The following is a 72,089-nucleotide window of genomic DNA, read 5'->3' as shown; positions in this document are numbered from 1 at the left end:
AAGTGCGTGGTAGCATTCAGTAAATGGTGCCAGAATGATAATATATGTTTAACAGACAATGCTGAATGTATTGATAATTTATGTCAATGTAAAACCAATCATATTTATCACGGATTGAGATGTATTCCAAGTACGTCAAACGATTCGCTATTATGTAAATTATTGATCAATAATTCCCTTAATTTGATATTTATGTTTATTATTCTAGTTTATTTAAACGAAACTTGTAATGAACAGTCTGACTGTTACGCAATACCATTTGCCCGGTGTTCAATGGACAATAAATGTGTTTGCAATCATAAATATATTTCGATAAATAAATCAACTTGCGCACCATTGTTAGGAGCATTTTGTACAAGGAATGTACAATGTCAACCTACTTCTTTAATATGTTTGGTCAATAAATGTCAATATCAAGCTAACTCTTCTTCTTTGTTAGATAAAATATCCGGTCCTAGTGAGTGTCGAAATCATAGAAAATAAAATTAGTAAATAATAATCATTCATTTTTATTTTCTTAAAGTTGTCTTGGGAGGCTCATGTCAAAGAGATACGGATTGTACGATTTCAAACTCAGTGTGTTCTCTTAATAAAAAGTGTGTCTGTGGTGCCAATACTTTTGCCTTCAACAAATTAACTTGTACTCTAACATTATTTGGATACTGCCATAGTGATGATCAATGTTATCCTGTTTTATTTCGATGCTTGAACAATAAGTGTCAATGCAAACAGAATTATACATCAGTGTCTGCCCATCAATGTGCTGACAGTAAGTACTCTGTCGTTGATGCCATTGAACTCAACATTCATTATTTATCTATGAAATTAAACTATTCAAGTTATATTTTTTATTTTCACAGCACATCTGCTTTATTCTTGTGATAATAGTTTAGATTGCAGTGATCCGTGGCATTCACGCTGTTCAAATCATGGCAAATGCGTTTGTAAATCGAGTAATATTGCAATAAATAATTCTACATGCCTACCCATTTTAGGTGGTCATTGCTGGAGGGATGATCAATGCATTGCCAAAAACTCTATTTGCATTGATTATCAGTGTGTTTGCATGACTAATTTCATAGCTGTTTCTGGAAACCTATGCGTTTCTATCAATTAATCCATTGAATTTCCAATCGGAAATCAATTACTTTATTTGCATTGAATATAAGAGATTAAACATTTACGAAAAAATACTTGATTGATTATTTTCGCGCATTTTCTTAGTGTTATAAAGTAAACCGTTTTTATTTACACGACGGAGGCGCGAAACCAAACCCGGATTCGTATGTGGTCACCCACGTGTATTAAAAATTATAAATAATAATAATAAAGTAACTCAATATAATAAATAATTATGCCCAAATTAAAGTTGTGCCTAGACCAACTCCTCAGGCTGGGTTAGTGCACGAGGGTGCCAGCCCAATTTTACAAAATGGACAAAAATTATAACAAATCAGAGGAGTGATCACGGGACGAAATTTTGAGCGAGAATGCATGCACTGAGTGGAAAGACAACCAAATAAATATGACAAATAAAAATAATAAGAAATGATATTAATAAAATATATACAGGAAATAAATAAACAAATATTGGCTACCACTGGATTTCTTTTACTAAAATATTCAATTTAAATATATTTAATAACTCAACAAATTATTACAACACCCAAATATTGTTCACTATTATTAATTCTTTCTAATAAATTTTTATTAAATAATAATATGTTCAATTAAGCCAAATAATAATGATAAAATTCAATTTAAATTATATTCTTGAATTATCCACTGGGGAATTCAAATTACAAATTAGAAATTTTTTACTCAATTCAATCAATATAAATTGTACACAACTGAAGATTTTAATCTTTTCCTCTATTCTATATTATTTACTTTGGGGAGAGAAAGACGCGAGTACTCAATATATATTTGGCAACAATGGGTTGCATACCATTAAATTATAAAATAAATTTTACCCAGAGAAATAATATTCGAAGAACTCAAATATAATTTCAAAATAATACATCAAATACTTGTGTAAGATAAGGAGCCACACATGCTATCCTTTTCTAATCTTCTGAGGAATTTGTTCGACGCGTCCACGTCCCGGGTCGAAAAAATTGATCTGACTTTAGTCTGACTGGACTGTACTTGGACTACTTGGCCTATTATTGAATTTCTATAAAAAGTTTAATCTGTATCTGATCTACCGGGCTCAAAAAATTTGATCTGATTTTAGTCTAATTGGAATAGTTGATCTGTTTTTGATTATAAAAATTTTGATCTGATGTTTCAAAAAACAACTGCGTTACGGGCAGACAAAACTAGATTAATTCTTGAACTTTAAAAAATTTTATTTCTGAAAATTAGCAAGGACAAAACTAGATTAACTCATGAACTTGTAATATTTTTATTGATGGAAAATATTTGTAAAAAGTATTTTAAGTTACAGAATCGATCATGTTTTGTTTGCTACGTATTCAGTGTCTTTAGTTTAAAAATGTCGGCAGTTAATAAAAGATTGATAGCTTTATTTTTTAGTTTTCTTAACTAAATATTTGTCACGATTGGAGATCGTGATGGGCGTAGGTACGATATTCATATAAAGTATAGTGAATAAAAAGGTACTTACATTGATCAAGGACCGATCCTATGACCTGGGCTCACGTGACCAAATGCTCAGTTTATTCTATTTAATATTTAATTCGCGCCCACACAATATTGTTGAAGACAATATTGATAAAACCCAAAACGATTTCCAATTTATTATGTGACTGATCTAATTTCACAATCAAACGTCGAGCGGTAAACGTAAGATTGTGTACCCCCTACTGTGAACTATCGGTCTGAGCGGCTAGACAGGTAGTAAAATAAGGGATAAAGGAAGGTGGGGTGCCGAAAAGCCTCGTGAAGCTATTATCTCGTTGTTAAAGTAAAATTGTCTGATAAATAATGTTTTTCAAATGTTTTATGTTAACGAGTATTTATTTATTAAATGACTCAATATTCTCAAAATACAAAAGGGGTTACAAATGGCAATATTAAGAATAGTAAATATAAAAGCAAATGTTTCATGCATATGGGTTACAATTATTTCAGAGTATATAAAAATAAAAATACCAAACAATGGTTACAATATTCAAAAACTTACCCTAAACAGGTTTTGGTGAGGTGTCAAGACTGTCAGCAGTTACACAGGACACTTATTCACGACGCGTTCTCGCGGTCAATTAATGTGATTTTAAATTTATCGAATTATTTATTTATTTAGTCTACCTTGTTGTATAAGCTTCAATGGTTATGCGTTTTTAAATCTCTGTAGGTTAAATTAAAATGAAGGTCTTCGCGCTTTTCGCGGTAAAATAATTTCAATGTATTCACATTCTTCGCGTCTTCGCGGTAATATAAATTTATAAAATCTTCGCGTATTTTTCGCGGAAAAAAAAATATTTCTAAATATTATTCAAATTCTTCGCCTTTTCGCGGTAAAATATTCTTTAAAATCTTCGCATTTATCGCGGTAAAATATTCTTTGATTCTCCACGTTTCTCGTGGTATATTTCAATATAAAAATAATAAAATGAATGAAATTAAATGGATTATAATAAGATGAAGATAATCAATGCTGTACCGGTGCTAAACGGTTGATATTAGTTCACGACTTACAACGATCAAGGACCAATCGTACGATCTGGGCTCACGTGATCGGATGCTATACGCTAATATCGCGTTGATTATGCTTCTGAAGCTAGTAGGAAATAATATACCGATTATACGAGTGCTTACGACGATCAAGGACCGATCCAATGATCTGGGCTCACGTGACCGAATGCTCAATCGGGATATCAATCCTCTAGCCACGAACACCGTCAAGTGTCCGGAGTTCGGTAAGGTTCAGAGTTTGATTCCCAAAAGAACTGATGAGCTAAAGTCCATGGTCTTTTTATATGATCCTCGCATATGAAAAGTGGTGGTAACCAGTTTCCCATACGAGAGGACTCGGACTCACCCGAAAGTTCTAGGCCCATGCACACGTGTGATCCCTGGGAAACAGATTTTGACTATTAAAGTAGGCTGATGACCTGGCGCCACTCTGTCGCTGAGCATGCTCGTGTAGGAAACCATAAGTTTGGAGGTTTCCATTAGCTTTCTCTAATTTCCAAGAATCACATGCAGGTGCGCATGAGTTGGGTGGTCTATAGGTTTAAGATGAAAAATCAAAGAAGACTACCGCTTCTATGCTTAGATTAGTTAAATGGAAACGGATACATAAATTTTAAAAGTACGTTAAGTAAAAATGATGAAATTTCCAGAAAGAGAAATATATAATACGCGTGGTCCATTAGTACAATACGACTTAATTGTAAAGCGTTGACAACGCTCAGGTAGGTATATTTGTCCGGTACGACTTCTGGCGTCAGTAAGTTGGCGTTATACATAAAAAGGTTTACGTACAGGAGGTTTTAGTGTGTACTTATCTTGGAAGAGAGAGAAAAAAAAAATTAAAAATTTTTGAATGTAGCAGCCGTGACATATTTATAGTATCAAATAAAAGTAATAAAATAACTCTTAAAATATCGAGAAATTTTTCTTATTTACGGGATAAAATCAAAAAATATTTTGGTATTAGAAACCATTAAAATTCTTGAGAGATCTTATTACGGAAGCGGATGAGCATGTTTCAAATATCAAGAAATTAAAAATAAATTTATAAATTTAAAGTATTTTTATTATTCATATTTGTAAATAGTCCTGTTTCTTATTTAAAGGCGATAAAAAACAGACTAAAAATTATATTAACTAAAGTCTGTTTTTATCCTTAAAAACAATTGAACACAGACCACGAATTATCACAAAAAAGTTTGATTTTAGTTTAAAAGCGATTTAAAACAGACTCATCATCATACGAAAATAAGTCTGATATTAACCTGGATAAAGAATAGTACGGGCAAAAAAAGACTAAATTCCTATATTAAATAAATACGATTTGTAAACTTAAATTGAAGAAAAATATTTAAATGTAACATTTTATTTTAAAAGAGATCTAATTTTTTGATCAGAGCATACATATGCACCAAACTATGGGACGTACGTCGAATAAATTCAACTTATTATTACAATATTAACTCAGGTTCAATTATTGATCAATTATTTATCGCTATCTACTCTACTGAGGGTCCAGCGATAGCCGATGCAACAAATGATACTGCAATTGACTCATCGGCGTTGACAACAATTTACTTCTGGAGATTTCAATAATAAACAATATAAAAATTTACTTTTGATTTAATATAAAATAAACTTTAACTATTTAATTATTTCACCTCGGCAACTGGGCCACAACAATCTTATTAAAAAATGATGGATAACAACATGTCCTAACTTTACAAAATCCCGGTCCTCTTTGACTATATTTCAAGTCGTTTTTCCGAGGGATGGGTATTACTAACGTGTTTTCCCTCTAATGACCTCGGACCCAAAATTATCAATTAATATAAATTATTTAAATTTGTCAGACAACCTGAGTTATCATGATAATAAATTAAATAATATTTTCCATCAATAATCATAAACATAATAGTTACTAACCAGTTCAATAATAAAATATTGATTAATTTAGTTCACCACGTAACTGGCGAAAAATATTGATTTTTATCCCCACTATATCGACTCACTCTCCCTTCGGTCGATATTTTTACGTATACTATACGTGCACGTGTGCTACTAACTGAAATAAAAGTATTTATTGAGTACATAATATTCAAAATAATTATCAAAACATAAATATAAAGATAATAAACAATAATATCAATAAATTCATAAATAAATCATAATTAAATAATTCATCGAAATAATATAAATATTAAAATAATAATAAATTATTACAAATAAATACGCTTCATTTTTGCTAGGAGGTGTTGTTAATTTCACGGTGAGATAGAAAAGCGCGCGCAGCGATTCACGTTTGAACCGCTACGTGACAGTGTGTTAATGGTTTAAGCATCAAACAATATCTAATTATATATGATTATCGTTGTCACTATTTACATTATCGATAAAATTTGGTATCATACTAAGTTATCCATAATGGAAAATAATTAATCAAAATTTTGTCTAACTAAATAATAAACATAAAATAACTATACGTCAACTCACCCTTAGTAGAATACTGAAGAGAGTCTTACGTAAATTTGTACCAGCAATCTTTAGCAAGTCCGCATCATCAGTATTGGACAAATGTTAGCCAAGATAAGATTGAGTGAATTTGTAGAAATACTTGCTGAAGGCAGGATACTTTCTTAAAATACATTAGCTCAGATTACTGCAACATTGCTTTAGATACCTGGGCATGGCCACTCTCTTTGTCACTTCTTAAGTCGTCTATTCGGCATTAGTATAGTAAATTCAATGGCGCCCGCTTAATATTCGATATGATTTTATCGGAAGATGATATCGTTAATTTGTAGAACCTTAAGCTGAAATGGAGACCGGTGTCTTTACGAAAAAATACTGATGTACACTATTAAAAAACAATAATGAAAAACTAACGGTCTAGTATTCTCACGCACTAATGCTTTAGTGTCAACACCCGATAAAAAACGTATGGATCCAACCAGATATGTCTGGATCTCATTATATTTGTTTATATCCAAATACATCTAAATATTTGATCTTGCTAGATTTATAAGCATATATAATTATATCTCCTCAGATTCAATGATATATAAGCAGATATAGAGATGTATTAAGATTGATATCCAAGTAGATGTACGCACATCCAAGTATACATAAGTATATCTGCTCAGATCCAACTATATATAAGCAGATATCAAAATTGATATTCATGCAGATATGCTTATATACAAGTATACATAGTTGGACATAAAGATTTATATCCAAGCAAATATACTTGTATCCAAGCATGTATAAGTACCTAGAGTTATATCTGCTCAAACCCAACTGTATTGTAAGGGTTAGCCCTGGCTTCCTCGTACCAGGAAGTTCGGACAATCCTTTTAAAAATGCTTGTGTGGAGGTTAAGCACCGGGTTTGAAAATGCCTGATATAGCCGAGTACGCGGCTCGATTTAGGATAGGGGAAATTGGTTGAAATAATTGAAGAATAAATATGGATATAAATAAAATAATTTTATTACTATTAATTGTTTCTTTAATATAAATAATTGAAGTTAGAAGTCTTTGGAAAAAATAATTCATAAATTTAGCTACAGAAACTTAAGAGAATTCTACTGCGCGAGCGCGACACTCTTATCAGGTGCACGATATTATTACTCAAATATCCGTGATTCCAAATATCAACTGTATTTTTGTTTCATTATTATGAATTAATTTATCTAGAATTATTATAAACAAATTCAAATTTAACAAAAAATTCGCCAATGACGAGAAAAGTCCTGACAATAAGCGTTTCCAAATAATTAAGATTTTCTGCATGCACAGTGATTAAATAAATTAAATATAAATAAATAAAGTTTATAAAAGACGATAAAATTAACTTTGGAAATTTACCCCACGTGTTTGACAAATTTTATGTTATAAATATTTGTTAACCTTTATACCAACTTACATCAACTTCCCCCAAGTGCCTGGCCATGATTCCTGGTTTTCTTGGACAAAAGACTGAACTGTCGACAGACAACGACCCAAACAAAATTCACCAAAGAACTGACTTGACAATAGGCGTCTGCCTGACCATTAAACTTTATCAAAATTAAATTTGGAAATGATCACCGCTGTAGACTAAGCGACTGCTCGACTCGGCTTCCAGATTGTAATTATTTTTTTTGAGAAATGAGTCTGACGACGAGGTGCGTTGGGCCTCTACCCCCACCATTGCGCGAAGTAATTAAAATTTGGTCCTCGCAAGGGCTGGTGCGTAAGATAATGAGGCGCGAAATTTAACTTGATTGACCTGGCAGTTGAATGCTAAGTCACCCCCTCACATTATGTATGTGGGTATATGGATGCAAAAATAATTCATATCCAAGCAGATATACGTATATCCAAGAATTTATGACTATATCCAACAATGTGTGTCTATATGTAATCATATTTTGTCAGATCCAATAATATTTAAAAACAGGTAAGGTTTCTTCTGCATCGTCAAACTGTCGGGGTTTTACTGCAAACAAAACATTAAATACAGAGTTTTTTTGTTTAATCATACATCTATACCTGAGGTACATACGAAAATTAAAATTTTCTTTTTTTTTCTTACTGATTTTGATGTATGCGTTATTTATATCATATACTTAATATTGTAATAAATAAATAAAATAAATCAGTTTGATCAATGTTTCTAAAGTATTAATCTATTTTTATTACTTAAATTTAATTGACTTTTGATATATTGTCACGTAACGATTCAAATTATTTAATTTTTATTTAGTTGTAAGTTAATTATTTTAATTACATATTTGAATTTGAGTCGTTACGCGGGTTTTCCGCCATTTCGCCGATGGAGACAGCGATCCGTGCACGGTGGTAGCGCATGCGCGCTGCTTATGAGAGAGAGCACATGTGTGAATGAATTTTAATTTATAATTTAAAAATGCAAATAATTGATTTTTGTATAATATAAGTTTTTGTTTATGATTTCGGAATAGTTGGGAGGCATAATCTAGTGTAACATTGTGCCTCAACATTTGTTTAATGTATTATTTTATTGAAACTTGTCATTCGACTAAGGATGTCAGTTAGTTGAAATAATTGACCGCCGGGTAACGGTAAATCGATACCTCGGCTAAAATTCCGATGTCAAGTTAATAAGTTTTAAATAATTATTATTTCAGTACCGGGTAAAATAAAAATAGGAACAAGTTATACATAAATAGTTTATATATTTAATTAATGAATCAAGTGTCATTCAGGTACTGAAGAATTATTTTTATATTTTATATTTTAATTTAATACTCGGCCCAAGGCTACTAGAAATAATTATAATAGTAATTAAGGGCGACGGTGGTGCCACGTGTGCGACGACCAACAGGTGGAGGTTGAGGGAATTAATTCAGAAAGATACGGACTAGCATTGTGTGTAGACGCAGTTTTCAATTGTAAACCGTGTATTAATTATTTATTTTGGAAAACGAGAAAATAATTATTGAAGTTCACCGGGTGAATTAACTGATATATTTATTTCAATATATATTATTTTGAGTCATTGGAAAAATTTTGAGTAAGTACTTTGAATTTCTTTCACGGCATATTTTCTCACGTGATAACCTCCCCCGTCAGTTGTTGGTCGCCGCGGCGAGGGAAATTAATTTGTTAATAATTGATACTGGATGATATATGATTTGCATTGTTTATAATTATCGTTAATTATTATTATTATTTATCATTGGTGGATATATTCTGATACTTTTGCGCATATATGGGTATATTTGAGTTGAGTGCAACGTGGTAAAGCGTTGCCGGTATACCTATATATACACCTATAGTATATATATATATAGTATATATAGCTATAGAGAGCATACAGTACTTGAGTAAATTCCTCAAGTACTGACATCATCGCCTGGGTGAGAAAAATTCTTACTCGGAATATTTGTAAGAAAAATATCAACCATTATTATGTGTATTTATTATAATTTATATTTATTATTATTTAAAACAATTGAGTAACTTTATATTTTTTTTCATTTTGATTTATTTCTTTATGTGTACCCCAGCGGTCAAAAATTATTAATGAGGTGTTTATACTTAAATTATAATTTAACTTTATATTTTAAAAATTTATGAATTTGTTTAATACCGAGGAATTTATCATTCTGAGTGTGAGTGAGGAAAAATCCCGTATCTTTCTCTCTCTCAAACGTGTTGAGAGATAAAATAAAATAAAGTAAAAATATTGTTATTATTTATTAATTAGATACATTCAGATGAGATAATTTGTTTCTTTTATTTAATATGAAAATTGAGAATATTTAGTAATTATATTAATTTTTTTTTGACAATTACCAGGTATCATTGTTGTTATTAATTTAACTGAATTAAATATTGTGTAAAATATTATTAAATTTTATATTGTCTATATAAATTAAAACTCAAAAACCAACAGCTGTCGGGGAAAATTTAATATTTATTTTCCCTGGATCTTTTACTACTGTTAAATTTTAATTTTTCCTGATCTTATTTATTATTTGAAAATAATTATTTATTATATATTTACTATTTTTCTTTTTTTTTTTTATTATTCATTTTATTTCTCTCGATTGTTTGTCCGCTTCGTTACAAGTCACTTGCTCGGATTTTCCCTCGTAGATTTTCCCCCTGAATAAAATTTTGTCCGTTTCAAATAAACAGTCTGGCGCCTGCGTGCACTAACCCAGCCTGAAGAGCTGGTCCAGGCACGACTAATATTTATTGTTTATAATTTAATAATTGCTTAAAATTTTTATTTTATTTTAATTTGATCTCAGTATTTAATATCGTTTATTATTATTTATTATAATTATTATTATCACGCGTGGGCGACCTCATACGCTATATTGCGAGGTTTCGCGTCTCCGTCGCAAAAATTCAGTAGGTATACGTTATAATATGTTATACATAGGTTCATCAGAAGTATTGAGAGGTTATAGCAATAAGATTCGAGATGTGAGTAGGTATGGTTTTTAGAATGGTCTAAAGAATAATATATTTATACATGCATTCATAAGAATGTAGTAAAACTTCTTTAGATAGATGTGCTTAAATCTATGTATGAGATCTGTTTGGATATACTTAGATATAGTGAGATCCCTTTGGATATTGTCAGATCTGTTTAGATTCAATCATATATGATTGGATCTAAACATTTTTCATCGGGTGGTGATGTTCAAAAAGGTTTTTGTAAAAAAAAACGAAAATGATAAAAAAAGTTAGGCTGATTAATTGTGTTTATTGAGAATTATCGTGTTTGCTAAGTTTCATACACGACAATTGACAACTCGTCTTTTGGATTAAAATCTTTTGTATTTAATCAATCGACTTAACGTTTGGTTCAAATTGTTCTTTAATGAATTCTCTTTGTATTATCACGTAATTTTATCCATTTCAGTGTAATCAAAAGAGTGAATAGATAATTTAATGAGAGTGAACGAGTTGAAAAAAAATAGATAAATTATAAAGCACCCTCAACGCCTTCGTGTTTGAGATGGAAAATAAAACATTTTAAAGCTTGAAATCTCTAGATTCAAGATTAAAAATTTTTAAGAGCTATGACTATTTCGCAATGTGAGAAATAACACGTTACAAAAAATTTCAATACATCTCTTTTTTGTTTAAAAGATCCATGAGCCGAAACAATTGTTTCCAGCTTAAACTTATCAATTTTTTCAGCTATCACTTTTTCTCAGCCTTGTTTGAAAATTTGTCGCTTAGGTACCAGCCTTCAAACGAGAAAGATCCTTTTAGAAATAATCATCGATTTCTTAGCTGTCAATGATCGCACAGTAAATCAGGCGGTGGCTGTAAAAACTTTAATAAGTTTTCTACGAGACCTTTTCATAATTTTTTATAAAACAAAATTTTTTCTGTCTTTAGCATTGATTTAAACTAAGGACAAAAAAAATGACTTTTTTTGGTTTTTCAGTAACGTGACCGCTATTTTAAAAATATTGCTGGAAAGACTAATGTGGCCAGTGGTTTTAGGCTCATTTTATAATCTCATCGTGAGAAACATTTTCTTTTCCTTTTTCGGATATCAACTGATTTCACGATTATGGCTATCCTAGATTCTCGTACCTTGTAAATGATTATTCATCTACCTTCAGTCGAGTTGTATAGTAGAAACACCTGTGATCCACTCCCCCACTTGGTCTACGACACTCCGAAAAGGGGTCTGAACCCTGTCATGATTCTCCGGTAAATGAATACGTCGAGCCTTAAATTGTTCGTATAATTTTTCGGGTGCCAGGTTGTTAAAAATGACGTGTGGTTTTCTGGGTTTCGGAACAACCACTACGTCTAATAATATTAAACTGTAAAGTTTACCGGTTATTGAGGTGTCGTCCGATTTCCAATACCGAGTCTCAATTAATGGACGGTGGTAAGATTATAATGGCAACAGTGTGCCTGAATAAATACCACTTCTGGCAATCAAGATCGTTTAAGGTTTTACCGGTAACACTACTGTACCATTGATTGGGACGCTTCGTCAAAATAAATGATATTAACTTGTTTGACGAAGTTTTAAAGATTTCAGTTTGTGTTTATTTATGTTTTATTTACGGTTTATGCTACATCAAGAGGTTTTCTTATTCACGATGATTCGACACAATTCATTTCATAAAATTCGATTTAAATACAATAAATTTTATTGTAAATTTTTAATAGCTTAAGTTTCCTATTCATTGGCTTAGCTGAAAAAATTCACCACAGCCCACGAACTCTTTAGAAAACAAAAATTTGGAAAATTTTTGTCTTGTGCTATCGCTCATAGTTGCGCGATAGCCGGAAGTCAGACAGAATTTTGATCGAAAAATCGTAAAACTAGAGATTGGAAGCTTCAAAATACCTTTGTTGCAATCTCGATTCTATTTATTTTTACAAAGTTACAACTTCTCAAAAAATACTAAAAAATTTCTTCACTCCTATAATTTGATCATCACTGTATGTGCTCAGTTTCTCAGACAATCTTTGTATGAACATATCTAACTATAATTCTCACAATGATAGAATTGTTCTTGTGTGTGTTGAAATTGATACGTACTGAACAGTCATAAACACGAAGTCATTAAATAACTGTTAAGAAATAAATAATTGTTGATTTATCGTAACATTGTGATTAAGTCTTATTTTTAATACAAAAATTAGTAGAAAAATTCCACTTGATATAATCACGCACTTCTTTTATTTCTTCAAATACGTTACACAAAATTATTTTACAATGTTAACAAAAAAACTTTTTTGCACTTCGAAGAAAATCTTAGCTGTGCTTACGTTATGCGTATATCAAGTGAATAGTACCGATAAAATAATGATTAGACAGTGTGCTAATTATAATCACATAGTAAATATTAATTTATTAAATTAACTCATTATTCTCAAATTTAATAACATCATGATTTCGTATATTCCAATAGTGTGATCCCCATCATCTACAACCATGTTGTGACAACAATTTGTCATGCAAGCCACAACAATGGACGAATAATTTTGTTTGCAGGGATAAAGGTAACCAATTTTTAACTCTAGACTGTTTATTCATTGCCGCTTAAGTTCACGTAGAAACACTTTTAATGCTTCGGTCTGTTGTTTAAAGCCACAAAGAAACCTTCTTATATTTTCCATAAATTTGGTATGGTTATAAAATATCGACCTATAACGTTATAGTAATAATCACTTAGAATTATAGGATATACGTCTGCAATTACTGGGAATAGTTTTCATATTACGGGACCAGATCCTATAGTTTCAGCCCCAGTTACGACATTGCATGGTACTTAAAATATGGTAATGATTATCATACTCATGGAAACGATTCTCATACTGATATAGTAACAAATCCTCTACCCACATAGAAACGATTCTTAGGTGGACGTGAAAATAAATGATATAGATCGTGATAACCACTTTTATTATGAATTTGGAAGTTCCGTTTACATCATGGTCATAACTCCTACTGTACTACTATAGTGATGATATCCATACTAATATGGTAAATGTATCATATATTATAGTAATCATTACCATGGTGATGATTACCAATGAAACTCTTATTGAATTTCTTTGAGGCTACTTTTCTTTGATTATAGAATTAATTAACTTAAAATTAATAAATTAGAGGATAAGACAAAATACAGGCACAATGATTAAATAACGTAGGCAAGTTTATTGCCAAAGATAACAATAGAAATTACTTACAAGAATGTGTAGCAATTGTTTTGCAATACTTTGGCTGCTTTTTGGCGGCAACCCTCTTAATGTGGCTGGATAAGCGCGTGACACAGATTTAACTTAAATTTGATGATTTATTTATCAGTAACATGAACTGTTAATTCAAAACTATATTAAATAAAGAAACGATTTAATCTTAACGATGTTTTTCAGTAAAAGGAAAGAAATCGCAAATTTATTCCTGTATTTAATTATTTATTTTAATTAGCGGGTAATCGCTTTTAATAAGTAATTATTTTAATAGCATGCGAGTGCTGTATGCTTCAAGATCAAAGTGTCTCATCGATGTCACAGGGTCTTAGATCGTGATTTTTGACTAGCTCCCTACTTACCTTACGATCATGTGTCTTTAAGATTCTCTGTCATGTGACCACGGCGCGTGACAAGTTGAATTGGGGCCAGTAACGAGACGGGCAAAAATATCATAGTATATCGTAACGGTTACCATAGAAGAACAGTTCGATAATCATAATGACATAGGAGTTATTATCGTTAGTTTAAAGAAATTATTCCCATATCGTCTAAGAATCAAATCCGCCGAGGTAGAAATGTTTACGATAATTTGTATGGGTGCCATTCCTATCATCGAAATTACAAAAAAATCTTTAGCTTTCGATATGGAAACGATCCCCATATTATATTGTCTTGTTACCATTAATTTCTCTTCGCGAAAGAACGGAAGGCAAAATCGCAACCTATAGAGCGTTTCTTATTTTTTAAAATCTTACCAAAGTCGTGAGCTCACATTAGATGACTTTATTAAAATTGATACGTCGTAAGGAAAACATACTCAACGATTGATATTTCTTACATACAATAAAGTTTTAACTGTAAGTATTTCGTGATAAAAAAATACATGACTTTAACTCCAAATGCAGTTTAGGCGGATACTGAAAAACAATTTAATTTGAGTTTGTGCAGGTTTTGTTGAATCTGAAAAGATTTGAAGAGGTCGGATTGATTAGTGAGAATTAAATTTTGCAAATATTTTTATGTCTCTCCATATGTATCCAGATTTGATCATGTCTAAGTGGTATATGTTAAGATCTCTTCAAATTCTACCTTTTTTCATGAAATATTAATTTCACTTCTTATCCACTTTAAATATAGCACAGTTGAGATCTTTTTGTAACAACGATGAAGAGTGTAGTGAAATTCTGCATGCTAAATGTTCAGCAGACAAACAATGCATTTGTAGAGCAAATAATATCAGAATCAATGATACATACTGCTCACCGAAATTGGGAGCATTTTGTTGGAATGACGAGAAATGTAGTACTGAAAATTCTATCTGTATTGAGAAGTCATGTAAATGCAAAGAAAATTACCAGCAATCCAAACAGCAATGCGTACCACGTAAGTGAATTACTAATAAATTAAATACTACTAAATGTAAAGTTATACTTTGTGAATCCCAATCCGAGAAAAGATAACGCGTGTTCAGATTGATCTACTTCTACAGTAGGTCTTCTCCTAGACGATCTACGGTATCAAGGTAGGTCTGATAGTCGCAAGTTAGAATATCCTACCTTCCGTCTTAAAAGGAAGGCATATTATTCTCTTATAAAAATCCAAATCATGAACATTAGTGCCATTTTTACCCTGGTCAGAGATGAAAGAATAAATTTTTAGCTGCATATCTAGTGCAAATTAGTAAACGTACTCCAAAGAATTATAGGGCATTTCAATCCGTGTTTGCAATCGTTGCCTTCGGCTCGGATAGGCAGTCATAGAGTTGCACTCAAGATCGATATCATATTGATCCTGTCTTGATCCCGTCTCGACTTATCAAGACGAGACCAAGACGATACTATCGATTGCAATATCGAGACTAAGTTTTATCAAGATTTTGTGTTTACACTTCTATTAGTCGACAGTTAAATTGGATCTATTGACTTTTCTAGATTACTTTAATTTAAAGCAAAGATAAAATTTAAACTTGATAGAATTATTTACATTTCTATAGATATAAAGTGTTCTCTGGCAGATTCAGTTCACGGTAAAATGACAGTGATTCACCATGTGACTTTACCGTAATTCATATTAAAATTACTGGACTTTTACGGTAAGTCACTGCAATTTTACTATGAATCACTATACTTTTACTGTAATGCACTCAAATTCACGCGTACCTGCGTAGTCAGGATTTACGTTGAATCATTGTGAATGTCACCGAGACTTACTGTGATCTATCGTGAGAGTTCACCGTGATACACAATAAAATTCCGGTGTTTTTACCGGTGAAAAACATAATTTAAATCTTGATTCACGGTGATGGAATCAAAATGAATTTTAGAATAAAGGTAATTGCATCATAAAATCATTATTAAAAAAAAGAACATAGTGTCTCAACTGTATCGGAAACTGTAACATCTGATCCATCTAAAATCAAGTAATAATGCGTATCAGAAGGTTTCTCAATGAGGCTCAAAGAAAAGCCTGAACACTCATAAGACTTTAAATTCATTAACAAGACTACTAGTTCTTTTGAAATGCCTTTATTTATTCTATTCTTACGATACTGAATATTCATATTAACTTACATTTACTATTTTAATCCATGACATTAAAAAAAATTCTTCATAATTTTCATATTTCGATTATTCTTCAAATATTAGATAGAATAAATGTTATTTACTAGAATTTATTCCGGACATTAAGATTTTGTTGTTGCATGTATTGCTAGCAAAGGTATTTTGGTGAGTGGTATACAAATCTATTGGTTATATCTCCTAATAATAAATTGTTCAACAAACAAGAAATGCCTTTTAATATAACTGCTTGGAAAAAAGTTTAGATCTGCCTAGATCAAATTACGTCAAATATGATCGAATTTGATCAGGTCTGGTCTACTTTTATGTATGAATAGTTATGATGATCTGTTCAGATCAAAGTAGATCTAGGCTGCCATAACTTTTTCCATAAAAATCAGTCTGTTTAGATCTAAATCGATCTTATTTGATCTGGGAAAATATATACAAAATGCATCAGATCTAAACTTTTTTTCCCGAGTGTAGTAAAACCAAATAGCATATATTATAGTACTGAAAATCAATCTATCGCCACCAAAATCACGGTAATTTATCGTATTACCCTGAATCATTATGAACTACCGTAAATTTGGGTGAATTCACTGTGAGGTCACCGTGAAAATGGCATATGATTGTTTGTGTGAATCAAAATAATTTACTGTGTTTTATCAGGATTTCACCGCTGATTCTTTAATGAATTTTAAATAAAATTGATTGTGTCAACTACGGAAGCTCGTCTATTTTTAAAAAGAATAAAGAACTCAATACCAAATGCAAGACATTTTTAAAAACTATCCCGATCATAAAATACTAAACAATAAAATAATATCGTGTAAATTTTTTCAAATTAATCTAAGAGACATTTAGAGTATTTGAAGTCCAAGTTAAGATTGACAAGACAAGACAAGATGATATAATGAATTGATTGATTTTTCCAGATCTATACGAGACTTACATTTTGAGTTCGAGATCAAGACAAAAAGAAAAGTGTCGAGATCGAGTCAAAATCATTTCGAGGGTTTTCTGACGCAACCTCGTATCTCAAAAACTTCTACTTTCCAGAAGAGACAAAAAACGTTTTATAATGAACTTATATCGTATACGGTGCTCAAATTCCGCGACGGAGACGCAGAACAGTCCGATATAGCGTATGCGGCACCCACGTATGATAAATAAATAATAACTAAAATAATATTAAAAAATAATAAACACTGAGATTCAGTTATAATAAACTAATAAATTTAAACCAGAATTAAATTATCAGTTGAATTGGAAACAAATAAATAGTTGTGGTGCCTGGACTAGCTCTTCAGGCTGAATTAGTGCACGCTGGCGCCAGACCGTTTATCCAAAACGGACAAATTATTCAGGGGGAAAACTTACGAGGGAAAGATCCGAGCAAGCAGCTTGTGACGAAGCGGATGAACAATCGGACGAATTAATAGATAATAAATAATGGAAAATTATACACTACTGGAAAAAATTAAAGGATCAAAAAAAAATTCAAAATTTTCGGGTGATTTTCAACAGATCATAACTTCGAGAGAAATGATCGTACAAGAAAGAAAAAAAAAGGAAATTTTAGCTTCAAGTGTCTACTTTCTAGATTATAACTTAAAAAATTTATAGCGTCAGCGGTTTTTGAGTAATCTTAGAAAAACCAGCGACAAAAAAAATTTTCAAATTTTTTTTTCCTTTTTCTTGGTCTACGGGCGTGGGGAATATTTTTTTTGCTTAACCACTATGAGGATCAGATACCTTCATTATTCAGCTTTAATTTCATTTTTTATGGACCTCGATACGTCCACTTGTCGCTGAGATATCGGACTTCAAATGGGAAAGGATCCTTTTGTCTTTGATTATCGATATCTCAGCAACCAATGATCGCACAGAAAGTGAATGGTGGGTTTCAAAAACTTGAATGAATTCCCTTAAATAATTAGCCATTGCTTTTTCGACTAAAAAATTTTTTCCTTTCGTCATATAAATTTGAAAATGCAGCAAAAAAAGGGCTTTTGGTGGTTTTTTGGAAAATCAAACGCTGGATCGAAAATATTGTGGAAATCACTAATGTTGAGTGTGCATTTTACAGTTCAATATGCTCACAAAAACCCTACAAAGAGCAAGATTAATCCAACCAGCCGTTTTTTTGTTTCACTCGATCGAATTTTTGAAAAAATTAAAGGATCACGTTTTTTGCTCCGAAAAGCTCATAATCTTTAACAAAATGAAAAAAAAAAATTTCCGAGCTTTGTCCACATTTTCATCACTAACTATGATGAAATTTTCAAAAAATAAAAAAATTTAAAAAAAAAAATAAAATTAAAAAGAAAAAAAAACTTTTTTTTTAACAACTTTAAGAAATTTAAGAGACCAACGCCCAACCATTTTTAACACGTTTTCTTCGCTGCGTTCTGTGGTCTTTTGAATTTCTTAAAGTTGTTCAAAAAAAATAATTTAAAATAAAAAATTTTTTTTTTTTTTTAATTTTCTTTTTTTTTTTAATTTTTTTTTTTTGAAAATTTCAGCATAGTTAGTAATGAAAATGTTGACAAAGCTCGGAAATTTTTTTTTTTTCATTTTGTTAAAGATTATGAGCTTTTCAGAGCAAAAAACGTGATCCTTTAATTTTTTCAAACGATCGATGGAGTGTAACAAAAAAACGGCTGGTTGGATTAATCTGGCTCTTTGTAGGGTTTTTGTGGGCATATTGAACTGTAAAATGCATACTCAACATTATTGATTTCCACAATGTTTTCGATCTAGCGCTTGATTTTCCAAAAAACCACCAAAAGCCCTTTTTTTGCTGCATTTTCAAATTTATATGACGAAAGGAAAAAATTTTTTTGTCGAAAAAGCAATGGCTAATTATTCAAGGAAATTCGTTTAAGTTTTTGAAATCCATCATTAACTTTCTGTGCGATCATTGGTTGCTGAGATATCGATAATCAAAGACAAAAGGATCCTTTTCCATTTGAAGTCCGATATCTCAGCGACAAGTGGACGTATCAAGGTCTATAAAAAATGAAATTAAAGCTGAATAATGAAGGTATCCGATCCTTATAGTGGTTAAGCAAAAAAAAATTTCCCACGCCCGTAGACCAAAAAAAAAGTAAAAAAAATTTGAAAATTTTTTTTGTCGCTGGTTTTTCTAAGATTACTCAAAAACCGCTGACGCTATAAATTTTTTTAAGTTAGAATCTAGAAAGTAGACACTTGGAGCTGAAATTTCCTTTTTTTTCTTTCTTGTACGACCATTTCTCTCGAAGTTATGGTCTGTTGAAAATCACCCGAAAATTTGGAATTTTTTTTTGATCCTTTAATTTTTTTCAGTAGTGTATATATATTATCAATAATTATATACGAGTAACAAATAAGATCAGGGAAATTTAGATGAAGCAGTAGAAAAAGATCCAAAGGAAAATATACATTAAATTTCTCCCCGACAGCTGTTGGTTTCCGACTGGTTAGTTTTATAATGTTATGCCCAAATAATTTTTTTTTTTATTCTAATAATTGTTTAAAAATGATTATTATAGAGCTCTTCTTTTTAAAAGCGCGCGAAAACGCAGCGTCAGCTTTTTCCACCTTTTTATGCGACAAAGAATAGTGGGAGGATAACTGCAATAAGGTGAACGAACAATTAATAAACTGTCGTCACCTTCCACCAATAAGAATATTTAAAAATTCTCCATTAATCGCTCAATCAAAGTTTATAAAAAGCCTGAGCACTCATAGCTCATGGCTAGTCAGTTCTTCTAACTTACGGTCCGCGAATATTTTAACGTCCAACTTTCGTGCACTCTTATTGCAGGATTCCGCCCCAGGCGTTGAAAAGTCAATAAAAGGATCTTTAATATTTTCTATTCCAACCTTATTGCAGGAATCCGCTTCGGCGTTGAATAATCAATAAGGCATTCTAAAATTGACATCTTTTTGCAGTCAATTATTGCAGGGTTCCGCTTAGGCGTTGAAAAAGCAATAATCGACCTCTTTATCTATTAAAAATCCTCAAAGATTAATAGAACCTTCCGGTCCGATTGAAATAGTGACGCAAATCACGTGTATTTGCGATTCCATCTCGGTCTGAGTTATTTTGCGCATAAAATCACTTCTCGGATGTGTACAAAGGACGCATTAAATATAAAATAAAAATTCCATAAATTTTCCGTGAATAATCAATATTCTTAAAATATCAATTGTTAAAAATTTGTGTAAAAGATTCAGTGTACAAGTGAATTGTAGCTAAATCAGAAATAAAAAGCAGAAAAACCATAAGTTCAGCCTTCCGAGTTTCATTCGAGAGTAGCACATAAGTTTACATCCTACAACACCAGCCGCGCCTATCCAACCAAATCCTACAGGAGGAAGCTGAGTGAGCTGAAACGTTCTGGAGGGATCTAACCTGCCGTGACTAGAATGAAAGAAACATCGAAAGGTAGGTGAAAGATTTACACTCTATTCTTTCATAAGATAACTGGTTCAACACAAGATCACCAGTCTCTTCAGAGACGTTTGGGTTCTTACTTCGAAGTAAAAGATCCACCATAAATAATATATTATAGGAAGATACATCTTCCTCGTATTCTTTAATGTTGTCCGCAACCTCCAAATCGCTCGTCTAAATTTTTCTATCGCTACCAAAGGGAGAAATCCCGGATAATTAATTTAAAATTAAGCGGCGGACATAACATAAAGAACACTGGTGGCAGCAGTGGGATTCGAAGTCAAAATCCTTCTTGTTGAGCCACAGTTATAATTCCTCTACCATTTTTGAGAAAAGGTAGATTTTTGTAGTTATTTTTCTCTTCTCGAAATTTTCACATCTTAGAATTTTGAGTTTCGTGGCATTTTCTTGAGAGTGCCACACCCTGCTTTCGTGGACTTGCCACACCTCAACAGGTAGCAATTCCACGTATTGTAAATTCAGCAATTTTCGCCCCTCAATTCGAGTTGCGAAACGCCTGAGTTCACCGTCCTCGACTTCGCGACCAAATCACAAAGTCAGCAATAAGTCGCACATCGACCTCACTGTACAGCTTTGAGCTAATGAAAAAAAAAATTTTTATTAATTCTTCCTTTCTCTTTTTGACCAACTCAGCAATTTTGCTCAGAGTTCAGAGACGTTTAATATCCTCGTCTTACGCTTTACCTTAAGGTGTGGTCACCACCATTTCTTGTACCAACAAAAACAGGAGGCGAAGAAATTTGACGCCTCCTCCAGTCGGTGGTCTAAAGGGCGAAATGGTCAATAACGAGAAAAGACCCGTTATCCGGCTAGATGCCACTTTGCACAATGCAAATACTCCACCTTCTCAGTATGACATGGCCAAGGAGCTCTATCGAGAGCTTTCTAAATTTAATGGAGAAGGATCAAATTGCGAACAAGATTTTAAGGAATTTGACGCAATCGTACGGAGTTGGTTACCTTGCATCATCCCGGAACATCAGGACATGTTCGTGGCAAAAATCGTAAAAAGAATTTCTAGTCGTGCTAGAGATCAAATTGAATACACTCCAATTCATAGCGTCGTAGAACTTCTCGAGATACTGGGAGAAAGATATCGAGACGGTGATGCAGCTCTTGTTTGGCACAAACGTCTAGCTTCAGCTAGCCCGAGAGAAAGCGAAACCATCGAAGATTTCTTTTTCACGTTGCGCAAAACGATCAGAGGCCTGAAAGCCGCGTTACCAGAGGAGAATCGGGAAGCCATTATGTCGCAACAAGAAAAGGTTGCATTCGATACTCTTTATTTCGCTTTGTCTGACCTTCCAAAATGTCTTGCGAGTCTAAAAGATCCAAGGACGCTCGAAGATCTTTATAAAGCGGTAAAAGAGGAAAGAACTCGTGAATGCATACGACCAAGGCGTAAACGCGAATCTAACGACTATCAACGTCAGTTTCAGAGAGACAGAGGCTACAACCGAGACTATAACAGACGTTACTCGAAAGACGACTATCAGAGATCTCGCAAGGGTTACGATGATTACGACGACCGTAGAGAAACCAGAGTACGAACGTTCTCTTACTCTAAAAAGCATTACAGACCGAGTGAATATGCTACAGACAGCGAAGACAGTGTGGACTCCGACGATAGCTCAGCATCAGATGACTACCGAACGTACACTTACACCTCGAGTAAAGGGGGACGTGGACGGACCTACGATGACGACTTGACGTCACGGACATTAAAGAAAAGTTCATCATGTTCACGAACTTAAGAACCCTCTTCAGCGAAGAAAAAGGTTGTGACTTTCGACTCTGCAAACATTGACACAGAAAAACTTGAACATCTGAAACTAGAGGCCCCTTGCTGTAACTGTCCCTTCTGCCCTCATCGCGAGGCAAGTAAATCTGCCTCCTCAAAAGACAACGATGAATATTTAAACTCAACGGGCGCTCGACAGACCGAGGCGACTGCGAGTATGCCCCGAGAGTCTCGCCGAACTACGAACCCTCATCAGAAAACTCAGACGGTGAAGGAGTTCAGAATTCTTCAACGTCCGAAACCCTTACACTAGTCATCGGTAAGGGTGCACGAGTCTGGATCACATCCTCAGACCTCTTCCAGGACAGATGCGAAATTTTGTTTGATACAGGTTCTGATCTGAATCTCCTTTGCATCGATGCTCTGGGGGATGATACCACCTTTTACCTTGAAAATGGTGGTGTGGTAGGCGGCATAGCAACCAGTAGTATGGCAATAATTGGAACTGTGACCCTCAAAATCTTTGACGTAGATGTTTGTTTCCAGGTTGTACCTAGACCACCTGGTGGTTATCTGGGCATCCTTGGAAATGAATTTTTCATCAAAGAGCGAGCTGGCATTTCCTTTTATTGGAATACGCTGGTCCTCAAAAATCGACCTACTCGTCCTATCCCTTTTTCAATGGATAACGACCTTGATCTGAGATATATCCTGTCCCTAGGGACAGGGCCAAAAATTTTCGACTCATATAATTCGCTTCATGGAGAATTACAATGCTTTCTTATAGATACAGGGCAGGATGTGTGTTTGATAAATTCTTCCGCCCTTAAACCCGAAATTAGAGTGGATCGTGGTAATACGATGCTACTCCGTGGTTTGAATGGACAGTCCATGGAAACAATTGGTACTGTAGAATTAAAAAGTTTTGGGTTCACAAATCTGATTCCATGTTTGTGATGAGAATTTACCCTTCCATGGTGTCGGAATTTTGGGCAACAACTTCCTGAAAAATGAACAAGCGGAGATTTCATATCATCATCAATCTCTGAATTTATCATCTCGACCTTCCCAACCGTTACCATTCAGTCTCGGAATAAAACCATCCCGTTCATACGCAATTCCACCCCGTATGTGGATGTCTGTGTCGGCACCTGTTGTAAATCCTGAGATCAAACAAGGCTACCTCCGTAAGATTCCTCTAAAAGAGGGACTCTTAATGGGCGAAGCCGTTGTCTCAGTTGACGACGATCAAGCGATGTGTATGGTCATCAATACCACATCAGATCCGGCAGAAATCGAAATCGAACCTCAAGTGCTTGAGGAATTCGAATTTGATCATCTTGATCCATCTGACGAATATTCCGATATAGCGGAAACCCCATCTGGAATCCACTCACTCTCTAAGCGAGATCGTATCCAAGCAATATGTGATAAAATTCCTACCAATCATCTCAGTTGCATCGAGAGGAAGCAAATTTTCCGACTTATTCAGAAAAATCATGACATATTTTACCTCCCTGGTGATCGCCTGGGATGTTCTAAAAAGTTCACCTGCAAAATCGAAACCACGAGTGACAAACCGGTCCGAATCAAGCAATATCGGTTTCCTCAAGAACACCGCGACGAAATCAAGAATCAAGTGGATAATCTACTTAAGCAAGGAATTATTCGGAAATCAAAATCTCCGTATAATTCTCCTTTATGGATTGTCCCTAAAAAATCTGATGCTCAAGGTAACGAAAAGTGGAGAATGGTTATCGATTTTTGAAATCTAAATAAGATAACCATTGGGGATGCTTACCCCCTCCCACTCATAATAGATATTTTAGACCAACTCGGAGGGGCCAAGTACTTCAGTGTATTTGACCTTGCCAGTGGGTTCCACCAAGTACCAATGGACCCCAGAGATGCTGAAAAGATGGCGTTTTCCACCCCTAACGGTCATTGGGAATATTGCTGTATGCCTTTTGGGCTTGAGTGTGCTCCAGCAATTTTTCAACGTATGATGGACTCCACATTGAGTGGTTTAAAGGGTACAGAACTATTCATCTATCTCGACGACTTCGTAGGTTATGCACCTTCGCTTGAAGAACATGAGGTACAAGTCCAAAGACTTTCCAACCGCCTTCGAGAGGCTGAGCTAACTCTCCAGCCCGAGAAATGCAAATTTCTCTGCCCCGAGGTGGAATATTTGGGTCACATTATCACTAAAGATGGTGTGAAACCCGACCCAAAGAAAATTTCATTCCTTAAAAACGCTTCGCACCTCCGTAATCATACAGAAGCGCAAAAATTTATGGGATTAGCAAATTACTACCGACAATTCATTGAAAACTTCGCTGAAAGAGCAAAACCGATCACTGACCTTACCAGGAAAACTAAACCGTTTGTCTGGTCGGTTGATTCGCAAAGGGCTTTCGAGGATATTAAGAACGCATTATGCGAAAATTCATTCCTTGCCTATCCGAACTTCAATCGACCTTTCATATTGGCAACCAGCTCCTCCGATGTCGGTATTTCAGGCATCTTGAGCCAGGAACTGGAGAACGAAGATCGTACGCCTGGAAACCCCGACGAAAATATTGAGAAAATTGTCTCCTGTACGTCTCGAGTCTTGCAAGAGATCGAGACAAGATACACACACAATGAAAAAGAGTGTTTAGCAGTCTTGTACGCGGTGCAACAATTTCGGCCTTACCTTTATGGTAAGCCTTTCACCTTGTATACAAGCAGCCCTTGTATGTCTTGGTTGAAAGACAGCCAAACTGTCACCGAACGACAAATTAAATGGAGATCCAAACTAAGTGAATACAAATTTTCGGTTATAATTCAACATAAAATCTCAGAACAATACGCCGAAGGGTTGTCCTACAATCCTGAGGGTAGATCTCCAGAGGAAAGGGCTCCAAACCAAAATTCGGTCGAGAAAGCAGTGATGCTCCCACTCAAGAAAACTTCTTGTCCTGACGAGGAAGCCATAGCAGCTGTAAAACGAGGAAAAAAACGCGGAAGTAAAAACAAAGCTAGGGTTAACAGCGCTCCACAACCTCGTGATACAATTGCATCCCGATTACGAATGAGACGAGCCACGGAACTGACACAAAACCGGAAAAGGGAAACTATTGCGAAATAAGTACGACCGAACCTGACGTCTCAGAGAGTATCGAAGATGACGTTTATCGAAGATTTAAGAAAATCATTTGAACGCTTCAATAAAGCCCTAGAAAAACGAGCGATTAATGTTTCAGATGAAGAAGCAGATCGTACTGTTCGTCCAGAAGATTATTACAATCCACTGCCTGTAGTCAGCCCTCAAGTGGCCAAGGAAGTCAGGAAATATCTTGAACGGGGCTACTTATCAAACGAACACGACGAATCTGAAGACTCGGATGAGTTCGACAAAGAAGAAGAAGAAGAATTCCTTCGTGAAAATCAAGATATAGAAGAAAATGAAGATTCAAGTGAAGTCAGCTGCTCTGAACCGGAATTCCAAGTGGAAATAACCCCTGCAACTCCACAGACACCGCGTGCTGACGAGATTCGAGAGAAATACCTCACCGCAGGTAGAAGTCCGTCGACCCCTATGTGGAAGAACACTGTACTGAAAGCCGCGCAGGCAAATTGCAAGGAACTTGACTATGAAGATCACACAAAAAGCTTTTATTGGAAGGACACCGGAAGTTCTGATGACAATACATCTCCAGTCATCGCGAGGCCTTCTACCTGCCAAACTCTGAACGTTGAAGATGTTCCTGCAGCCTCATCCAGTATGGCACACGTGGAATCGCCCAAACGTAAAGTGACATCTACTAGTAAAAATCTATGACAAGAAAATACCTTGCTGAACGAGAATCAGGAGCTAAATTCACCAAATCGAAATTCTGCAAATGATCGAATAATCATAGCGGAGACATCTCCTCAATCAGGCCAATCAGATGCCAGCCAATCTGATGGAACCACAGTGATTCAAGTGGAAGTACACCGAGAACAAGACGACGGATGTGCTCAGGTAAATGAATCTGATCCTCTCCACACGACTCTACCGGAAGTTGTTGACGAACAACTGGGGGATGAGCGGGAGATGAATGTAGATTTACCTCCTAAACTTCCAAATCAAGCTCCGTGGCACGTATTTGATCCTCCTTCCTCCGATATAGCGGAGGATCTGAGTGATCAACGCTATTCACCACCGGAAGTTTCGTCTTCCTCGAGCTCTGAGTCTGATAGACCTCGGAAACTACTTGAAAATCGAATCAAATTTAAGAACAGTCGAGATGGAATTACTTATGTGAGAGATCACATGCTATATTTCCTGTCTCTGGATTGTGAGTTGGTGAAACCAGTTTCACGATTGTTAAGAGATCTCACTTTCATCGATCAGGAAAATCTGAAGACAGCCAAACCAAAAATGAGTGATGTATTAATCACAAAATTGGGTCAGTGCTTTATCTTCACGGTCTTTGTCAAGAAAAATCATTTCGAGAAAATCGATTTAAATAATTTAATTGAAGGATTACGAAATTTAAGAGTGTCCATGTTCAAACACGAAATACATTCCGCATGGCGAAACAGGGGGATGAATTCGATGATATAAACATTAAGCCTTTTCTCATACAAGAATTGGGCGACTCTCCTATCGAGGTAACACTTTGCGAAGGAAATATAGAAGTTCCTACCGAAGAGTTACGCGATAGAATCATTGAAGAAAACCACTGCAGCCCTATTGCGGGCCACAAGGGTGTCGTGAAAAGTTCTTGGCGAATTCGAGAGAGATTCTAATGGCCAGGCATGAAGAAAAGAATCTATAGATTCATCCGGAAATGCGATGTCTGTCAGAAGAATAACTCACCCGAATCACAACAAAACAACCAATGATGATAACCGATACTCCCTTCGAACCCTTCGAGAAAATCTCTATGGATACCGTGGGACCACTTCCTACGACTAGGAGTGGGAATGTCCACGTATTGACTATTCAGGATAATTTTTCGAAAACCGTAACAGCAATTCCGATACCTGATATCCGATCGACAACAGTGGCAGAAGCCCTTGTAGATCGTTATATGTGCTATTATGGTTGTCTGAGAGTCATCCTCTCAGATAAAGGTACTTCATTTACCTCTAAAATAATACAACAACTTGCGAAAGCCCTAAAAATCCAAAGATTAACGACTTCGGGTTATTACCCCCAATCAAATGGTTCTCTAGAAAGGTGCCATCAACCACTGATAAATTTCTTAAGAGTAATCTCGGATAAGTATCCGGAATGGGATCGATATGTGAGTCTCGCGGCGCTGAGTTACAATACCAATGTGCATACTTCAACCAAATTCGCTCCTTTCGAGCTAATGCTTGGTCGAAGAGCTCGGTTACCAACCCAGTTCCCCGATTATTCCAGAATCGAAACCTATTCCGACTATCTCGCCGATCTTATGAGTAGACTGTCAGAAGACAGAGAAATCGCTGCTGATTGTCTCAATAAGGCAAAACAAGATTCCAAAATTCGTTACGATCGACACATACACGCCCAAACCTTCAAGGTAGGCGACTTTATTTATGTTCTAAAGGAACCACGGAAAAATAAACTCGATGTTTATTATAACGGGCCCTATGAAATCGTCGAAATTAACGAATTTGGGAGTCTGATCGACCTGAACGTCAAAGGGAACCGCAAATTGGTAAACCCTAATAAAGCTAAACCTGCTTTTGAACATAAGGCTAAACCTTCATAAAGTTCTCTGTTTCAGATCCTCAAATCTCTCACCATCATGAAACAATTATTGATATTCTTGGTCATCATCATCGAAAAGAGTCAATCCAAGGACGACCTGATCATCCGGCCACTGGCAGACAACCCGGGTCTACTGTATGACCCGTTTAAGAAGATTCACCTGGTAGAAGAAAACTGGTGCATCATTTCTTCCATTAACGTCCGAGGATTGATCGATATGTATCCCTTTGAGTTGGACCATCTTCACTCGACCATGCTAGATTGTACCAAAATTATCGGCCCTGGGTCTTGCATGCACTACCTGAAGATGGACCTGATAACCGAATTACAAACCTCAGTAAATCAAGCTAAAAGCCGCTTGGACCAGCTTCTTGAAGAAACAACATTTAAAACTCCACCGTTTGACCGTAATCAACGAGCTCCATGGTTCGGGTTCGTCGGCACAATTGCCCGAGAACTGTTTGGAACCATGGACTACGAAGACAAAGAAAATATCACCAAGGAGATCGACAAATTATATCAAGACAATGCCGAAATGGTGCACCTAGTACAGAACGCCACTCACCTCGTCAAGAGTGAAATCAATACTATTCTCCAAAGCGAGGCGCAAATGCAGTCGAATCTGAATAATCTCGCAGACGCTACCACAAACTTTATGGATTCCACCAATAATTCCTTGGGTAAACTCGCATATTGGATGAAAGTCATGATGCTGGGGGAGAAACGCAAAGAGATTGCCAATAACCATCTTCGAGTCCTGAAGGAAGCTGAAACCATCATAGAGGAAGCCAAGGCTGGCCGACTTTCCCCACAATCTATACCACCAAGCCAACTCTACCGAGCAACCGTCGACATCATGAGGAAGCATCCGGATTTGAATCCACCTCAACCAATTGACCGAATGGATATCTCAACCTTGTCAGCTGTATCTACAGTAAAGGTAGCAAGGGCAAAAGGTTATCTACTTATCATAGTAACCCTACCACTGTTCCATAAAATTCCGTTATTATCATACGAAATGAAACCACTGCCAAAGCCAGAAAATCTGAATGGAAAAATTCAAACACTGACGATACTACCATCGAAAAGGTTCCTAGTTACGGACCCAGGATTGAGGAGATTTTACCTAGCAGATTCTGAATATATCAACAAATGCAAATCTATCGGAGACGATTTGTCTTGTCGTTCCGACATACCATTCCAGTCTGCGGAAGTTCAAGAAGAAGCAGACTCCGAAATGAAGCTGCTTTTGAAGTCAACTGAAGATATCTCAAGAACTTGCAATGTCCGCATCATCCCAAAGTGTAAAACCACTTGGATCAAGCTCAATCAACCAAATTATTGGGCGTATTTGACTTGTAAGGAAGAAAAGCTAATCTTCAAGTGCTTAAATCCAGTTGAGAAAGAATATCACATCAACGGAACTGGAATGGTCCATGTTCACGGTAAATGCGAAATTAGAAGCGGAAAATACATAATGAAAAGCATAGATGAGGATATCACTCAGCTAAACATCACCTTGCCAAGGTAAACTTAACCTTGGAAACGCTGTCAACGAACTTAACAGCTGAACCCAAAATATCTGGATTTCTCTTCAAGAAAAACGTCGATCCGTTAAATACAGTAGACAAATTCCAACCCTGGGGAGCAGGATTGGAAGAAACGGAAAATCGAATGTCCGAAATATCGTTACACCATCAAGAAGACGATATCCATCGAACGATGACGGTGGGAAACATGTCCATCCTAGCTGTCCTGTGTGTCACCCTTGTCGTTCCAATATTCTTCAAATGTTGCGTATGCTCACGCAAGAAGCGCTGCTTCACCTACAAGAAAAACAAGCAGCTAGGCGAGGTACATCCCAAAACAGTAAAAGAAACCAGACGTACCTCAGACTCCAAACCAAGGTCTGCCCAAATCAAGGACCAACCAGAAGTCATCGAGCTCCAGGAGACTCCATCAGCTTTTTCAAGTCGTGTCGTCTTCTCGGCAAATAAATCTGCAACTCCAACTCGTACCACGAAAGGCCTTCGCCTCTCATATTTCAACGCTCCGATCTAATCATCCTAAACAAGATAAGAATAATGTATAAGTCAAATCAAAATTTCACGGAAAAATAGAAATCCTCTTTTAAACTACTTTAGATCCAGACCCAAAATATTTTCGGGCATTTCTGTGACTTTAAAAGTCTTATGTATTCACCGACACTTTACGTCGTCTTGAAAGAGGATTCCTATTTTACCGGCATAACATTTTTAGAAAAATTATATTACTATATTCTAATTAAGGAAATGTCTAGAATGTAAATTTATAAGATTAAGTTTCGAAAAATCATATATCTAAATTCAAAATTCATTCAAATTACAACAAATTTTTAAGTCACCTGGACATTTAAGAAAACAGGATAATTGGTAATTCCTGTCAAACCTAAAAAAATTATTTTTAAAAATCTAACCAAGAGACAAGTGCTTACCTTTCACAGCGCATGCGCAACTCCGAACATTATTAACGGCCGCTTCTTACAGCCGTTGACATAACTCCTGAGAAAACACCATTCTCCACTAAAATTCACCTTTTAAACAAAACCTCAGCTCCAGGAAAACACCCTTAAAACTCCTATTTCACCTCCTATAAAAAAAAAAAATGGAAGCAATAAATAGAAAAGATATTTTTTCTCAAAAACAAACATCAGGATGTTACTCACCTGATAATGGTCACATGGTCCTTAAAAATTTTAATTAACTTACCTGGCGAATTGCACCATTTAATAATAATAATAATAATAAATGTAAAAGAAAAGAGGAAAAGAAAATAAAAACCGTTTTTCCCTCCGTCGATCTTCAAGCTCATTTCCTCTTTATTGAAAAGAGAAAATTGATAGCCAAAAGTGACCCGAAAGTGAGAACATCTCCTGAGTCACCCAGCAAACGCTGGTGATGACCAAATTGCACCATTTTAGTCCTCGAATTTTTCCCCCTATGGCTCATCTTTCCCATCCTATTAAAATCCAAGATAATTTTGGACTGTGTCTCTAGATGTTGTATCGGTATTTACTAATATTCCACAAGATTTAGTTATCAACATTATCAAGAAAAATTGGAGGGATTGGTCAAGGTTAGTTAAGATTCCATTAGAATTAGTGATTGAGTTGGTAAAATATTGCTTTAACTGCAGTTATTTTTCTTTTAATGGAGCACTCTATAAGCAACTAGATGAAAGTGCAATGGGTAATCCAGCGAGCCCTATTTTGGCCAATTTGGTAGTTAATGATGCAATAACTGAAATTCTTAAAATATTACCGTTCACAACACCTTTATTAAAAATTTATGTAGGTAACTCTATTATGCCTGTTCCTGAAGATTTTATTGATAATCTGTTGATATACTTTAACAACTATCATAAAAAGATACAGTTCACTATGGAATTAGAAGTAGATGGTTGTATCCCGTTCTTAGATTTGAAAGTGATACGAACGGATCAAGATCTTAAGACTGACAGGTATATTAAACCTACTCATTCAAAAACTCATAAATTTTCAGTCTAACCATCCCACTGAATAAAAAATAGGAATTATTAAAGGCATATCGAATAGAATCATTAATATAAGTCACAAAGATTTCCATAAAAAAAATTTTAAGAAACTTAAAGAACTTCTAATGCATAACCAATATCCATCTTGGTTCATTGATAAATGTTTTAAGAGCTATTTGGAAAAATTGAACTATGATAACAATATCAACGGAATCATCAGGAATAATAATAATAACAACAAGAATGTTAATGATAATAATGTTATTGTGGTTGAAAAATATATGAGGTTTCCATTCATCAAAGATATCTCTTCAAACATAAATCGTTGTTTTAAAAATTCCAATGTTAAATTGGTATATTATAATATCAAACAGATAAAGTCTTGTTACTCTGCATTAAAAGACAGAATAAACAATTTGGATCAATTTGGGGTTGTTTATAAAATACCGTGTCAGTGTGGTAGATCATATGTTGGACAAACTAAACAACATTTACATATGAGAATATACCAACATAAGTATGATTGTAACTAGATTAATATGGTGAATCAAGAAATTTTGGATGAACAGGAACGGTCTGTAAGTAGTACAGCATTAGCATTGCATCATTTTAACACAGGACATCAATTTTTATTTGATAAAGTCGAAATTTTATTAGGTGCACAAAAAAGTTCTACCCGTTTTTTGTCAAAAAAAAAAAAAATATATTTAAAAATTTTAAATAAAATACAAATTTTAATCAAAATAACCACCATCAGCATCTACTACCCTTTGCCAACGCTCAGGCAACTGATGGATCCCACGGCGATAAAAGGCTTGATCTTTTGTCAAATTAAAATCATCTATTGTTTTTTGCATTTCGTTTTCATTTTGTAAGTGTTTGTCAGCCAAGTAATTTTGCAATGAACGGAATAGGTGAAAATCACACGGTGCAAGGTCTGGTGAATACGCCGGGTGCGGTAAAACTTCCCACTGTAAATCATTTATAGTGTGGTGGACGATTGAACTTCTATGAGGCCTGGCGTTATCATGCTGCAGTATCACTGGTCGAGGTTTTTGTCCCGCAAATCGTCTTTAACTGTTGATTTCATCTGCTAATTTTTTTAATTGACAACTGTAGCGTTCTCCAGTAACGGTTTCTCCTGGTTTGAGTAACTCATAATATAGCACGCCCCACTCATCCCACCAAATACAAAGCAATATTTTTTTCCCAAAAACATTACGTTTTGGTGTTGATGTCGTTGGTTGTCCTGGGTCTACCCAATGTTTTCGACGTTTAGGATTCTTATAGTAAACCCACTTTTCGTCCCCTGTTACAAGTTTCCACAAAAAACTTTTTTTTTTATGTCGTGAAAGCAACGACAGGCAGGTGTCAACTCGTCTCTCTCGTTGTTCTGGAGTTAATTCATGAGGTACCCATTTTCCTTCTTTTTGAATCTTACCTAAAGCATGTAATCTTTCAGAAATAGCTTGTTGAGTAACGTTTAACTTTTTCGCAAGTTCTTGTTGTGTTTGTGCAGAATCTTGATTCAGTAATTCTTCCAATTTCTCGTCACTGATTGTTGAAGGTCTTCCAGAGCGTGGTTTATCATTTAAATTAAAATCTCCGTTTGTGAATTTCCGAAACCATCTTCAACAAGTACTGTCATCAATAACACTGTCACCATAAGTTGCACAGATTATTCTTTGAGCTTCAGCAGCACTTTTTCCTTGATGAAATTCATATAAAAGACAATGGCGGATATGCTCATTACTAACTTCCATTTTTAACTTAATAAAAAAATATATATATCGAAGATTAATATATTAAAAGTTTGATGAATTTGAAGAGTACAAACAGCTGTGCATGTACATATACGTATTCATAGCTAACCTATAAATAGCTGTTAGATAACTCCATCTTTGAAAAACGGGTAGAACTTTTTTTGTACACCTAATAGATAAAGAGAGCCACTGGAAAAAACGCAATCTAAGTGAAATGTGTTTTATAAAAATGAATAATACTGTTAATAAAAGGACAGACACACAAAATCTTAGTTCGATTTATAATTTAATTCTGGGATCGAAATAGTTTTTATTTGAAACACTGTTAGTTTAGTTATTAGCATATAGGTGGAGCTAGAATAGAATTTTTAATATTTAGTTGATTTTATGCAAGTCGTTTATACTAATTCGTAATCAGCTGTTATTACTTATTTTTATCTAATATTCAAATGACAAGTTATATTATTATTTAACCTTATTTATTTCAAAACATAGTGCATATAATTTATTTATTTATTTATATTAAAAATGATAATTGTGAAAAAAGAAAATTGTTATTACATGGTCTCAATTTATAATTATATACTTGACAGGTAATGTTTTATTGATTAAGGTAATTGATTGAGTGAAAAAAATTTTATGCAGTTTGAATTAGTATTAATTTAATCGACAAATTAAATTTATATACAAGTATAGTTTTAAAAATTTGTATAAGATGATAATTGTAATTTATAATATTCTTGTGATTTCTTTTTAGTACTTGAAAAAGTTGTGAAACCAACGAAACGTTGTATGATGGTCATAATAAACATTAGTTAATAACAAATAATATATCCTTATAACTGTGATTATAATTTATAATTATTATTGAAATTGATATGAATCACCGGAATACTAATATGTTAAACAATATGTGGGGCATAATGTCCCGCTGGATTATGCATCCCCAATATTTGAAAATCATAAACAAAAATTTAAAACTAACAAAAATTAATTTTTTATATTTTTAAATCATAAAATAAAATCATTTCATACATGTGCTCTTTCACACACCGCGCGCATGCGCTAGTCTTGTGAACTGTTGTATAGCCGCCTGGTTGACTATAGTAAAAGATGTTCTTTTGATTCGCCCTTCGGAACTTGGAGGCGTTCAACTCGCGGAGAATATTTTACATGCCAGCGCGCGAAATATAATTTGAATTTGAATTTGAAACAAATATTTTATTGTAGGTTTTACTTTTAACTAAATAAAACTAATGGTTTTATTGAGAAAAATACAAATTATATTTATTCATATACTTTTCACAAACTGCTTGTACTTTATAAAAATTATACTATCTAAAAATAATCAATATTCAAAAATGCTTGTTAGGCTCTGAATGAATGAATTACAAATGCCAAATTTGAGAGTGTCCTCCTTCATTCTTCCGTGATTCTTCTCTTCGGTTACGAGCGAGGGGGATATGAGAATAGCGAGGGTGGTTGCGCACGCTGTTGTTAGGTCCCACCATCTCCCGCTTTCATCCCCTCTCAATAGAGCGAGTCCACGCGGACTTTGACGTCACAACAGCTTCATTTTCCCCGGGACTGTCACTGCCATGAAGTCTCGCCCTATTGTCTGCAGCTTACGCCCAGCAAAATAATCCCTTAATTGTTTATAAATATTTTGAGAAAGTTTTGCTAACAAGAGGATTATAGTCATAAAGATACGGTAGTTAACGTCTGGCAGAGGATCCTCGTGGGTTTTCCCAAAATATTCATTTATCTTATATTCTAAGTGACCATTACAATAATTGTGCTCTTATTGTAATTTTTATTTTATATCTACAAATTCTATATAACTACTTCATGTCTATTTATCTATGTTATATTTAAATATATAAGGTATTCAAAAGTCCCGCTTATAAATAGAATTAGTTTCTTTTATTTTCTGCAAAATGGTCATAGAGAGCACTGTGTAACCCGTTGGCTACACAACAGAACGGACTGCTGTCTCAACCGGCGGAATGCCCGCGTAACGATTCAGACACAAACGTATAACTAAAATATTTAACTTACAACTAATTAAAATTAAATAATTTCGAATCGAGACGGAACAAACTTCTAGCTTTTTTTTATTAATTCTTTCAAAAAATCTAAAAAGTGATCAAACTTCATATAAATTTTCAAGATAACTGTAATATTAAATTTATATTTTTTAATTAATATTTTTTTGCTCATTTTATGATATACGTGTTTGCTGCACCAAAAAATTGCTGAAAAATGTAACATACGTATTTGCAGTATTCTTAATTGAAATAAAAGCACAGACATGTATGGCCTTTTTGCATCATTTAATTCAGGAATATAGTATCAACTTTTCAATTATTCTTAACCAAGTAACAATATTATTGTTTAACTTCATAGTGCTATTATTTATTGATTATGAATAACGTGACGTTTTATATAAATTTTTATGATATCTAATCCATACAAGATTTCAATATGGAATTTTCCATGGTGCATCAGATTCTAATGAGAAAGCAACGTAAAAATCCATATGGAAATCCATACTAGATTCCCCATATGGATTTGGTATGTTATGGATTTCTTCAAACTCGTATCGGAATCTACGCTGGATTCACATATGAATTTTTTTTATACGGATAACAACATTGTCTGATGTCATACTCTGGAATATATAAATCTATATGTGGATTGAACACAATTATGACAGTGATAGGTTAGAATCCATACTTCATTATGATTGTCAACTTATACTGTTTAATTATATTGTTTAACTACTGTTTATTCACTTTCAGTAATAATTAAATTAATTGAATATTAAAATTTTTAATTATGATAACAAACTAAATCATGTTGCTACGAGCAAACTTAGTTATGCGCTATCTGATATTTTTGAGATGCGAGGTTGCGTATGATATGTTTTTACTAGTTGAGATACGTAATTGCAATTTGTTACATAAAAAAAAAAATATTCAATATTTTCATTTATAACTTTACAGAATTATGCAAGAGTATTTAATAATTACTTTTCCGGCAAAAACTCAAAATCGTCAAAAATCGAGTTACGAGGTTGCGTCAGAATACCCTCAATTTCAAGTTTGTCTGGTCTTAGCTTGAGTGCAGCCTTAGGCAATTACCTACATGGGTCGGAATATACAACTTTTCTTCTTTGGCGCTTATTATACTGAAACGGTGCAATTTACATACAACGTAGGGATGATCAGACAGAATTTGTACTTTACAGATTTACTTCTATCTCTAAATCCCCACAAAATTCACTTAACTCAATAGTATGATTTGTTATTTTACTTATAAACTAATGATACTTTGACTTACTTATCTGGAGAATCTACGATTGTCAGTGACTGACAACCCAACAACTAGTTTCTAATAGTGATAATTACTTACTTACACCACAGTTATAGGAAAAAAACATAGTTCTATTGAATGCTTAATTGTGATGTCACTGGCCCAAAATATCCAGTTCACCACGGAAAATAATTATATAATACTTAATTATTATATAATACTTCAAATAAATCTCTCAATACGTGGTTAAAACGATGACTAACTCTACTGCAAAAATACTAATTAAACGAACACTTAGCCCACGGAAATAATATTCCTAAAATATAGATTAATAACAACAATAATGCCTCAAAATGTAATTAGAACTTTATCTTTAAGAATTCTGCAAACTTTTTTAGACTTCACTATACAATGTCAAAACGTGACCATTGGTCCTAAAAATTAAGGGATAGAAAAAAAAATTCTAAATTTTTGGGTAATTTTTATCATGCTGTATGTTTAGTTTGTCTGTGAGTAATTTATTTTATAATTAGTTCAGCTCTGTTGAATTTATTTGGCGCTGGTGAAGATAGAGTTGTAGAGGGTAGAACTATGAGTTGGCGCTGGTTTGCAACTGGAGCTAGTTTACGCAACGTCTCTTGCTGATGTACGTGCCCGTTGCCAAATCTGCTTCGAAGTCTGCTTGGCTCGTTCACTCGGACTATCGTGCGCTTGTACGTGTATGCTTGTACTCGCGTGCTCGTATTCTCGAGTTCTCGTTCTCTCGAATTCTCATACTCTCGAAAATCTGCAAATCCCGTTAGGTCCCAGTGAGATTGTCGAACATTGGGCGTAAGGAGAGACTGCGATAGGAGTCATTGATCTGAGAGTAAATGAACAGGTCTCAGGCATCCATGACTGCGATGGGAGTCATGGGTCTGAGAAAGAGTATTCTGAGAGAGAGAAGATACGTGCAAGAGCTTCCTGATCTCTCATGAGGATAGCAAGAGAGTGGAACATGAAAACAAGACCAGCAGTATAGAAACTGCTGGCTGAGCAATAGATGCAGCGTTGAGTCTACCTGAAAAAGGCATAATTAATGTGATTTACATACTAACTTGCTAATTGTAACGAAAATAGCAAACCCTTGGACTGCAAATTGCACTGTGTGCGCTCCTACTGTCAAGTTCGAAGCTGCGTGCTGCCTCGTATCGGGAGTGATGATAGCTGATGATAGCTGACAACTGCTGCCACTCGATGAAGGGAAATATCTGGATCAGCTGGATTAAATGCAACTAGAAATGCGCTGATTGCAACGATCGCTGCTTGCAAGTGAAGCACTTAACACTGATTTGATGATAACGCCATAGATAAGATTAACAAGACAGCTTATGAGAAATATGAATGCTGTGAGATAGAAAAACAAGAACTGTTCCTAGCGAGTGCTGCAAAGTCGTAAAAAAGGGCTCTCGGGTTGCCTGGCTCGAAGGACGAGTTATTAAAATTAGAAAGTTTAGATAGAATTTTTACAAATATTAAAAATATTTGAAGTATAATATTGTAACATTTTATTTAAAAATTTAAACGACAAAAATGATGTATTTTTATGTTAAATTATTTCAACACTGTAACTTGGTGAAAAATGGACATAGAAAAAAAATAAACGAAGCAAATTGTAGCCTCAAATTTCTAGTTTTCAGATCTGGACTTTGAATTTTTTCATCATGCACGGTTTCGAAGTAATCCTACGAGAACCGCCAAAAAAAAAAAAATTCTAATTTTTGCTTGTCTTCCAATAAGTCAATGGGCTTTAATGATTTTCTTTGGATAATTTGACCTCATCATCCCTTTTTACTTCCGACATTAGCATGACCCAAAGCATATCACGTGGAGGTTGCTTGGTTGGATTCATGCTTGCCGGCGATAAAAAAAAATTGACGGATTTTCTTTGACAATAATAAATCATTGTGGATATAACGAAAAAAAAATGCTAAAAAAATAAATTTTTTGTTTCAAATTTTTTTTTTCCAATTTTTTTCGATAACCAATCTTTTTGCTTAAAGGAAAAGACTATCGGTGAAAAAAACCTTTTGAAATCCAAAAATAAACAAAAACCGAGAAACTACCAATTACGGTAATTTTTGGCAAAATCGATAAATTTAAAGTTTCGGGACACTAAGAACGAAAAATCGCAACGCTTTGAAATTTTGAGGGTTTTTTCAGGATACTTTGAAGCTGAAAAAAAAACGACGGTATCCTTTATTCATTCGTTATATCTAAAGTTATACCAAGATTTCCGAATATCCTTAAGCATGCAAATCCTTACCTGTTTTTCGATAAACATTATTGCTTCAAAAAAAATCTTTCCATCAAAAGCCACTAATTTTGCCTTATTGACAGTGTTCTGCAGTTTTCAAAACACTACTTCCATTCTCTGTACGACCGATATGTCCGGAGTTATTGATTATCAAATCCAAAATGGATTTTTCTGCTTTGATCAATGATAACTCGGCTCCAAATCGTCGTAATGACTTTTTTAGGCTGGAAAATTGAAAGGCATAAAATTTTCTAAAAGTATCATGAGGTCGAATTATCCAAAAAAATTTATTGAAGCCCATTGGCTTATTGGAAGACGAGCAAAAATTAAAAAAAATTTTTTTTTGGTGGTTTACTTAAGATTACTTCGAAACCGTGCATGATGAAAAAATTCCAAGTCCAGATCTGAAAAATAGAAACTTGAGGCTACAATTTGCTCCTTTTATATTTTTCTACACCCATTTTTCACCGAGTTACAGCATGTTGAAAATCACCCAAAAATTTAGAATTTTTTTCCTATCCCTTAATTTTTAGGACCAGTGTATATGGTTTTAGCAATATCTATGATCTGACCTTGATACAGGTTATCGACCGGTTGAATAATTACTTTACCCCACTCTAGGGAGTAAGTCACATAGGCTTACACGGTATCGCTCTTGCGATACGACTTAGGATACTCCTCAGTTTACGGTAATAAAGAATATCAATAGCACGTTACTAATTGGCAAGTTGATTAACATTCTTCTAGGACCGTGACCTCATTACATGGGACTTTCGTTCGAGAAATACTCATACGAATATTTCTATTGTTGACTAGGCGTCTTCGAATAACCTGAAACAGAAGAAGTGTTCTTCCGGACAGCCACGCTGATAATTTAAATAATAAATATGATCGAAAACGATGAACGTGTCGTCACAATATTAAATTTTTAACAAAAGTTTTTAATTTTAAATTTATTATTATTACAGTAATAATAGGTTCACCCTGTGAAAATAACGCATCATGTGAAGAAGTAAAATTTTCCAAATGTTCTGACTTTCAAATTTGTGTCTGTTTGGTAAATACAATGCCCGTAAACAGGACACTGTGCTTACCATTATTAAATGCACCTTGTCAAACTAATGACGATTGCTATGTCGATGATTCAATCTGCATTAATAGTGCTTGTCAATGCCGGTTTAGACCCTTAACTGAATCTAGCAATAAATGTGAACTGGGTGAGTTGTATTTTATCTCAGAACTTCAATATCTTGAAGGACGGTAAGCCATAATTTTCCTTATTTTGTTATGCAGCTCATTTAGGGATGTCATGCATGAGTAATTTTACATGTTCGAGATTATTAAACCATTCAATATGTTCAAGAAGTGGTAAATGTACATGTGACACTAACTTATATTTAATAGAAAATAATAAATGCGTACCACTAGTTGATTCAGTATGCTGGGATAATGAACAATGTGCAACAAAAAATGCTATATGTATCGAGAATAAATGTCAATGTGAGCCTAATTATATACATCAAGAATTAAACTGTAACCCAAGTACGTATATTTATTATCTATGCAGAAAATAATTTTTTTTTACACCAAACTGAAAAGTCTGATTTCCAAACGATAATTGGCGGGGAGGATGTACATTCCGGATCAACTATAGTTCAGTCATTTTTTTCCGCGCACTTACTGAGAAATAATTTCTCTCACTGCCTGTCTTCACATTCTTGCATAGAATTAAGAATATAATAGTACACTCGAAGCTATATTACTTCTTCATTATTTCCTAGACAGAATTAGGATCTATAATAGAATCTTGGCTGCATAGCAAATTGTTGTAGATAAATTAAACGTCATTAATAATATATTTTTAGCTCATCCTGTGCCAATGAATCACATTTTTTGGATTAATGTCTTTAACCAATTTTTCCCGCAAATCAGACTTTAATCGTTGCTATCACAATACATATTGCTTGATACGTTATGTTTAAAGGTGAAAATCCCAGTGGACAAAGTGACAGCACGTATCTGAGGTGACAGAACATTTTTAGCGAGGCTTCGTTTGTTATATACGGTCTCGCTACACTTGACCGTTTAACTACGTTCCCGGTCTTGTTAAGAACACGTCTTACCCTCAGAGTCGTGACGTCAATGTACTTCACAGAATCCCTACTTTCGTACATACGCATTAAAAATAATTATCGTATAATTAGTTAAATTATATATATGTTATTCACATTAGTTTACTTGAACGGAACCTGTGAAACACATTCGGACTGTAACACAATAAGATTCTCAATGTGTTCGGAAAATAATAAATGTGTTTGTAGAAACAAATACATATCAATCGACCCATTCACTTGTACAGCATCTTTAGGTGCATCTTGTAATGACATTAAAGAATGTGAACCTGCTGACTTAATATGCATTACTGGTCAATGTCAACATAATGCAAACTCGTCGATACTGTCGAATAATAAACCTTTACACGGTAAGTGCAGTCCCTAGTAACATTCTTAAAAAATTTGTACGCAAATCTGTATAATCATTCTTTAGCAAGTCTGCAGCATCAGTCTTAGACAAGTCAGCAGCAAGATGCTTCTGTACGATCTGATCAGTGCAGCTATAGTATTACTTATTGTAGACAAAATACTTACTCGACATCTATTAGCTCAGACTTGCTGCAGAATTGCTTAAGATACCTGGATATGGTTACACTCTTCATTACTTTGTGAGCATTCAGCATTAGCATAGTACATTCAGTTGCACTCTCTTAGGGTTTAATATAATTTTACCAAGTGATAATATTATTAACTTGCTGCCCTTTCATTCTTCGCCACTCGCTGAGGGTGATTTGTAAACGGGTTTTTTTAATCGACTATTTTACTAACACAAAAATATTTCTATACTTTTTTAATTACATCAAGATAGGCAAAATTGTATACTCGCTTATAGAGAATTCATTAAGGAACAATTTGAACCTAATATTAAGTCGATTCATTATTTTATGTATGTTTACAGATATATGTGTAGCGACCACGTCACTACCTATATTGTTTGATATTTATAATTTCAGATAAGTCCGTCAATCTTCGATAGTCATCGATCGCCGAATATTATCCCCCATGTAGATATGATATTTGGGAGCAACAGTACATACAAGTACACAGTACAGTACACGCGTACAATTAGAGACATACACGGCAACTAGCTTACACGTATCTAATGCGACCAACATTATTTTGTATCATATAATTAATTAAATAAAACTAATTATTTATTATTTTGTTAACACTGATGATAGGAGTCAGATAATTTTATTATCGTAGTGATTAAGTTCCATGAACCTCATCCCAGTCACTACATAGATATATATATATATATATATATATATATATATATATATATATATATATATATATATCATTTTCATAATTTGAAAAATATAATATCAATTGTATTTGTTTTTTTACATTATATTTTTCAAATTATTAAAATGATTATAACTCGGAAACTATGGACTTTAGCGACTTGACTCATACGTCTTTTTTTGAAGGAAATAAAATTTCCTATAAAATTTCTATCAGAATTTGCAATGTACTTTCACTAGTTTACGTTCTGGAAGCCAATAAAGGTAAATTTGATACGAAAAATGACTTCCTCAGCGGACATCAGTAAAACAGCTAGAATTACAGCTAAGGTACTATGGGAGCTTCTGAAAAACATCAATTGCCCTATAATTTGCGACCAAACCCGCGTCGATATAATAAAACGGAGCTGAGTATTAGAAAATTAATAAAAAAAGTAATTTAATTTACGTGTATCTTAAATGGGAAATCTTGGAAATTAAGTGGAAAGTACTTAGCATTGGAATAAAGAGCTCATATTTGATGAGAACTTTTTTCTCGATGTAGATTAAGATTTCGTATAAGCATTTGAAAAAATAATTTTTGCGGAAATGAACCACCCTAATATATGTATATATTATATATGTATATATATAACGTCGGGGTGGTTAAGGAAAATGTTAAATATAACAAATAAATTATTCAAACCAGCTAATTATGTTAAATAAATATTTTTCTTAATCGAACGAATGTAACACAGTAAAAGTAAGAATATAATAGAAAATTCGTGTATGCAGTCCAGCAATATAACTTATCGTGTCTCTACGAATGAGGTGAAGACGAAAAACGGGCAAATCGATGTTAGGCGTAGATTTCCGAAATTAATTGATCGCTTCTCACTGTAGCAATATTACAGAACTCCGTTCGATTATTATTTTTTTTATTTGATACGTGATAACTAAAGTAATGGAATATTTACAAATGATATAAGTAAATAAGTAAGTAAATGAATGAATATAATAAAGTGGTGAATTGTTACTTTGTAAAACAAAAAAAAAACTTGAATCGCGTAACTTTTTAAATATTAAACCTAACTTGGCGTTTTTGGATTTCAGTAGCTGTATTTTTATTTGACCAGGAGTTTGTTATTATCACTGCCGTGTCGACTAAATTCACCTCGTAATCCGGTTTCAATTTGTTCACAAAAATGACAATTTGTCTTCCTCGAAAATCAACAGTAAAATACTCCTCGTGTCGAGTCATTACACGATATGTATCTTCGTACAGCAGTGAGAAAGACGGTCTAACATTGTGATTTCGCACCAGTACGTGACTGCAAGTACTAAGCTTCCTGAAACAGAAAACAGAAAGCTTGCCGTGACGTGACATTTCAGCCGGTGCCAATGAATTGTAATGCAGTTTTAATGTGTTAATGATATCGTAAGGTGTAGTTTTGTTACTAGGAGTGAGTAGCTTACCAGGCAAATGAATTGGTTCACCGCACGGATTCGTATATCGCGTGTAGTTTTTGATCATAAGTCAAAAATTTTTAGATCGATGGCTGTAATTTCTGGTTAAGAAACGCCAACGGCTGCCAGTTATTGTTTACGAGTTGCTAGAGGACGGCACCGACCCCGATTTCAGATGCATCTGTTAAAACTGCACAATCCACGTCGGTTCTTGAGTGCACGAAGAGTGTTGCATCAGCGAGAATTGTTTAGCGGCATCAAAGGCGTTTTGTAAATCAGCTGTCCAGTTAACAGGATGCGATTCTTCGATTTTCAGCCCTTCCAGCACTTTAATTAATGGTGCTATAATTTTTGCTGCGTTCTTAATAAACTTTCTGTAGAAATTAATTGTGCCAAGGAATCCACGAAGTGCTTTAACGGTTTTAGGAAGATGGAGGTCAACGATAGCCTTAACTTTTTCTGGCAATGGTTTGATGCCGAGTTCTTTGATTAAGTAACGGAGGAATGTTACTTTGGTTTTGCCTAGCTGGCACTTCGGAACGTTTATTACTAGTCCGTCATCACGAATACGTAGAAATAATACCTTAAAGTGTTTTAAATGCTCCATCTTTCGATGCGACTAGTATATCGTCGATGTATGAAAATGCAAAATTTAAATCACGTGATATCTCGTCGATGAATCTCTGGAACGTCTGAGCTGCATTTTTAAGTCTAAAAGTCATATACAAATACTCAAATACGCCAAACGGAGTGATAATAGCCATTTTCTCGACATTTTTTTGGAGCAAATTGAAGTTGGAGGAAGGCTTCGGTAAAATCGACGAGGGAAAAGACTCGCTTCCTTTAAGAAGAGATCACGTCGGGGTTACCAATTTAGTGGTTAAAGGAAATATTAAATGTAATAAATAAATTATTTAAACTAACTAATGATGATAAAGAAATATTTTTATTTAACGAACGAATGTAACACAGTAAAAGTAATAATAGAATAGAAAATGCTTAAATGCGTGTATGCAGTTCAGCGGTATACTTTATTATGTCTCTACGAATAAGGTAAAGACAGGCAACGGAAAAATCGATGTTTGACGCAGATTGCCGAAATTAATCGATTGCTTCTGACTGTAGCAACGCTAGATATATATATATAAATATATATATATATATATATATATATATATGGAGCATTCCACGCCCAATCGGACGGTTCGAATAATTTTAATTGTAGAATTCCTTAATTTTTTTTTTATTTTTTTGTACCCATCAAAAAACTCTTTTTCCGAAATGTTAAAATTTTTTTGATCACCGGTTCAAAAGATATCAAATTTTAAAGAGAACCGCTCTTTTTATGGTTTTTTACTGAGAACATTTTAGGGAATAGTTTAAATAAAAATACTCTCGGAATAAAAAACTATCATTTTTCCATGTACTTTTGGAAAAAAAATACTAAAAAATCATTTCAAGTGTTTTAATAAGTGGTTTTTTATTTTCAAAATTTAAATTCAATTTTTTAAAGTGAGTGCACATTTTGATTTCCTTCAAAATGTTTTGCAGTGAACTAATACTCATATCACAATTTTTAGGCTGGTCTGGTCGTAGGTTCTCAATAGCTAAAATTTTTTTTCGATTTTTGAAAATTAAAAAAAATTTTTTTTTCCTCTATTTTATCAAAATTTATCACTGGTTTCTCTCTTTCAAAGTATTTTGAAAAACTTCATGTATATTATTCACTATAACAAGCATAAGAAATTGTTAATAATTAACGAAGATTAATGATTATTTCCAATGCAACTTCCTGCACTGATAGAATGATTTATTACTGAGTACCAAATGGATTTATTGACAAACTTTTTAATCACTTATTTGGGAGAATAAAATGTTTTGTGCCCATTAATATAATTTATTATAACTTAATAAATCATTTTTTTATCTCAATTAAATCTCATTAAGGTAAAATAAATATTTGCTTCCACCAAAGAAATATTTGGTAATCAGTACTAAATATTTTTTTGGTAAGTTTTGTCGGTAAATGGCTCGTTCAGAATTGAAATCACATGCAATAACTATTTTTTTTATTTAGATAAAAAACAGTATACAAAAAAAACATTTAATTTGAATTTAAAAATATTTTCATAAATCTCTCGCGTATTCTTTTATAATCATTAACAATTTTTTATAGTTGTTATGATAAATAATACACATGACGTTTTTCAAAGTAAGTTGAAAGAGAGAAACCAGTGATAAAATTTGCTAAAATAGAGGAAAATAAAATTTTTTTTTAATTTGCAAAAATCGAAAAAAATAGTAGCTATTGAGAACCCGCGACCAGGCTGGCCTAAAAAGTTGTGGTGTGAGTAGTAGTTCACTGTAAAACATTTTAAAGAAATTCAAAATGTGCACTCACTTTAAAAAATTGAATTTAAATTTTGAAAATAAAAAACCACTTATTAAAACACTTGAAATGATTTTTTTGTATTTTTTTTCCAAAAGTACATGGGAAAATGATAGTTTTTTATTCGGTGAGTATATTAATTTAAACCATTTCCTAAAATGTTATCAGTAAGAAACCATAAAAAAAGCGGTTCTCTTTAAAATTTGATATCTTTTGAACCGGTGATCAAAAAAAATTCAATGTTTCGGAAAAAGAGTTTTTTGACGGGTACAAAAAAATAAAAAAAAGTTGTGAAAGTGACGTCATTCCCCTTCCACCGTATTAGGGGTAACCAGAAGGTCCATCCTCTAGTCTCAAGGACCGGTAGTGGAAGATGAGGGATGCAAGTGGGCCTCGCACTTATCCCCACCCTTGGGATAACTGTAGGACCCTAGCGACGAGGGAAGACGACGCACTTCTGAGTGGATCCCCAATCCGTACACTTCAATTATTGTATGTCTATTGTCCTGCATACCATTGTAACCATTTACCTATTCATCTGTAATCTCATTATTGTTAATAAATTTCTGGTGACTGAATAACGCTTTTCTTACAGCTTCAGAAGTGGGATAAAGGACGGTTACTATTTGCGAGTATTAATAAATATTAGTGTGAGTAGTGCATGTGTAGTGATTGTGTTGTGCGATTAACACAGCATCGAATTAGTAAATAACCGTTGAGTGAAATAAACCAATCAGTGTTAATAATGGCTCGTTCACGTGATAGGAGAGCGCGTTCACGTTTCCGCAGTCGATCGCAAGATACGTCATCGCGAGTGAAACGTCGAAGTAGATCATCTCGAAGAAGTTCGGGAAATCAACGTAAACGCTCGGTAACCGAGGATCGCCAGAGTGGCAACGGGCGCTTAAGTTATTGATCGAAACAGTGAAAACCGTGGTGAATCGACCAACACCACGACCATCAAAAAATACTGAGGGAAAGGCACTCATTCCGAAGTTCGATCCCCAGGAGAAAAACCAAACAATTGATGTTTGGATCCACCGAGTCGAGGAGTTCCAGGAAATCCATGGCTGACACGACACGACCGTCGCAACTCTTGCCATCGACAAACTAATGGGCGTCGCGAGAACTTGGTATGAAGGCCTACCAAGTATTACATTTACCTGGACCGAATGGAAAGAACAGCTGAAATTAGCGTTCACGGACTACACCGAGTTACCCGAGCGATTGACTACGATGCTAGCGAGAACAAAAGGCAAAGATGAATCAATGATGCAGTATTACTTTGCAAAACTAGCACTGGTCATATCCTGCAATATCCAGGGTAAAGAAGCGGCAGCATGTATAGCATACGGAATAGCGAATTATTCTTTGCGGATGACCATCAAGAAAAATGATTTTCAGACACCAAAAGAGTTGAGAGTCTTCTTGAGCAAAGCAGAGGAATTACCGGATAACCATGGTAAAAAGAACCATAGCAAAAACCACCACGAGCGGCAACACTTCGCCGGACAACAGCGGAATTCCTACCGTTTCTATCAATCGGCAAAGAAACCGCGTCAAGAACCAATCAAGCAGGAGAAAAGAGAACTGACCCGAGGATCAGCAGCACCGGCAGCAAAATTAGCGGATTCAGTGCGACGCTACCGATGCAATAAAACTGGACACATCGCCAGGCATTGTTCAGAAAGTAAAACCGAAAATAAAGAGAAAAAGGTGCTGCGTATCGAAACTACTCAGCCACGAACGGAAGATAGGCGATTCCAAGAGGCGGTTGTCAACGGCACTTTATTCAAGGCGTACGTGGATGCCGGAAGTCAGTGTGTCACCTTAAGAAAGGCTGACACGATGCAGCTGGGGTTGCAACCAACGGAAGTAGTGCTGTGAGGTTACGGAGGAGGTATTGTCCGACCGAATGGAGTTGTCAAGCCAAATTGAAGGTTGACTTGGCTGAAGGAGTCGTCGAGATTCATGTCGAACCCAACGACCTCCAAAATGTACCACTTATTGTGGGACAACCATTTTTAGATCTACCAGGGGTCACTATGGTCCAGAGGGATGGACGTTTGTGACTGTTTGACAACGTAGTGGCTCATCTGTCAGAAATGGAGAAACTTCCCCCGCAGAAAATAGCACTGTGGGCTAAAGAGACGATGGTCATACCGCTGAAGCATGCACCTAACATCGAGGTCAAGGTGAGAAGTAAAATTATTGGTGCTTTATATGTAGAGCTAAGCGTACGCGGTAAAGAAGGTCAGGAACATTACATTCCAAGAAGCATGTTAAATACAGAAACTGGGGTGCTCCCAGTTGTTAATTTGACTGATAGACCGTTAACTATTTGTCAAAATAAAATAATCACCAGGGCTGAGCGTGCCCGGGAGGAGTCCTAAGAAGAGAGTTACATTAGAATAATGATGCGTACAGTAAAAACAGAATCTCAAAACAATTTACTGCGCGATCAAATTCTAGCCGGTCCGGAAGTACCTTCATCTGAAAAAGATGCGTTGTATGCTTTGTTAGATAAATATTGCGATTGCTTTGCATCTAATGTGTCCGAATTGGGCCAAACTCGGGTGGCGGAGATAAACATCGAATTGAACAGTAATTCTGTAGTAACTTATAGGCCCTACCGATTATCATACCCCGAACGTGAGAAGGTACGCGGCATAGTCGACGAGCTAAAAGAAAATAACATCACTCGAGAGTCGAATTCTATGTTTGCCAGTCCCATCCTTTTAGTCCGGAAAAAGGACGGCGAGATAAGGATTTGTGTCGATTATCGAGCCTGAAATGCTATAACGAAGAAAGATAGGCATCCACTGCCGTTAATTGACGATCAACTCGATAGGTTGCAAGGAAATTCCTTTTTCACAATTTTAGATTTGTTTTCGGGATATTACCAAATACCCGTTGCGGAATGTTTCATCGAAAAAACAGCGTTTTTTACGCCCGATGGGCAATACGAGTTTCTTCGAATGCCGTTTAGGTTAGCCAATGCACCTGCCGTATTCCAGAGGATGATAAATCAGGTCACAAATCCCTTACGCGGAACTATTTGTGTCTTAGCGTATATTGACGACATCCTGATTCCATCAAAGGACATTGAGTCTGGGTTACATGCGTTAAAACTTGTGCTACATGCGCTGCGGGAAGTGGACTTTACTCTCAAGTTGAGTAAATGCATGTTTTGACAGTCGAAATTCGATTACTTGGGTTACGGAGTAACGAGTAAAGGGATTAGGCCGGGCGGTCATAAAATCGAGGCTGTTTCTGAAATTCAAGTACCTCACGATGTTCATAGTGTAAGAAGATTTATTGGCCTAGCCAGCTATTTCAGAAAATTTATCGAAAACTTTGCCATAATAGCTAGACCACTTACACTGTTGACAAAGAAATCTGAGGCTTGGCGGTGGGGAAATGAACAGCAGGAGGCCTTCGACACTTTAAAAAACAAATTAGTTTCGAGGCCTCTACGAGCGTTGTACAAGCCTAGCGCGAAAACAGAATGACATACAGATGCTAGTAAACTTGGGTTAAGTGGAATATTGTTACAACGAAAAGACGATGGTGCCATAAAACCTATTGCATACTTTAGTAGACAAACTAACAAAGACAAACAAAAGTACCATTCTTACGAACTAGAGACTCTTGCAGTCATAAGCAGCCTACAGAGGTATCGGGTTTATTTATATGGTTTCCGGTTCAAAATTATTAGTGACTATAGCGCACTGCGGGCCACTTTCCTAAAAAGAGACTTGTTACCGCGCATCGCCAGATGGTGGATTCAATTGTTAGTATATGACTGTTTCATTGAATATCAAGCCGGAATAAAAATGCCTCATGCTGATGCACTTAGCCGTAGTCCGTACGAACCGAGTGAGACGTCCGCTAATATCGAAGACATTGGGTTATTGCACATAGAACTAGGTGATTGGTTGTTATGCGCGCAATTACAAGACCCGGAGTTGAAACGTATTCACGAGATATTGAGCCACAATAATTCTGATGAATCGTGCCAACAGATTTGTAATGATTATACCTTAAAATATAATCGTATATTCCGAGAAGAAGCAGATGGACTTAGGTGGGCTGTACCGCGAACGGCAAGACAGCGCATTGTCAAAATTTGTCACGACGATATAGATCACCCAGGGGTTGAGAAAACTTTGAATGAATTGCAAGCAGATTATTAGTTTCCGTATAGCAAAAGTTACGTTAAAGAATACATTTCCTCGTGTTTGGAGTGTCTGTATAATAAGGGCCCCAGCGGGAAGCAGCCAGGTCATTTATACCCGATAGAAAAGGTTGCCAAGGCAATGGACACTGTACACATCGACCATTTGAGTCCCCTTCTGCTAAGTACAAACAAAAATACACAGATTCTTGAAGTAGTAGATTCTTTTACTAAGTTCACATTCGCCAAGGCCGTTAAGAATACGCAGGTTAGGCCCGTAATGCAAATGCTGGAGAGCATCAGAGTTTTTTTGGTCCCCACGGCGGATTGTTAGTGACCGAGGTACAGCATGTATGAGGCACAAATTTAAAGACTTCTGTCGGAAAAATGGTATAGTACACATGATTACTGCCGTGGAGACTCCAAGAGCAAATGGCCAGGTAGAACGTTACAATAGGACAATTTTAAGCATGTTATCAGCGAGCGCTAGAGACGACCGATGGTGGGATCAGGAATTGCCGAACGTTGTTTGGGGAATAAATAATACTATCAATAAAGCCACGGGTAAATATCCCCTGAGTTACTATTAGGATTTCAACCGCGGAACGCTGCTGAGTCGCGCATTCTTAATGCAATATGGAACGATTCTCACGATTCTGTTGATCGTGAGCAGTCTCGAGAAGAGGCAGCTGGGGCAATCCGACGCTCGCAGCGAAAGCAGCAAGAGCGTTATAATCTTAGAAGGGCCCCTCCTCGGCTGTTTAATTGTGGTGATTTAGTACTAGTTAGACGAGTAATTAATAGTAATGACGGGTCAAGCAAAAAGTTATTACCAAAGTACGCTAGACCATATAAAATTACCAAGGTTCTCGGCAACGATCGCTGCGTTGTCAGGGACGTAATTAATTAATGTGACGGGACCGTTAGGTCCACCTACGTTTGACGGGAGGCCGATACCTCACCCTTATGGACATACTCGCACTGCGTAACCCTATTTGTATATTATGACTCCACCATATATTATAAAAGCGAAATGTGAGCATATGCTCACATGAGCTTACCCATTAGGCATGCAGTGCATGTGGATGCCTCACGCACAGCCACCACGAGTCCGACCTCACATGAGCCCAAACGCTCCTCCCATCTCAAGAAATAAAGAGACTCTGGTCGGAGTGGGGTTTGGAATGGGTCTCCCATGGTACCAGACTTCAGCTCTGGTCAACTGCTTGCATAGGATAAGTGGTGGGACACAAGTTCTTTCCAACCCATATGGGGTACCTCCACTCGTTGTCGGAGACGTGCCAGGTGCTCCTAGGTCACAGAAACCATACACTGGCGTGTATCCGGGCGAGAAGCTGAAACTTTATGTCACTGGGGTCAGCAGCGCCGACTCCGAGCACAGCAGTGGCGAAGACACTCCACCTGCTAGTCCACCGGGTACGCACCGACCTATTATTAATAAAGATCAGGTTGTGGGTGGTGCAAGTGGGAACAGGGGCCGACAAAGGTCGGTCGAGTAGTAGCTGAGACGAGTCGTATGATCGTAGGACGATCGGGCGGTTATAAATGACCGAGCGACGACTCTAACGTCCTGGTAGTTGCGTTGAGAAACTGCGAAGATCGCTGATCGATCAAGCGCCAGTAAAGGTGGTTTCTGCGCACTACTAGTGATTGGTGACGGTTTTCACCAGCATGTGGTCGTCAGTAAGCACTGACGATGTCATTGGGCCCAGCTTATTGCATGTAATGGAGACGAATGAGCATAAATACGACCTGCTATTGCATGACCATAGTTGTATTATTGTCGAAAATTGACATCTACTATTATGGTGCACAGGTAAACGACGAATAACAAGGAGCATGGTGAGCAAGGAGGACGTGAATAACGTCGGGCTGGCCCACTGAAAGTAACGTCATCCCCCTTCCGCCGTATTAGGGGTAACCAGAGGGTCCACCCTCTAGCCTCAAGGGTCGGTAGTGAGAGATGAGGGGTACGAGCGGGCCTCGCACTCATCCCCACCCTTGGGATAAGTGAAGGACTCCAGCGACGAGGGAGGACGACGCACTTCTGAGTGGATCCCCAATCCGTACACTTCAATTATTGTATTTCTATTGTCCCGCATACCATTGTAACCATTTACCTATTCATCTGTAATCTCATTATTGTTAATAAACTTCTGGTGACTGAATAACGCGTTTCTTACAGTTGAGAAAATCTAAAATTAAAATTTTTCAAACTGTCCGATTTGGCGTGGAATGCCCAATTAATTAAAAAAGGTCGATCCCAACCATTGGTCGATGTGAAATGAAATGACCCATATATATATATATATATATATATATATATATATATATATATATATATATATATATATATATATATATATATATATTAGGGTGGCGCATAAAAACCGATTATTTTTTTTTTCGAGTCTCTTATGAAAATTTGTTGGTTTACGTTGTTTTAAGAAGATTCTCCAAAAATCAGCACGATAAAAAATTTCCTAGAGGTCGCTCACGAATTTTGAAAATATAAAAAATGATCGAAATTCCAATTTTTTATTTCAAATTTTTTTCTTATGGCAGCAATAGTTTATATTTGTGAAATCATCACTATGTTAAAAATTTAAGTCCAAAATTCAAATTTTTAAACCTCGCTCAAGAATTTTAAATGTTTCCGAGTGCTGTCTTTTGAACGGTTTCGAGCGACCCTTAAATATTAATAATAAAGCTTCTCGATTTTTCCACCATCAATTGGCATCACAGTGAACGAAAATATAACCCGAGAAATAATAAGTTATTTACATACTTTTTTATTTTTTAATTGAATTTGTAGGTTTTTCCGCTTATTCAAAACTTACCAAATTTTATTATTTAAGACTGTCCTGTATATTTTTGATTATGAAAAAGTTATATTGTACTGAAATGACAATAATTGAGTTATAAAAAAATACAACAACTAATTCAAACTATTATATACGAATTATCAGTTAATATTCAAAATTCTTGAGCGCCGTTTGAATATTTAAATTTTGGGCTGAAATTTTCAGCATGGTCATCAATTAACCAGTATAAACTATTGCTGCCACGAGAAAGAAAAAATTTAGAAATTAAAAATTCGAATTTCAATCATTTTTGATAATTTCAAAATTCGTGAGCGACCTCTTAAAAATTTTTTATCGAGCTCATTTTTGGAGAGGCTTCTTAAAATATCGTAAACCAACAAATTTTTATGCGAAATCGAAAAAAAAATAGTCGGTTTTTTTGCGCCACTCTAATATATATATATATTTATGTATATATATATATATATATATATATATATATATATATATATATATATATATATATATGTGTATATATATATATATATATATATATATATATATATATATATATGTATATATATATTGTGACGTTATTTTTCGTATGGGGGTCAAATCAAAGTGAACGTCACAAACACCAACTGATTTTTACTGTATTTACGAGCATGGTAACTCAAGACTTAGAATTTAGCGTACAGGTATTAACGATTTTGATACAGATTTTTGATTTAAGTTATAGTTTAAGAATTAAATATGGAGTAACGTTTAGCTACAGTTATGGGTTTTGTTAAGAAAAATTATAGCAAAGACTTAGTATCAGAATGATGGGAATTTAGTATGGAATATTGTTTGAGATTTAAAGTTTGAGATAATGATAAAGTTTGAGTTTTAGTTTACAGTTTTGGAATTTTGAGTATGTGGAGAAGTCAGTGTTACCGTGGAGCGGGATTTGAATTAGTCACCCGGTATCATCTGATGATAGAACCTAGTTCTATCCCTATGAGACTTCTTGGTAGATTGCAGAGGTCTAGCTGAAATGCTAGCGCTCCAGTATAAAAGGAATCTGATGGATGCAGATTGGGATCAGTTTTGAGTTTTGGTTTGGCAGGCCTCAACAGTAATATTGTGACCGTTGCTGTTGTGGAAGCCGTTTGGTCATTTTTAATTGCTTTTGTCTGACAGGCCTCAGAGGACAAGTCATGACCACTTGTACAGCTGAGGAAGTCATAGGTCACTTAGTTTTAAGTTTACGATCCCAGCTGAAGTCTGTTCCAGGAGAGCAACTACCAAGGATATCCATACTCAAAGTCAGGTTTAGTGAGTACGTTTGGTGAGGTATAAGCCTCCAGTTATCGATATGGTAGAGTTTGGGAATTGATTTATGGATTTAGAATATAGAGGTCAGTTATAAATAATGATAAGATTTAGTTTCGGATTTTTGGATTGAAAAAAAAGGAGAGTCGAAGGGAGACCTTCGAAGAGTACGGACGTGAGCATTCAGCTCTGGTCGCTCGAAGCGAGCAGACGTGTCCAGAAATAGCGTTACAGTTCATGGCATTGCGGAAAGCTACAGATTAAGAGTATTGTTACAGAAGTATTATTTTAAACAGTGTAAGACGTTACTCGATATTTCATTCATCCGTAATCAGGTATGAAATAATTATTATAATTATCAATAATTAATTGAGTTCGAGTCAGAGTCTTGAGATATGATGCTACTGTTTTAATTAAAGAAAATATTCAAGAACTGAGAGAATTATGGGGATGTTGTTACAGTTTAGAGTCATGTTCACGATTTATTGTTAATATTATTTTATAAAATAATTATACGAAATATGTTTAATTATTAAACCAATTGCCGTCTAATTGACGTCAATACTAGACACATGTACGTTAGTTTTACTAGTTTTGTGGAAGAGAATGTTCTAGAATATCGTTTTTTATAATTTATTGTTCTAGGTTACTGAATATTAGTTAATTGTGGATTAGCTCTAGTAATTAATTAATTTATTTTTAATGTATCGATAAATATCCTTTAGATGCCAATTTACCTGTTTGTCAGGATTTATTTCATTATTATTAGATTCAGTATTTTGTTATAAAGAAGAATTGCTTGTACGAAGCTACAATATTTTTGTAATTGTTAAATGGAGGTTTTAGATTATTTGTTGTTTAATAAAAATTGCAAATTCACTGATAATCTACATGAATTTGAAATAATGTAACCCGGACCACTCCCTCCCTCCATAAACCTACACACTGAGCGACACCATGGCATACCGTTACTCTGTTTTTAGTTTTCCAGTCTCTGTTTTTGTTTTGCTTATAAGTTCTGAGCATTTTGTTAAGCTTTAGTTTTTATTTAGTTGCGTGGTTTTGGTGATAATTCCACAGATCAAAAATTATCCGGTTTTTATTTATGCGTGGTTTTGAGATAGTTCCACAGATCAAAAGTTTTATCTAATTCTTAAGATTTACTGGTTTGGTGATTCCAGTGATAAAAATTACCTGGCGCCCTGATAGTATTGAGACTGGAGGCTAAGGATAGAGAACGAAGTTTGTAGCGCGGAATTAATAATTTAATTTTTGTCGTTATAATATATATATATATATATATATATATATATATATATATATATATATATATATATATATATATATATATATTGTAACGGGATTTTCACCACCGGGGATCTACCGGAGTGAAGTCCAAATACACTTACGCTTTTGGCAACCTTGTTCAAAAATTTTACATTTGGGCGCCAGGTGATTTAATAATTACCAATAAACAATTTTCAAATATAAATCGGCTCAGGGTGGCGGATCGGGGGAAGGTCAGGCACTTAAGATTACGACAAAATAATTGATCATTATTAACAAAATAATTAATCGTATATTAAACAGAAGAAATAATTGATCGGTATCACAATTAAAAATGATCGATTACAAACAAAATATAAATGCTGTGGTCGGCTTGACTCAATATAAACAAATTTATAAAAAAAAACGTAGTTGATCGAAAAACAATGTCAGTTCATTGCTCAGAAAAAAAAATAACAGTCGGTTGCAGAAATAAAACGAACTTTTTTTAATTCACAAAGACACATATACGACGTAGTTCTTAACGAAATACTCGACCAGTGACGTTAGAGTATTTTACATGGCAAGACTCAGCTGCCGCAACGAATCAAGAAGAGATAATCGCGATTCTCAGAAATACTCGAATGAAATAAAATAAAGTAAAATACTATTTTATTTTGGTAACGCGTTAATTTCACTATCACATAACTATTGCCCGTCATTAATTATTAAATTAATTATTATTTACCCAAAACGCGTTTCACTTGTTCAATACACAAAATCAGTCGGTCATACACTTTACTCAGTTCTCGTGCCGAGGTTTCGGCTTGTTCACTTATTCACGAGAAGCGATTTATTGTTCACTCGGATTGCTATTAACAGCATATATCGATTTGTTAAAAAATCCGAATCAAAACTGTTCGTTGGTCGAAGTTGAATTGTTCAAAACAAAAACGCGGCCATTCAGTACGAAGTCTATCCCGGATCTCGCGTTTTTCCTATATGCTGCTGGAAGTAACTTGTCGACCAGCTCCAAGCAGCGATGTCCTAGTGTTTATATGATGGAAAGGGTGCTACTTAGTTTTGCAAGTAGATAAAAATAAAGAAAATCTTATTACTAGCTAGCGATAGAGATGAGGCTCAACCAGGAGTTCTTAGGTGTGGGTTGTCTGCGGTGACTTATTATCATAAACAATATATAGGTGAAAAATAGAAATATATTGAAATTAATTATAGATTACAATATAGACGATAAATTATAACCCATACTTTACAGAAGAAAAGAAAATAAGACAACAGTTTTAGAGAAATAATGTGAAAATAATTACTCTCGTGAAGCCAACATTATACGCATAAATAATTTAAAAACTGACAGTATGCAGTATCAATACGCTCGAATCAACTTATATTACGGCGATCTGCCGACGGCTCGCGTAGACTCTGGCGACGGAAATAACTCCTTGGTGACGATCAGGATCGGCTGTTTCGGCTTCTCCTGGATATTGTGCACCCTTATGCGTTTGCTTCGCCGTAGATGCGACAAGATCCAACCAAGTTGGATTCACCAAGTTTTGGTATACGTAACAACGTATACCGGTATTGTCAGAGATATCACTCAGTAACTCGAGTATTACTCTCGACAATTATAATTTAATTGAATTTTTAATGCTAAAAAAATGTCAAAAAAAAATTTTTCGATTCCAAAAAACAAGTTTCAATTTTTTTGATTTCTTTGATTTTTTTTGACATTTTTTGGAAATTTTTTTTTTTTTTACTATTTCTCTCACATTTACTGAGTTACCGATGCAAAAATGAAAGAAAAGAAAAAAAAATTTTTTTTTATTTTGATTATGATTACACAATTAAAAGAACAAAACTTGTTACTTTCATTGTTTAGCAAAACTTTTATCGATCACCCCCAAAAAAACGGCCCAATAGATCAATCTAAAAATTTATAGGGTTATTGGAGGTACATTAAGCTAGAAAAATCCCTGGCAACAATATTTTTTTTATCCATATTTGCAGAGTAGCGGTTAATTTACTATAAAATAAAAAAAAAGTCATTTTTTTGTATTTACTTCTAAAGGATGTTGAAAATAAAAAAATTGTTCCTTCTAAAAAATGATAAACGGGTCTTGTAGAGAATTTATTCAAGTTTTTAACGCCACCTTCAAATTTACTGTGCAATCATTGGTACCTGAAATATCGATGATCAAAGCCAAAAGGATCATTTTTTGTTCGAAGGCTGATATCTCTGCGACAAATAGTCCTACGAGGTTAAAAGATAGCCAAATTGAAGATGAATAAACTTGCCAAATGACCTATGCATTGGGTTAGTTGACAAAATTTTTCCACGGTCCGTGGGCTTTTTGGGAAAAACAAAAAAAAATTTAGAAATTGTTTGTCTCGTGGTATTTCTCATGCAAGCGTAATAACCAGACCTTTTAAAAAATTGTGATGGAAAAGCACTGAAACTAGAGATTTCAAGCTATGAAATGCTTTTTTTGAAATCTCGATAAGATTATTTTTTACAAAGTTACAGCCTACCAAAAATTACTAAAAAATTGATAAAATTTTTTTGTTCCTTTAATTTTTTGCGTTAGAGTATAACCTCTTTACCTCGGGGTGAGTGTTTAAGGAGAACAAGACCTCATTATTCAGCATACTAAGTGCACTAGCAAGGTTTATTGACATTCCGTCTAACCTTATTTCATATTTCGATTTTTCTTTGTTACAACAGCTGAAACCATGGTGGCCGAGGTGTCTCAAGTTACGGAAAATAGTCTAGAAGTTGAAAAAGTTAAGACACCTGACGAGGATAGTACAAATAATGTTGTAGATCCACAATTTGAAGATAAACAAAATCTCTCAATAACAATATAGAGAATAAATCGGTTAAAATAAATCAGGACATACTAAGAACCTTAAGGGATGATCCAAATACAGCTGTCAAATCGACTCGATACTTTCACCCTGAGTTGAAAGCTAGATGGGAAAAATGGACCAGAGAAGGTTTACCGGAAAAATTTAAAACAGATATTTTAGAGAAATATTCACGTGCCGGTGAAATTCGCCTGGAAGCACCTAAAGTTAATTGAGGTGTTTAAATGACTGAGGTGGCTGCTTAGAGAGATAAACATTTTGTAGATTTAGAAAATACAGAAGGTTTTGCAGTTGTAGTAATCATTACTATTATTTTTTTTTATTTGATAATATGATTAATTTTTTTTTTATTATGAATTTTTGTTAATCTTTTAAATTTATAATTTGATTTTTTTATTTCTTATTTTCATTATAATTTATTACTATTCAATTTTTTTTTTTAATATCCCGTCTTTCTGTATTTAATGTCGCTATTTTTTTTTCAATCCTACTGTAATGGAAGTGTTGCTACCAATAGTCAATTAAGAGAAAAACGAAAAATAATAATTAAAGTAGAAACAAAATAGCAGTTTCATTTTCCATACATAATTAGTTTCCCGTTTATAGTAAAACTACAATGAAACTAGAAGGATTTAGATAGCGTTTGGCTGAGAAGTTCTTGTAATCAAAAGTACAAAAATAATGAAAAAAAGTTAAGCCGATTTATTGTGTTGATCGAGAGTTATCGTGCTTTTGTCTCTGGAATTAAAATAATTAATATTCAGTTAATAGAATGATCAATCGACTTAATATTGGATTGTAATAATTTTTTAATAAATTGTCTTAGTATTAGTTCATAATTTGACCCATTTTAGTGTAATTAAAAAAGTGTAGAAATAATTTAATTTGAGTCGAAAAAAAATAGATCAATGGTAAAGCTTCCTTAGCGCTATTCCGCTTAAAGTGTGTAGTACATCTTCTTGAAGTCTTGTTTGAATCTTCCGTAAAAAATTTTTTGAGGCACATCCATCAAGTCACTTGCTTAAAACAATATTAAGGTGTCTTGGACTTCAGATAAATGACTAACCAGTGCTAATTTGTAAGTATTTTCACAGTTGCCTTAGGAAGTTCATGTCAAACAGATGCAGATTGTACAGCTATTCCGAATTCGAAGTGTTCTATCGGTAAAAGATGCATCTGTGAGCTGACTACCAATGCGGCCAATAAATTCGCTTGTAAGCCAACTTTGTATGGATATTGTACAAGCAATGATCAATGCCATGGTAGTTTATATGATTGTGTGAATAATAAGTGTCAGTGTAAGCAGGACTATACATCAGTGTCAGCTGATCAATGTACTGCAAGTGCGTTTAATTTATTTGATGAACATAAATTCATAAGTTTTTACTATTCACTTATTAATTTAATTTACTTATTTAAATATTTTTTCACAGCACATCTACTGTATTCTTGCACTTATGATTCAGAGTGCAGTGATCCGTGGCATTCACATTGCTCGTATCACGGTAAATGTGTTTGCAGATCGAATAATATTGCAGTGAATCGAGCTACATGTCTACCTATTTTAAATGGATCCTGTTGGAGGGATGATCAATGCACTATCGAAAATTCTATTTGCATTGATTTTCGGTGTGTATGTGAATTGAACTTTATTGCGGTCGCCAAGAATTTATGCATATCAATTAATTCATCGATACCTCAGCAATAAAAATTATAATGGGAATTAGCCTAAATTTATGATTTCCATATAATTTCCGATAGCAATCAGTATTGATGCAGATAAAGATATTCACATGGCTTCCTATAGGAATCTACACCAAGCCAAATTTATATGGGAATCTAGTATGGATATCCATGTAGATTTTAACCTTGATACCATAAACAGCATATGTATAACAGGAAACTGTTACCTTGATCATCCTTTTTCAGAGCACCACTGGAAGTATTAAGATCTAACAACACTGGATCTTAAAATTTAAGGGTCATTGTAAGTTTATAACTGTAAGAGAAGAAAGAGAAAGGTTTATTCATAAATAACTTTAAATTAATTGAAAACAACAATTTTAACCTTTATTCACTCATCTACCTTTAATAGTTTTTATTTTGAACCTAAAGAAAGTAACCATTTCCTTATTTCATAGTCAGTTACATTTGCCATATTTGATTATAAACCTTTTAGTATTAACTAATTGAAAATTACAATAATCAACTACCTTTGGTATGTTTATTCTAAAATCGTTTCACCTTAACAAAATTTCCTTATAGCTTACACTAGTCAACTACGTTTGACATAATTATCCTGAACCTTAAACCTTTTCTTTTATTTTAAAACCATTTATTATTTTAAGTATTACATTATTCACCACGATTATAATTTGATCATCGTGATCTTTCCCACACACACACACACACACACACGCGCGCGTATATATATATATATATATATATATATATATATATATATATATATACACACACACACACTCGAGTTCCTTGGACTTTGGCACACGCATGCACTAAATTTATAATAAAGTAGCATCCGGCCACGACTAGGTTTTTCTGCCTCACAACTTTACCTGAATGAATTAATCAGTTAAAATTTATTTATAAAAATTAGAGTTGATTATTTATAATTTTCACTATCAATTGTTATCTCTTATCAATTTATCTCTTATCAATTTAGTTTAGTTTAGTTTATTTATTTACGATCATGGAGCTGCTGCTCCTTGTGATTAAATATCAATATACATGTTATTCTGTTATTATTATTAGTGATAACAATTAAATGAATTCAACAGAATGCAATACAATTTAGACGCTTACTCATTCATTCTTACAAATATAATAGTTTAATCTATTAAGGTTCTACTGATTATCTAGATCCATTAAATACAAAGAGCATTTATTTCGAAATTCATTCAAAGTTACTGATTTCATAACTTCGATTGGAAGCGAGTTCCAATAATTACAGCCCGTAATCAAAAATGACTTTTGGTAAGTTGTTGTTCGAGAAAATGGAACTAGAAGAGTATCTGTTTTGGAGAAATCTCGACGAGTTGCAATGTTGGGCCTGAGGACTAACTGGTGCTCAAAAAGTTCTGGTCGCATAGGACTTAAAGCTTCATAAGATTCGCATGAGATAAGATGTAGCCTATGACTATAAAGTATTAGCCATCCCAATTGATGTCGACATATGCTCATCTCTCTTAATTCTCAATGCAAATCGTAAGCAGTTATATAATGAAACGAACAGTGATCTCTCAAGATACAGCCCTAACGGGTCTCGGCTTTATACTATCCCTGTTGCAAACATTATTCACTTCGACCGTATTGGCGAAAGGTTCGCCCAAGGTACATAAATAACTATAATCAATGTTATTCAAATGATTCTCAAATGTTAGCTTACTATTTGTGTAGACACCCAAACCTCTAATGCCATCGACCTGAGGTACTAAATCATTGCCAATATAGTATTGTTGACTGCTTATCTCCGTTCCATGATCATATTATTTAGAATTTTACTTTTTACTTTAGGCGAGTCAGATTTCTCATAGCTTGATTATTTATAGAAATTATCTGTTCATGAAAAGATAACATCTCTCCAATTAATACTCCGAGATATTTAAGTGACAACACAATTAATGGTGACTCGATTAACTGTGATCTTCGGCGCAATTATACTGGCTGAGCTATTTAAATGCTGAGAACTACCAAAGATGATGGTTTTAGTTTTTCCTGGATTCAGCTTCAAAAAATTATCTGCACACCAATTATCAATTTTAATAATAACACAATTAAGTGTAGAGACTATTTTTTCCATTTCAGCTAATGAGCAACTAAGATAAATCACCAAATTATCAGCGTAGAATAGATGCTTACTATCAATTAAAGATCCCAGTTTAGATATAAATAGAGCATATAGTAGAGGACCACGCACACTTCCCTAAGGTAGTTCATTACGGATATACTTCCATGAAGAGAGCCGATCTTCCAATTAAAGCCTGTCGTCGATTCGTAAGATACAAGTAAAAGCATTTGAGATCGTTTGTTCAGAAATCAAGCTTTTTGAGTTTTCTTATGATAGTAAATGGTTAACAATATCAAACGCTTTAGTAAAGTCAAAAAATATCGTAACTGTAACCTGTCGAACATCTATACCCAAGTGAATATCATCACACAGTCTGAGTACTGCTGTTTGCGTGCTCAAGCCATTCTGAAAACCTGTTTGGTACGGATATATTAGTCTATTAGACTTAATATATTGTGTTACTTAATCATAGACACATCGCTCAAGAATTTCTGATAATGGGCATAAAATTGATATAGGTCTGTAGTCGCTAAACGATTCAGGTATCTTAACTTTCGGTATAAGCAGTTGTTCGGTAAAGAATTGAATATTCGCGCTCCCCGCTCTCCTTCTGTCACTCGCAGCAAGACGGCAGCACAATATAGCTGCTCAAATTACCCGCGAAATCAGAGCCAATCAAAAAATGACTTTTTTAACTGTTAGTTCACAATATGAAATCAATAGCTGCGACGTGAAACGCATTGATTCGCTACTTAAATCGATTGGACGACCTCTATCGAGCTAAATTGTTACGTCGACATATATAATTCTAACAAATTTTCTGATTGGTTCAACGTCTTGCTATATATTTATAACGAATTTTGTTATTCGTTGAATATCACGTAACATTTCTTTTTAATTTGTGATTGGTCTCCCGCTATTGACGCATGCACTGCATCGTTCTCGAGAGGAAGAAGACGCTACCATCGGAGGTTTATTATTATCATTGGAAACATAGAAGCTAAAGTAATCGTATCTTTTGGTTGAGTAAAATGTAATTGTTTTCTTGTTTTTAGCCTTTTGATACAGTTCGATTGTTAAGTTTGCTACATTCTTAGAAAATTAGATTAATTTTCTTTTCAGTATTTTTTTATAAGTTTGTAAAAGTGATTTAAATAAATCTTCAGTAGAAAGTATTAGCTCACCACGTGGGTGAGCATTGTAATTCGCTGCGTAATACAAGAATATTAAAGTTTTCATTAGTTTTAAATTAAAATCAGTGTACTTCTTTTTTTTTGACCTGTCACCAGCCAACACCAGATTAATTTTCTTTTTCTTTTGAATTTAGTTTCGTATTCTACGCTACAGCAGTACATATGAATTTTTCCATTGTTGACGAAACTCTGAAGACATCAGGGAAGCATTAAGTAAATCAGTAACGGGTTATAAGTAGAATGTTAGAATTGCTTGTAATATCTAATGGGCATGCTACCATGACCAACTGCAGATATAGTTATTTAATTAAATTCCATCTAATGTCTTCAGAAGTAATTTCAACAAAGTTAAATTGACCTGGATTACTACTGAACTTTAAACAAGACAGTTTTAATTGTAAATCATTTTCATGAGCATGAGCATTACCAACAGAAACAAAATGACTATCTAGCCCATTTATATCGAGTTCTGGAGAGAATGCGATTAACATTACTTTATGTAAAATGAGCGAATAAAACTAATGGATCTGGTTTAGGCGAGTTTTGTTAAACAATTAAAAATTACACAGATTTTATTATAAATTAAATTATAGATTTATTTACACTGATTTACACCTTAAAATTATGAGAAATATATACAATAGCGAATGCAACTAGATAAATTTATACGCGATAGCGAATGCAACTCAGATATTTTATTCACGTATAAAAATTGACACGTGGTCAGTAGCGGTTACTTCAATAATAATTAATTAACAATTAACTTATTATCACAAGAATAATTTATTTATTCTCAATAAATAGCAGCCTTGATTTACTGACTAAGAATTGAGGATAATTTAGCGTAGCGATTTGATTTAGTTTCACACAAGTTAATAAGCGAAGCGGTTCAAGCACGAGGTTGCACGTAGCAAAGACACGTTGTAGAATAACTGAGCGAAGCGGTTAGACAGATAGTTGTAGAAAGAAAATTGGTAGCGTCGTTGAGTCGTCGAGACGCTTGGTGTCGACGTGGCAGCCTTGCTGCCTATAACGAATTTTCCCATTGGCTTAAAAGCGCGCCAACAGGAAGCGAATTTTGTGATTGGTCAGCTTGTAGCGGGTTCTCAGGACGTCTTGACACGATCCTGAGTTAGAAATAGTATGTGCCGGGCCCAAATAGCGAGTGACCCGGCACTATTCTGACCTTCAGTTAGTAGCGAGCTCGGCTTCTCCCGAACCGAGCGGAAATGCACGAAGCTTGATTTAAATTAATCAAGCTCGTGACTGAACATTCTCCCCAGCGCTGGCGACTGTGTCGACTGGATTGTCTTCTGGAGAGTGCACTGGTAGTACACACAGCTTAGCGATTGGTCGTACAAGTTTCGTGGTAGCGGTCTTCAGCGTGACTACTCGAGTCAGGCCATCTCTGCCTGGATGTAATGCGAGTACTCGAGCAAGCGGCCATTTTGATGGTGGGAATCTTTCATCAGTCAACAAGACTAATGAACCCACTTTGATGTTGTTTTGCGGATTATGCCACTTCGAAATAGATTGATGACGTTGCAGGTACTCTGATGACCATCTACTCCAAAATCTCTGGAACATTTGTTGTAATTGTTGCCAGCGTGACAACGTAGCTGAATTATTTTCCAGTAGCGAGGGCCCAGGTACGGCGATTAGTGGTTCACCGATGAGAAAATGTCCAGGAGTTAGAGCGGTTAAATCTGCAGGATCTTCAGATAGCGGAGCGATCGGTCTTGAATTTAACACAGCCTCAATTTGTGTTAAGACTGTAGCGAGTTGGTCGTAAGTCAATAGCGATTCACCAATAGTTCGTATGAGATGGAACTTGATTGACTTTACGGCTGCTTCCCACTTGCCACCAAAGTGGGGAGCACTTGGTGGGTTGAACTTCCAGTCTGTGCCATCTGTAGCGAGTAAATACTGAAGTTCTTTTAGCTGTCTCGATCCTGCTGCGAATTCTTTCTTTAGCGTGGCGTCTGCTCCTACAAAATTTGTACCACAGTCCGAGTATAGGATACTGCAGGCGCCTCTTCGACTAGTGAATCTTCTAAATGCTGCGACGAAAGCGTCAGTAGAGTAATCGGTGACAATTTCAATATGTATAGCGGACGTAGCGAGACATACAAACACAGCGATCCATCCTTTATAGGTTTTGGCACCTCGACCTTGGAAAGTCTTCAGTGTTACTGGCCCAGCGTAGTCTATTCCAGTGTGTAAGAATGCTTTAGATGGTCTTACACGAGCGGATGGCAATTGTCCCATTAATTGTTGTGCGCGAACACCTCTATGTCTCGTGCACACGACGCAGCGAAGAATGTGTGATCTGACTGGAACTCGACCACCTTCTATCCAGACAGATCTCCGTAGATCAGCGAGGGTCAATTGAGTTCCCCCATGGTATGTTCTTCGATGCGAATGATCTATCAATAGCGTACTTAAGCGTGATGACCTTGGTAAAATAGCTGGATTTTTCTGTTCATCATCCAGCAGCGAATTCTTCAAGCGACCGCCAACTCTGAGTACTCCGTTGTAGTCGACGTAGGGAATCAATTTAGCGAGATGATGACTTCGGTGTAGAGAATCACCATCCTTCAATAGTTTCAGCTCTTGCGAATAGTACTGACTTTGAGTATACTTGATCAGCAAAGTCTTAGCGAGTTCCAGGTCAACTGTAGAGAGTGGTGTGTCCAGTGTGGACTGTGGCACTTTTTTAAATTTAGCGATGGCACGAAGACAGATTCCAAGCGTGCGAAGTAAAGGTGACAACTTAGAGAATTTTTCTAGTAGCGTGTATAGCGGGTGTGAATCTGCCTTGAAGATGGTAAAAACCAGACCTGGACGTTCTTCAAGATGTGATACCGTCTGCGTAGGGATATCAAAAGATGGCCAGTTATCTTTTGATTGACTGAGCCACTTTGGTCCCGTCCACCATAGCGAATGCTGTTCTAGTTTGGCTGCTGTTAAACCTCTTGAAGCGCAGTCAGCTGGGTTAAGTTTTCCAGGAACAAAATCCCAGTTGACACTTGGTAGCGATTCTTGAATCTTGGTAACTCTGTTGCGAATGTAGACTTTCCATCTAGCTGGGTTGTTTCGTATCCACGTTAAGGATACAGCGGAGTCTGTCCACATGAAAACTGGAACGTTTTCAAGTTTCAAAACCTTCTTGACGTAGAGTATCAGTTGAGCGAGTAAGACAGCGGCATTGAGCTCCATTCTTGGTATAGTTATAGGCTTCAGTGGTGCAACTTGTGTTTTGGCACACACTAGCGAGATATTGGAGCTTCCAGTAGCGTCAGTAACTTTTAGATAAACTACAGCAGCCATAGCGAGTTGTGAAGCGTCAGAGAATCCATGTAATTCAATTGATACACCATTTTTAACATGATTCCAGCGAGGTATCTGAATCTTCGAGATCTGATGTAGTTCATCTCGAAACAAATTCCATTCTTGAAGAAGCGACGGTGATAGCGTAGCATCCCAGTCAAAGTTCTGCAGCCAGAGCTTCTGCATGAACATCTTGGCTCTCACGATAATCGGTGCCAAGAAACCCAGTGGGTCAAACAAGCGAGCAATTTCAGATAAAATTGTGCGTTTAGTTGTTGGTGATGCTTCTGGAAGCGAATATCCGAACTGGAATTTATCCTGTGTTGAATTCCAGGTTAGCCCGAGCACTTTTACTGTAGTATCCCCAAGCTCTCTTGGTGTATCTTCTTGGGTTTCACTTGGAGCGACTTGAGAAAGTAATTCAGTTGAATTACTTGCCCACTTGGCAAGCGGAAAACATCCTGTGGCGCACATATTTTTTGTGTCGAGAGCAACTTGGATTGCCTCAGCGAGTTCATCTGCACCTCCATAGATGTCGTCAACGTAGCGTGTATTAGTTAGCGGTTCGACAGCCTTCGGAAATTTTTTCCCTTCGTCTTCAGCGAGTTGTAAGAGTGCTCTTCCAGCGAGATATGGAGCCGATGTTGTTCCATAAGTAACAGTAGCGAGTGCAAATACTATTGGGATGTCATCTTCGTCAAACCAGAGTATGCACTGTAGATGATGATCTTCCTTGTCAACTGCAATCTGACGAAACATTTTTGTAACGTCAGTAGCGAATAAATAGCGATGGCACCGAATGCGAATAAGTACATCACTGATGTCAACTTGGATCTTTGGGCCCACATGAAGTATCTCGTTGACAGATACGCCAGATGTAGTTTTCCAGGACCCATTGAATACCACTCTGAGCTTGGTGGTAGTGCTCTGCTCTTTCAGAACCCCATGATGAGGCAACAGGTAGCTGTTCGGTGGTAATTCCTTTAATTTCAGACGTTTCATGTGCCCCAAGTCTTCATACTCCTTCAGGAAGTCGAAGTACAACTTCTTGTAGACTGGATCAGCTTCCAGTCGTTTGCGAAGACGTAGTAAAGCGTATTGTGCAGCTCTGAGCGAATCACCCAGTTGACTTGGCGAAGATTTAAGCGGCAAGCGAACGACATATCGACCATCAGACTGTCTGTAGTGTGTATTGACAAAGTGTTGTTCACACTCTTCTTCTTCTTCAGTATAGCGTGTAGCGAATTCTGTCTGTGGCTCTTCTTGGTACCAAAACTTGGTTAACAAGTCTTGTAGTTGATCATCAACAGCGACATGATGACCATGAGCGGTCAATTTTGATGTAGCGGTGTCCACAGATCCATATATGATCCAACCAAGTGATGTTGACTGAGCGATTGGGTCATTTTCACTTCCTTTTCGTATTTTAGCGTTGATTATATGTGCAGCTGGTGCTGCACCCAGAATGATGTCAATAGGTCTTGATGTCAAGAAGTCTGGATCAGCGAGTTGTAGCCCAGTTATATGCGGCCATTTCTTCTTCTTAGTTAGCGTAAATGACGGTAAGTTTACCGTCAATAGAGCAAGCACATGAGCTTGGATGGTAATAGAAGCGTTGTTGTGTAGCGAATGCAGCGTCATCTTGCATGACCCAAGCGAATGCCCAGCTGACACATTACCAATTCCACGTAATGGTACAGCTGCTTTACTGAGTTGAATATCCAGCTTCTTGATTAGCGAATGCGTCACAAAGGATAACTCCGATCCTTGATCAATAAGTACACGGGCTGTACATGTACTTCCTGTTAGCGAATTCAACTTAACAATAGCGGTAGCGAGTAAAACATTGAGCGAATGAGCTGAAAGCAGACTAAGTTAGCGAATTCAAACCGAAAGTTACCAAAATTGGAACTATTTGTTACCTGGGTCAGCTACAGGAGCGTCCTGTGCTGGTTTAGCGGCAGCACCATCGTCAAGATGAGTCGACGTGTGATGTGGCTGATCACAATGGCGGCACTTCTGCTTAGTCCTGCAGTCAGCGTAGCGATGGCGTCCCAAACAGTTAAAGCATAAGCGGTAATGCTGAACAATCGTCCTTCGGTTCAGTGGCGACGCCTTCTGGTAGCTGGGGCAAAATAGAACGAAGTGCTTCTCCCTGCAGATTGGGCACATGCCCGGTTCACTCGTACGCTCCTTGGGAGTGAAAGCGACGTAGCTAGCGGAACCGGTGGATGTAGATGGCGTTGATCTAGCAGGAGTAGCGGATTTACTGCTCCCAAACTTAACTTGTTTGGTTGTAGCGGCTGACTTAGCGTAAGACTTTGGTGATAGTGGTCTCTCACTGGTACTCTTAACTTGCGTTGAGGTTATTTTAGCGCCAATCTCTGAGTTTTCCCACGCACGAACCTTGGCCTTGAGCATATCGTGCAGCTGTTGGTAAGTGGGAAACTCATTGGATAACCCAAGCGAAGCCATCCATTCCACCCTCAGATCTGAAGGCAAGCAGCGAACAGTCAAACGAATTAAAAAGGGGTCCAACTCACCAATTGGAATTCCCAATGCAGCGATAGCGTCCAGCGATTTTTTGTTAGCGAGTAACAGTGCGTCCAAATCAGCAGCAGAGTGTGAAGTTAGCGGTTGGCGATCCAGCAAATCATCGATATGCATATCGAGCAATCGACGTGGATTTGTGTAGCGAGTATTCAGCAACTCCCAAGCGGGTTGGAAAGCGTCATCTGTGATCTGGAGATTAGCGAGTAATGCAGCGGCCTCACCTTTTACCTGCGTCTTCAGGTAATGCATCTTCTGAGACCCAGTTAGCGAATCTTCATTAATGACGAGAGACGTGAACAAGTCCTTGAACGAGTCCCACTCGTCATACGACCCTTGGAAAGTTGGCAGCTTGATTTGTGGCAGGTTAGATTTATGCACTCCACCAAAGTAAGCGGTCTGATCGTGATTAGCGGGCTGAACTTCATGAGCAGGTTCTGGAGCGGGTCTAGCAGCGCTGAGTCTCACTCTGAGCTCTGTGTATATGAGATTAGCTGTACCGTATGCATTACCTGTGTGGTATTCATTTTCAACGATCTCAGGTACATCGTCGAATAATCTCTCATGAGTTGTGTTGAAGCGATTCCACAAATCATTGAGGATAGCGAGTTCAGCATCAATAGCGGCGGCACCTTGGTTAGCTAGTACAGCGTCAGTTAAGCGAGCAGACATATTGCGCATCGTGTCGATGCGGTTCATTTGAAGAGCGACTTGAGCTTCGGCGGCCATCTTGATTTGACGTGGCACACAAAATGGACGCGATGACGTGAACCCGACGCTAAGTTTTCGATCTTTTTTTTGATTAAGTGTCCTTTTTACACCGGTGTGTAAAATAGATCACCCCGGGCAGCACTCTAGCAGTGCTCAGCAATGCCCACGGCACTTAGCGATTTTCACGATGCAAACTGGCACTGCACTTTTTCTCACAATTTTTTTTTTTTTTAAATAATTTTTAATTGTTTAAATTTCGCCAAATCCGGCTCGAAGGACCAAAATGTAAAATGAGCGAATAAAACTAATGGATCTGGTTTAGGCGAGTTTTGTTAAACAATTAAAAATTACACAGATTTTATTATAAATTAAATTATAGATTTATTTACACTGATTTACACCTTAAAATTATGAGAAATATATACAATAGCGAATGCAACTAGATAAATTTATACGCGATAGCGAATGCAACTCAGATATTTTATTCACGTATAAAAATTGACACGTGGTCAGTAGCGGTTACTTCAATAATAATTAATTAACAATTAACTTATTATCACAAGAATAATTTATTTATTCTCAATAAATAGCAGCCTTGATTTACTGACTAAGAATTGAGGATAATTTAGCGTAGCGATTTGATTTAGTTTCACACAAGTTAATAAGCGAAGCGGTTCAAGCACGAGGTTGCACGTAGCAAAGACACGTTGTAGAATAACTGAGCGAAGCGGTTAGACAGATAGTTGTAGAAAGAAAATTGGTAGCGTCGTTGAGTCGTCGAGACGCTTGGTGTCGACGTGGCAGCCTTGCTGCCTATAACGAATTTTCCCATTGGCTTAAAAGCGCGCCAACAGGAAGCGAATTTTGTGATTGGTCAGCTTGTAGCGGGTTCTCAGGACGTCTTGACACGATCCTGAGTTAGAAATAGTATGTGCCGGGCCCAAATAGCGAGTGACCCGGCACTATTCTGACCTTCAGTTAGTAGCGAGCTCGGCTTCTCCCGAACCGAGCGGAAATGCACGAAGCTTGATTTAAATTAATCAAGCTCGTGACTGAACACTTTAAGCAACCCAAGCCTTCTGAGATCATCCCAAATGACCTTTGGAAAACGAGCATTAATTATCCTAGAATGGATGAAATCTCTCTTGGTATTAATGAATCTTTGCTTTACTAATCGACAAACATCAAAGTATTCTGTAGAAGCACATCCAGTCGTCTTGAATATCCTATAAAGTCTATTTCTTCTTCGTTGAAGTTCACGAATATGATAATTTATCCATGGAGCTGGAGGTCGTCTCATCTGGATAATACGACCTGAAGCAATCGAATCTACCATAGTAAAGAGACTATCATTTAATGCTTGTAATGAATCATATACCGATAAATAACTGAATAACTAATATACTTCAATACTGATTCACGATTTATAAGATTCAAGTCACGATATTTCAGCATCCTCGAAGGTTGCTTTGGAACCGAGTAGTCAAGGAAAACAGATGCAATATAATGTCCAGATAAGAATGCTTCCAATGATTGATTTGATTTATTAACCTCATGCT

At 35.4% G+C, this 72,089-nt stretch overlaps 2 protein-coding genes across 3 annotated transcripts; one reads left to right on the top strand and one right to left on the bottom strand.

The window, feature by feature from the left end:
• The first annotated feature begins 12,929 nt into the window (after positions 1–12,929).
• LOC103573847 (prion-like-(Q/N-rich) domain-bearing protein 25) lies at positions 12,930–60,943 on the top strand. Of its 2 annotated transcripts, XM_014441377.1 has the most exons (8): positions 12,930–13,014; positions 13,088–13,178; positions 15,012–15,257; positions 40,246–40,494; positions 40,571–40,819; positions 41,511–41,759; positions 60,033–60,281; positions 60,372–60,943. In XM_014441377.1, the coding sequence occupies exons 1-8, from the start codon at positions 12,982–12,984 to the stop codon at positions 60,644–60,646; spliced, it is 1,641 nt and encodes a 546-aa protein (XP_014296863.1). In that variant the 5' UTR covers positions 12,930–12,981; the 3' UTR covers positions 60,647–60,943. The 2 variants fall into 2 exon arrangements, with proteins under 2 accessions (XP_014296863.1, XP_008551307.1); XM_008553085.3 differs by lacking the exons at positions 60,033–60,281; positions 60,372–60,943 and adding an exon at positions 42,345–42,413.
• A 1,617-nt stretch (positions 60,944–62,560) lies between these two features.
• Positions 62,561–70,548, bottom strand: LOC103569863 (uncharacterized). The gene is made up of 3 exons (XM_008547390.3): positions 69,192–70,548; positions 65,316–69,128; positions 62,561–62,697 (listed from the first exon to the last, which is right to left on the bottom strand). Exons 1-3 carry the CDS (start codon positions 70,546–70,548, stop codon positions 62,561–62,563), a joined length of 5,307 nt encoding a protein of 1,768 aa, XP_008545612.3.
• Between the last annotated feature and the right edge of the window lie 1,541 nt (positions 70,549–72,089).

This window comes from Microplitis demolitor, chromosome 10 (genome assembly GCF_026212275.2).
Source record: "Microplitis demolitor isolate Queensland-Clemson2020A chromosome 10, iyMicDemo2.1a, whole genome shotgun sequence".
Lineage (NCBI taxonomy): Eukaryota > Metazoa > Arthropoda > Insecta > Hymenoptera > Braconidae > Microplitis > Microplitis demolitor.
The sequence above is the reverse complement of the archived record's forward strand: the minus strand, read 5'-3'. Positions and strand labels throughout refer to the sequence as shown.

What these genes read in the sequence shown, in the direction of transcription:
- LOC103573847 (XM_014441377.1), top strand. Translation starts at nt 12,982, where the DNA reads ATGATTAGACAGTGTGCTAATTATAATCACATA. An exon ending in GTGCTAATTATAATCACATA is followed by an intron (nt 13,015 to 13,087) that starts GTAAATATTAAT and finishes ATATTCCAATAG; the next exon opens with TGTGATCCCCATCATCTACA. An exon ending in AGAATTAAACTGTAACCCAA is followed by an intron (nt 40,820 to 41,510) that starts GTACGTATATTT and finishes TATTCACATTAG; the next exon opens with TTTACTTGAACGGAACCTGT.
- LOC103569863 (XM_008547390.3), bottom strand. Translation starts at nt 70,548, where the DNA reads ATGGCCGCCGAAGCTCAAGTCGCTCTTCAAATGAACCGCATCGACACG. An exon ending in CGCTCCTGTAGCTGACCCAG is followed by an intron (nt 69,129 to 69,191) that starts GTAACAAATAGT and finishes GTCTGCTTTCAG; the next exon opens with CTCATTCGCTCAATGTTTTA. An exon ending in TCGAGTAGTCACGCTGAAGA is followed by an intron (nt 62,698 to 65,315) that starts CCGCTACCACGA and finishes ATTGGTGTGCAG; the next exon opens with ATAATTTTTTGAAGCTGAAT.